Source organism: Trachemys scripta, chromosome 12, assembly GCF_013100865.1.
Source record: "Trachemys scripta elegans isolate TJP31775 chromosome 12, CAS_Tse_1.0, whole genome shotgun sequence".
Taxonomy (NCBI): domain Eukaryota; kingdom Metazoa; phylum Chordata; order Testudines; family Emydidae; genus Trachemys; species Trachemys scripta.
Window position 1 is genome coordinate 38,052,318 of NC_048309.1, and position 72,089 is coordinate 38,124,406.

The window sequence follows — 72,089 nt, forward strand, 5'->3', positions numbered from 1 at the left end:
CTCTGTAACGGTGCTAGTATCCCTAATACCTTCATTGGCCTCACTAAACACCGATGCAAAATATTCATTGAGATATTGCGCCATGCCTAGATTATCTTTAATCTCCTCTCCGGCTATAGTCTTCAGCGGTCCCACTTCTTCTTTCTTTGCTTTCTTCCTATTTATATGGCTGTAAAACCTTTTACTATTGCTTTTAATTCCCCTCGCTAGGTCCAACTCTACACGGCCTTTGGCCTTTCTCACTCTATCTCTACATTCTCTGACTTCACTAAGGTAAGTTTCCTTACTGATCCCTCCCCTCTTCCACTCTTTGTACGCTTTCTGTTTTTTCCTAATCACCCCTTTGAGTCGGTCGCTCATCCAGCTCGGTCTAAATCTTTTGCTTAGTAATCTTTTTCCCTTTTTGGGGATACAGGCCTCTGACAGCTCATGCATCTTTAACTTAAAGTAATCCCAGGCTTCTTCTGCCTTTAGATCCCTTAATACGTTTGCCCAATCCACTTCCCTTACCAGTCCCCTTAATTTGTTAAAATTGGCCTTTTTAAAATTATAAACCCTAGTCTTTGACTTAATTCTGTTACTCCTTCCATTTAGTTTAAACCGAATTAGCTCATGATCACTGGAGTCCAAGTTGTCCCCTACTATCACTTCCTCAACGAGGTCCTCACTACTTACCAGAATCAAATCTAAAATGGCCTCCCCCCTCGTCGGTTCAGCTACCACTTGATGAAGGAATTGATCAGCAAGCACATCTAGGAACATCTGAGCCCTATTATTGCTACTAGCGTTTGTTCCCCAATCTATATCCGGGAAGTTAAAGTCCCCCATAATTACACAGTTTCTATTAGTATTTACTTCCCTTAATACATTAAATAGTTCCTTATCCATATCCTGGGTCGATCCCGGCGGTCTATAGCACACCCCAAGCACTATCCCCGGAGAGGCTCTAGTAGTCCTTTTACCCAGTGTGAGTATTGCCCAGACGGACTCCGTGTTATCTATTCCATCCACTATTATTTCTTTACAGCTTATTTCACTATTGACATACAATGCCACCCCCCCACCTTTACCTTTATCCCGGTCTTTCCTAAACAGCGCACACCCCTCCATACCTGCGTTCCAGTCGTGACTGCCATTCCACCACGTTTCAGTTATTCCTACAATATCCGGTTTCAATTCTTGGACCAAGAGCTCCAATTCCTCCATTTTATTACCTAGGCTTCTCGCATTGGTGTACAAACAGCCTAATGTATGTCGTTTAGCCTGTCTCCCATTAGTAGCACTGTTTGTGCCTCTTTATGTCCGTCCCCCCGTCCTTCCTATGTCCAATCTCATCTCCCCGGCTATGTCTCCTCTTATTTCACTCAGCTTTTCAATACTGGAATCTGGTGTGGAGATTAACTGTGCATCTCCCAACCTTCTCCCCAAACTTCCTAGTTTAAAGCTCTTTTGATGAGATGAGCCAGCCTCCCTCCCAGAAGTCTATTTCCTTCCCTACTCAGGTGAAGCCCATCTCGCGAGAACAGGTGTCTGTCCCCGAAAGCCTCCCAGTGACCATACATCCCAAAGCCCTCCTTATAGCACCACTCCCTTAGCCAACTATTTATTCTCACAATCCTATCAGCTCTTTGCTGCCCTTCCCTCGGAACAGGCAGAATCCCACTAAAGATAATCTGAGCCTCTATCTCCTTGAGAGTCTTCCCCAGCCTGGCATAGTCTCCCTTGATTCTCTCTAACGAGAACCTAGCCGTGTCATTCGTTCCTACATGAAGGATTATCAAGGGGTTCTTACCTGCTCCTTTTAGGATCCTTTTCAACCGCAGATCCACATCGCGTATCTTTGCGCCCGGTAGACAGCACACCCTTCTGTTCTCCGGGTCCGCCCTGGTCACAGGCCTGTCTAATCTCCTCAGTAAAGAGTCTCCAATTACATACACCTGCCGTCGTCTGGCAACAGTGCGATCTAGTAATCTAGTCTCTGATCCCTCTAGTCCTGACCTGTGTCTGTTCCTATCTTCCCTTATGCTCCCCCTTACTCCTTCCTCTATCCTCTGCTGGCCCATAATTGGTGCTGTCTCCATCAACTCCTCCCCCCTCTCTCTCGGGCTAGCCGCTCTTCTCTTCTTCCTCGCTCTCCCACCTTCAGTCATCACCTGCTGCCCCTCTACCTCATTATCCAAACACTCAAACCTATTCCTGAGTTCTATTCCCCCCTCACTGGCCCTCCTTTTCCTTGGCCTGCTTCTCACAGTCACATGCTTCCACTTACCTTGTTCTCCCCCTTCCATTCCCCTCTCGCTGTCATCTACTACTGCCTCCTCCTGCACCCTAGAGCATTCCCCTTCCACCCCGCCTTGCCTATCCTCCATCAGCTGCTCAAACCCCCGTCTAAACTCCACCAGGGTCTCTACCTGCATCTGTAGCCCCTTAATCTTTTCCTCCAGTAACACTATAAGGCGACACTTCAGACGCACATACCTTTGTTCCAGGTCTCCTGCTAGGACTATATACATACCACAGCTCCCACATGTCGCCATCTGCATTCTGTCTGCTGCTGCTGCTTGGCTCATGGCTGCTGCAGTCTCTGCCCACAGCACCTGGGGAAACAGAACACACACCACACCACGCCCTCCTGCCAACTCCCTCTCAAACTCCCCTGTTAGCCGCCCTGTTTGCTGGCTCCGGTGCCGCTGCTCGCAGCTGTGCCGCTGCCTGGCTGGGCGGCCGCTTTTATGGGCCCCCTACTCAGCTAAGCCCCGCCCCCTAATCAGGGCTCGGCGTCCCTCCAAGCACCCTGCCCCTGCAGGCCTCTACAAACACACAAGGACAACAGAGACAGACACAAACACAGATACCTTCTCCTCCAATGAGAACTCCCTCTCAAACTCCCCTGTTTGCTGCCTCCGGTGCCGCTGCTCTCAGATGCTCGCACATGAGGATCTGCAGACAGGCATTTTAGCCAGGTGACTACAAAGGTCATAAGACGGTGTGGAGCTCAGTGAAGGGGAATTTAGCGCCTGAGGAAGCTGTGAGGGAGTCTCTCTGGGGCAGAACCTGAATCCTGATGGAGGGTGAGCTTGGTAAGTCGGTGAGGACCACGGCATAGACCCACTAAGGAGGGCTGTGGAGCCCTGTCCCAAGGGAAGCTGGGCACAAGGGCAAGCCCTATCTGAGGTGAAGCATAGTCCCAGGAGAGAAGGCTGTGGAGTCCTGTCCCAAAGGCCCCGGAAGGAGGGCAGCAGATATAGGAAGGGGCCCAGAAAAGGAGAAGTGGGTCAGCTTGTGGCTACAGGGGAAACAGTCCTTTTCCTAGGACCAGAGCCTATGGTAGAAGGTAGTGTCACAGATCTGGCCAGGAACTCCCTTCCCACCACTATGCTCTGGAACTCTGAGTCATTTCAGCATTCTGAGACTGCACAGTCCAGCCAGTGGCCCTATCCTGGGGTCCCTAGGCATGCTGCCAGGGCACAGCCCTTCTACCCTTCACCCCCAGCTGACAGCTGGAACCTGCTGCCCCCTGGGTGCAATGGCAACTCTTCAGGCTGCCCTGTACTTTAACGCCCCTCTCCCAGAACTCCACTCCCAAGCGTGAAGCTTCTGCTCACAGTTTACCTCTTTCCAGAGGCATGCAGCAGCGGTGAATCATCTAATATATATATATAGAGAGAGACACTTTGCCCAGGATCTAACAAGTTTAATATTTACCATATAAAGCACAGGAGAGCACAGATCCTGATGAGGTTCAACAAGGACAAGTGCAGAGTCCTGCACTTAGGACGGAAGAATCTCATGCACTGTTACAGACTAGGGACCGAATGGCTAGAAAGAAGTTCTGCAGAAAAGGACCTAGGGATTACAGTGGATGAGAAGCTGGATATGAGTCAACAGTGTGCACTTGTTGCCAAGAAGGCTAACGGCATTCTGGGCTGTATAAGTAGGGGCATTGCCAGCAGATCAAGGGATGTGATCGTTCCGCTCTATTTGACATTGGTGAGGTCTCATCTGGAGTACTGTGTCCAGTTTTGGGCCCCACACTACAAGAAAGATGTGGAAAAATTGGAAAGAGTCTAGCGGAGGGCAACAAAAATGATTAGGGGTCTGGAGCACATGACTTATGAGGAGAGGCTGAGGGAACTGGGATTGTTTAGTCTGCAGAAGAGAAGAATGAGGAGGGATTTGATAGCTGCTTTAAACTACCTGAAAGGGGATTCCAAAGAGGATGGATCTAGACTGTTCTCAGTGGTAGCAGATAACAGAACAAGGAGTAATGGTCTCAAGTTGCAGTGGGGTAGGTTTAGTTTGGATATTAGGAAAAACTTTTTCACTAGGAGGGTGGTGAAGCACTGGAATGGGTTACCTAGGGAGGTGGTGGAATCTCCTTCCTTAGAGGTTTTTAAGGTCAGGCTTGACAAAGCCCTGGCTGGGATGATTTAGTTGGGAATTGGTCCTGCTTTGAGCAGGGGCTTGGACTAGATGACCTCCTGAGGTCCCTTCTAACCCTGATATTCTATGATTCTATGATACTGTATAATAGGCACTATGGGGCAGCAGAGGGTGAGGGGTTGGGAAGGGGAGGCTGTACTGGATATGGGACACTAGGGTGCCCATTATACAGAGAATGAGGGATGGGGCAGTGAACTAGTTTATTCTGGTTTACGCCCGCTTGAGTTCTGTTGCTATAAATTTAAAGTACGTGAACTTACCCTGCTTGCTGTGAATCAGGAGGAATTCTATTGACACCTGTATGTTTATAACTGAAATTTTGTGAATTAATGTGAATGGAAAATTAAATCATACGAATAGATATGTGAATTAGTGTGAATGAGTGGGTGGGAAAACGAACATCTTCACATGATTGAATGAAATGACAGGTGAAATGCTAATTAAGAGTTGGTGAATTATTGTTTTAGTTGATGATGTAAGTGCAAGGCTGTTTGTTTTCTATTTTTATTTTATTAAATAATTTCCCGGGAATTTATGGATCTTGATGACAAAAATTAAAAATATGGTGAAAAGTCAATGCAAAAAATTAACTTCAGCTTCTGGGTAAATATTGATGTTAATATTTAGGGTTGGTAGGACAGATATAAGCATCAAATGGAGTAAAGGAAGGGTATTGAAAGTAAAAGCAGTTAATGCATGCACATCTTCCACTACATTATCTTACTTTAAGAGACCGCTTCCCATTTAGGGTATATGTGCACAGGGTAAAAAAAAAAAAAAAAAAAAAACAGCTGGCCCATCTCAGCCGACTCTCATGCATGCGGCTTGGGTCCCAGGAGTGAAAAATTGCTGTGTAGATGTTTGGGCTCGGGATGAAGCCCGAGGTCTGGGACCCTCCGCTCTCACATGGATCCTGAGCTCAGGCTGTAACCCGATCCTGAAGGTCACACAGCAATTTTTAGCTCCACAGAAGCCTGATTCAGGTGACCAGGGCCAGCTGCAGCTATGCCTTGCTGTGTAGACATACCTGCACCCTTAGACTCATTTATTATTAACATAAACAAATCCCTAATGTTTATGTATTGGAGTTTCTTAAAAATCATTGTTCAAAATTAAGGTGAAAATTGTTAAAATAATAGCTTTTGGGAAAATCTGGGACATTTTTGGTAAAAATTCATTAAAAACTGCAGGAGAGTTTCTGTATGTGTTAGAGTGATACTCTTTGTGCGTGTGCATGCTTTGTGTTTGTTTGTATCTCTGTGTGTCCATATCATGTATGGGGGTCTTATGTGTGTACCTCCTTATGTGGACTGTGCATGTCTAAGTGTGTGTGTGTAATTTGTGTCAGTCTTCCTGCACTTGCATGTGTCTCAGTGCGCATGTTGGGAAATGAGTGCTTGGTTAACATTGTGTTTGACTGCTTGGTGCATGTGAGTTGTGATTTGCCGTGTAACAGGCAGCTGAAACCAGATCCTCAGCTGGTGTAAATGAATGTAGTTCGACTGAAGCCAATTGGGTTATGCTCATTTTCACTGGCTGAGGATATACCCTGATGTTCCAAATGTCTCCCTGATTTCTTCCCTGTACCAGTGATGTCCCGGCACAATTTGGGGTCATCTGCATCATGGGCAGCAATTATGTATTACCACTGTGCAGACCTCTGTGAATTGTTTGGTGGTGTCAGTCTAATTCATAGCAGCAATGGGCCTGAATGAGGCTTCCTGGATTTCAGGATCTGAGAAAAAATCGTCAGCTTCTGAATACCACCAGTAAACTTGGTGAGACCCAGGACCCAGAATTGAATTTCATAGGACTGGCCATTCGCTACTTATTAGTTCGACAAGCCATCACGTGCAAACCACCCTCCTGTGGTCCACACCAATTGGCCCCCTTCCTGGCAGGCTCAGAAGCCATGTCAAGGGAAGATAAACATGCATTGTGAACAAACTTCTGGGTTCTGACCCATAGAAATAATTACTTCCGGGCACTTTTGAAGTACATTGCCTGCTGGGAGAGAGAAAGCTTGTATCCTCACTATTCTGTCTAATATCAGAGGGTAGCCATTTTAGTCTGTATCCACAAAAACAACGAGGAGTCTGGTGGCACCTTAAAGACCAACAGATTTATTTGGGCATAAGGTTTCATGGGTAAAAAACCCACTTCTTCAAAGCTTATGCTCAAATAAATCTGTTAGTCTTTAAGGTGCCACTGGACTGATCTATCTATCCATCTCTTTATCTCGCTGTCCCTCCATCTGTATAATCATCTGTCCATCCACCTAATTGTCCTTTTTATTGTCTCTGTCCATCAAGATGTCCATCAATTTTTTCCTCCTTCTGCTATTTGTCCATCCAATTATTTACCCATTGGTCTGGCTAACTGCTTGCCTGTACTTGTGTGAATCTGCCTTGCAAGCTGTTCATCTGTCCAATCATCTCTCGGTCCTGTTTACACTCCCATTACCTATCTATCATAATGGACCCATCTCTGGGGCAAGTGGACTTTAGTGGGCAGGGCTGCTAAGTAGGGACATGTCATAGTCACTAAATTAAATTTAAAGATATATCCTGATTTTTGGTAATTAAGGAATATTCCTTCTCATTCTGTGTGATGCTAATTTCACAGGCAACGCAGGTGGGAATTGGAGTGTGACTGAAAAACTCTGCTAAGGGCAGCAGTGGCAACAGGCAGGACCGCCCAGAGGATTCAGGGGGCCTGGGGCAAAGCAATTTCGGGGGCCCCTTCCATTAAAAAAAATTGCCATACTATAGAATACTGTATTCTCGTGGGGGCCCCTGGGGGGCCCGGGGCAATTTGCCCCACTTGCCCCCCCCCCCCGGGCGGCCCTGGCAACAGGATGGACTGTAACAAGAGCTCTCTCCATCCCTGGTGGCTGATCAGGGAAGTGGCAGTGAATAGTGTGTAAGGTGCTTGACCTTAAGAATGCAACTATTTCTATTGTCTGATCACAGATCTGAAATGACATATCCCCAGCAGGAAGGAGCCCTGAGCAGTTTCATTTGGAAGATGTTAATTTCACTGATGCTTTGCTTAGGAGAACATAATTCAAAAAACAAAACAAAACTCTGCTTCATTATGTGTTGATTAAAACCATCCCATTAGCAACACAGCTACTACAAAGAAATCTCCCCAATTAGCCAAGCAGCACCTGTGACACCCTAAAGATTTACAGTAGCACACAGCGATAGTTATAACTTCACATGAGACTCTGAGAAGTATCAAACCCAGCAGAGATCTAACAAACCTCTCAAGGAATTGCAAGCCAGTGGCAGAAACAAAGTTTCTTGTCATTTTAATGGGTCCCAGGAGAGCCATTAGAATGCAAATGTTGTCTTGAAATGCAGGCCTCAGTGGAAGTCCCATCAGGGCTGATTAGAAAAGAAAGGCAGAGGCATTGATTAAAATTGGACATAGGAAGGAATGAGTTTGTTCTTGTCATAAACTCCCTTTATGGGGGAAGTGAAAGGGGTCAAGCCATTCATTCCCAGCTGTGCTAAAGGTGAGCCCTTCCTTCATAAATTCCACCAGAATCACAGGTAGTGAGGCAATGCAGGGGGGAGAAGAGGTTGCAGTGAAACTGACATGTAAACAAACCTTAGATTCCCACTAGGTTACTAGCAGCAACACACTCATGGGCAGAGAGCAAAAGGCAACTCCAGGTGTCTAGGCCTCAGTGACAGAGATCAGCCAAGGTACCTGTGACAGGCTTGGCTATCCTGCCCACACACCCCCAGCTCTGTCTATGTTCTCAGTCCTAACCCACAGCCCCTTCCACTATTCCATCTCTGAATTCACAACCACTTACCTCAATCCTGACCCTCTACTCATCAGGTTCACACACAGAGAGTTCTCTGAATGCACCATGGGTGTGACCTGCTGCTCCCCAAGGTGTTCCAGTCCTGTATTTGCATACAGTCCAGGCAGTGCCCCCTGCTGGCTAGGCTCTGCATCTTCACAGCTCCGGTATTTCTGCTGAGTTCTGACCCATAACACTACCTGATAGGCCAGCCTGGGTGGAAATGAGCTGTCTCAATGCATTACAAAGTAGCTTGCACTTCCCATCCCCTACGTACATGTTCATACCGCTGTGCTAGTTCTGAACCCCGCCTAGCTGTACCAAAGTACACTGGCTTTACCCAGAACAGCCCCTATAATCACTTAACTTACATAGACACATGGATCAACAAAGCTTATCTCAGTTGGTGACCCACCCATCTGTCAAGACACTCCACATTGCACAAAACTGTGCTGTTTGTTTTCATTGTGCACACATGTGCCAGGTCTCAATCCATCCAACAGGGGGTGTAAGCACATGTGCACACACTGAGCAAGTCTTACACCTCCAGAAGGGAAGTAATGAGACACAAACACACTGACAAAATGCACCTACACCCTGAAAGGGATTTGTTTTTCCTTCGGGGTAGGGCTCTCTCTCTCTCTCTCTCACACACACACACACACACACACACACACACACACACACACACACACAGAACAGGGCTCATTACCAACAGCATGGCATGACACTGACACCCAGTCATCCCTGCACAGAAATTAAGTCTGATCTTGGGTTTAACTGTCACTAAAAACTCTTTGCCATGGGCAGCATGTTTGGCACTTAGTGAGACACAGGTTGAAGTTTACAAACCGAAGTTAGTGGGAATTGTGTGTTCAAATCCCCCAAGCAGGCTAGAAAGATTTTCAACCTTAAATGCTGTGGATTGGATCTTCAGTTGGTAGAAACCAGCTATAGCTCCATTGGAGCCAGATCCCCAGCTGTTGTAAATCTGCTGTGACTCCACTGAAGTCTCAAACTCCTAGTGTGACTTTGCATAAATTACTTAAACTTCACCATGCCTCAGTTTCCCCATCTGTAAAATACAGATAATCACACTTCCCAACTTCCCATAACTTCACTGGGATGTTATGATATTAAAGTCTGTTCATCAATGATAAATGTTCAAATACTATAGTGATGAGGCCTAGGTAAACACCTACAAATTATACAACGGTGGATTTGCAGCATCTGGGGATCTAGCCTTTAGTGCCTCAGTTTCCCTCCCTTTAACATGAGGCTAATGTCCTCTCCCTACCTCACATGAATGATGGAGGTTACATTTATCACTGGGTATGGCGTGCTCAGATTCTCCATTGTTTGGCATCATTTATCTACGTACATGGATATTGTAATCCCAACCAATGGGCCTGAAACCTGATCCCCACTGAGATAAAAGACAAAGTTCTCATTGGCCTCAGTGGTATCAGCATTGTGCCTACCTGTGTTTCGTGCTGATGAATTAACACTACAGACGCAAATCTCTCTGGGTGCCTGGAGCACTGTGATCTGACCCACGTTCTGAGTGCCCCAACATGGGATGTTTTGGTTTTGCAATTTTAGATTCAAACTTTAAGGCCAGCAGGGAACCTCATGATCATCTAATCTGACCCCCTGAACATTGCTGGCCACAGACCCTCACCCACCCACTTTATTTATTTAAAGACTTCAGGTTACACAGTACCCAATATGTACTATAGCTCAAACCAGGAAGTGACCAGTGCCCCACACTGTAAAGGAAGGGGGAAAAAAACAGGGTTTATGCCAGCCTGACCTGGGGGGAAATTCCATCTCAATCCTAAATACAGGAATCAGTATGACCCTGAGCATGTGGGCAAGATCCATAGTAGATTTTAAGGCCACAAGGGACCATTGTGATATTCTCGTCTAACTGCCTTTTTTACACACAGACCATACGACAGCCTGAATTAATTGCTGCTTCAAGTCCAATAGCTGTGGTTGAACTAGAGCAGATCTTTTACAAAACAAATTCAGAAAAGGGCAGCTCCTCTGACAATGATGAATATAAATAAAAATCCATTGATCACATTACTATTATGATTGAATTACCATTACTTTTAGCTATTGATAGTCATCAAATAGGTGATTTTCAAAGTAGTCTAAGCAAACTCTAGCCCTTATATTAGGATGATGATAATTATAGCACTCAGAGACCCTAACTTCGATCTGGGCACCTTTGCACTATGCTCTGTAGCAAAGCAGAGAGAGACAGTCCTTGCATCAAACAGTTTACAGCTTAAATAGAGAAGGCAGACAAAGGGAGGAAGGGGAAACTGAGGCACAGACAGAGGAGGTGATTTGCCCCAGGTCACACAGCAGGTCAATGGCAGAGCCAGGAATAAAACTCAGGGATCCTGGTTCATATTTTGGGGGGAAGAGAAAAGTTTATAATATAATTCATTTGAACTGGATGGTACCTTGGAATGAAAATTAACAGGCATGTTGTCATAACTATAAAGGGAAGGGTAATAGCTGTCCTGTGTACAGTACTATAAAATCCCTCCTGGCCAGAGACTCCAAAATCCTTTTCCCTGTAAAGGGTTAAGAAGCTCAGGTAACCTGGCTGGCATCTGACCTAAAGGACCAATAAGGGGACAAGATACTTTCAAATCTTGGGGGGCGGGAAAGGATTTTGTTTGTGTTCTTTGTTTGTGAGGTGTTCGTTCTCGGGACTGAGAGGGACCAGACATCAATCCAGGTTCTCCACATCTTTCTAAACAAGTATCTCCTATTTCAAACTTGTAAGTAAATAGTCAGGCAAGGCATGTTAGTTTTCCTTTGTTTTTCTCAACTTGTAAATGTACCTTTTACTAGAGTGTTTATCTTTGTTTGCTGTACTTTGAACCTGAGACTAGAGGGGAGTCCTCTAAGCTCTTTAAGTTTGATTACCCTGTAAGGTTAATTTCCATACTGATTTTACAGAGATGATTTTTACCTTTTTTTCTTTAATTAAAAGCTTTCTTTTTAGAACCTGATTGATTTTTCCTTGTTTTAAGATCCAAGGGGTTTGGATCTTGATTCACCAGGAGTTGGTGGGAGGAAGGAGGGGGGATGGTTAATTTCTCCCTGTTGTAGATCCCAAGGGGTTTGGATCTGTATTCACCAGGGAATTGGTGAAGGTTTTTCAAGGTTTCCCAGGAATGGAATCCATTGAAATGGTGGCAGCAGAACCAGAGCTAAGCTGGTAGTTAAGCTTAGAAGTTTTCATGCAGGCCCCTACATTTGTACCCTAAACTTCAAAGTGGGGATCCATCCTTGACACATGTGTATTTAATTAATTTGCATTACTACAGCAGCCAGATGCTCCAGTCAAAATCAAGGCCACGTTGCAGTTGCATGGGGTTCTGTGCAAACACATAGTGAGAAAAAACCCATGCCCCCAAGACCTTATAATTAGGCTTAGAAGGATTAATTTTATTGGTAAATATCAATTTCGCTGAATACACACAAGCCAACAAAAATATTTCAATCTATAGTTCATTGAAGTTTACAGATAAGAAAAGTGCTGCTTGAGAATTCATTGCAGTTTGATCTAATTCTACTTTCCTTGTATATTATGACATGTCATGTTGACCATTTGTGTTTTAATGATTATAAAGCTTGAATTGTTTGAAACTCAATGTCAACTGTCATTAAATCAGTAGCCATGTTAGTCTGTGAGTTTTTCCATGAAGTTGATGGATTTACTCACACCTTCTTGTCCACTGTTGGAAATGGGCCATCCTGATTATCACTACAAAAGTTTTTTTTTTCTCCTGCTGATAATATCCCACCTTAATTTTTTATTCTTGTTATAGTTGGTATGGTAACACCCATTTTATCATGTTCTATCTGTATATATATCTTCCTACTGTATTTTCCACTGCATGCATCTGGTGAAGTGGGTTTTAGCCCACAAAAGCTTATGCCTAAATAAATTTGTTAGTCTCTAAGGTGCCACAAGTACTCTTCGTTCTTTCTGTCATTAAATTGTTACTGTCTGACAGCACACCCCCCCATCATTGCCTGATCTCCTCTTGGTTTCCTGCAACTGGAAAAGTGTAAAAATCAATACAAATTAAATTAAAAATAATCATCAATATTATCTGATGAAATAAAAAGATAAAAAAATCAAACTCTGCCAAGATTACTTATAATATAAATACTAGACAGGACAGACAAAGGGAGGGAGAGAAACAGAGGCCCAGGGAAATTAACATGATGCCTGTTAGTTTAGTGAAGGGATTTAAATATACAAGGAGTGATAGGACATTTTATACTTTCATAGTTTTTTAGTGTTTAGAGCCAGAAGGGTAACCTCCTGTGGAACACAGGCCACTACATTTCACCCAGATACCTGCATGAATAGTTTATTTGCCAACAAATATAATTTAATTCACATAGAACCATTCACAAATTTGCCAAATAATTTTTGATTTTTTGAGGGGGGAGGGTATAAGGGGACTTAGGCACTGTTCAGAAAATAGCAGTGCCCTTCTTATAAATTTTTGCCCAAAGTTTAAGACACTCACTTGGGATGTGGATGACCCAGGTTTAATTTCCCACCTACATCAGGGCAGGGCCATGGGCAGCCTGTGGGCACAGTTTCCTGCCCTACATAAGAGTGTGTTGGCTAGTATGATGAGGGTGGGGGGCCAGCTGAGTTTCTCCTGTTAGAGGTGTTCCACATTGTGTAAACAGTTATTGGAACAGGGACTCACCTTGCATGCCCCAGTTACCAGTCTAGAGTCAAGCACTTTCCCTGTCTGTCTCAATGCCATTATGAATGACAATGTATTGCCACTATTGTGACCTACATGAGCTCCCTAACCACTGGGCTAAATGTTATAAGAAAGGCAATGCCTCTGCTACTGCTGCCATTTTTTGAATGGCACCTATATCTCCCCCAGAGTTTTTTGGCCAATGAATTTGTTGAGGTGATTATCTTGGAGGACCCCTTAAGTCCTTCTCTAATTCACTTCTTTCCAAGATGGAATCTCCCATCCTGTAGGTAACAGCCTGAGTTATTGGTTCCCAGATATGTCACCTTGCATTTGGCTGTGTTAAATCACATTTTGTAGGATTGTGACCATTTAACCAGGAGATTCAGATTCCCCTTTAACAGTAATCTCTCCTCCCCATTATTAACTACACTGCTCATCTTTGTGTCATCTACAAACTTCATCAACAAAGATTATGTGTTGTGAAGACCAAAATTATAACTGGGTTCAAAGAAGAATTAAATGATTTCCTGAAACGTAGGTGCATCAATGGCTATTAGCCAAGATGGGCAGGAATGGAACCCCATGCTCTGGGAGTAGTATAAGGGCCCTACCGTCAATCAAACCCTAACCCCGCCCCTTGGCCCCTTAAGCCCCGCCTCTTGACGGCTTGGTCCCTCCCACATGTCACAGGAAGTCCCACCCTATGGGGGTACTACTTCCGAGGTCAAGGTGCCACCCGACCGGAAGCAAGGTGTGTCATGTGACCCCTCTAAGAACTCCCCCCATCACCCACTACCAATCAGGAGGGGTTTTGTGCCGAAAGGACCGCCCCGAGAGGAGATTTTGACCAATTAGGGTGACTTCCGGGGTGGGGGTGAACCGCCCGCAAGTGAGTCGTGTGACCCCTCTAAGAACTCCCCCCACCACCCTCTACCAATCAGGAGGGGTTTTGTCCCAATAGGACTGCCCCGAGAGGAGATGTTGACCAATCAGGGTGACTTCTGGGTTGGGGTGACCCCTCCGGAAGTGAGTCGTGTGATCCCACTAAGAACTCCTCCCAAGGCCCTCCGCCAATCAGAGTGCAGCACCATTACCCCATAAGTCCCAGCGCCAGACAGAGGAGGCGGACATCTCTTACCAAGGACACGTGTTTTCAAAAGCGCGGAAAGGCTGCTGAGAGGAAACATGGACTCCTTCACCACCCCCATGAGAACTTCGGACTTCGTTTTAGCCCCGAGGGTCTTTGACCATCCGCGGAGAAAGCGTTACATCAGCGACAGGTCCGATGAGGAGGAGGGAGCGACCGAGGGGAGCCCTTTGGCCCAGCCATTGCTGGATACGTCGGAACCTGACCCCGAAACCCTCGTGAGACACCCCGATTGCGGCTCGGGGGAGTCACCGGCGGAAAAGGCGAACGGAAAAGACGGCACTCAGGTAAATGAGTGCTTAAGAAGCGATGGTTGAGGAGGGGTTGGTAACTCTGAGGATGATGGCTATGAGAAGTTTAGGAGGTGGCTTGGCATAGAACTAACTGAGCCAGTGCCACGTCGTGAGTGTAAAAAAGTCATGCAGACTATTGTACGCGTTGCTGTTTATGCTATCCTTAAACACTACCTTAGGGAAAAGCTTTTTGAAGATTATGATAAATGCTGTGCAATTCAGTGCAGACCCTGTTTGTTCTGTTCCCCCTCACGTGTGCTTGGGCCTTCAGGTTTCCACCTCTGAGGGGGTGGACAAAGAGAGACCGCCATGCTCATCAGGGTGTCTCACGAGGGTTTCGGGGTCGGGTTCCGGCATATCCAGCAATGGCTGGGCCAAAGGGCTCCCCTCGGTCGCTCCCTCCTCCTCCTCGGAACTGTCGCTGATGTAACGCTTTCTCCGCGGATGGTCAAAGACCCTCAGGGCTAAAACAAAGTATGAAGTTCTCACGGGGGTGGTGAGAGTCCATGTTTCCTCTCAGCAGCCTTTCCGCGCTTTCAAAAACACGTGTCTTTGGTAAGAGATGGCCGCCTCCTCTGTCTGGCGCTGGGACTTATGGGGTAATGGTGTTGCACTCTGATTGGCGGAGGGCCTTGGGAGGAGTTCTTAGTGGGATCACACGACTCACTTCCGGAGGGGTCACACCAACCCAGAAGTCACCCTGATTGGTCAACATCTCCTCTCAGGGCGGTCCTGTCAGCACGAAACCCCTCCTGATTGGTAGAGGGTGGTGGGCGGAGTTCTTAGAGGGGTCACATGACACACCTTACTTGCGGTCAGGTGGCACATTGACCCCGGAAGTAGTACCCCCATGGGGTGGGATTTCCGGTGACAGGAGGGAGGGGTCAATGGGGCGGGGCCTAAGCGGTCAAGGGGGTTGGGTTAGGGTTTGATTGACGGTAGGGCCCATATACTACTTCTGGGTATCCCTCAGACTCTGTTTGCCAGATGCTGGGATTTGACAACAGTGGATGGATCACTTGACAATTGCTCTGTTCTGTTCATTCCTTTTGTTCTGAAGCTCCTGGTATTGGTCACTGAGAGAATACACGGTACTAGGTTAGATGGACCATTGGTCTGACCTGGGTATGTCCATTTTTGTGTTTGTATGTTCTCATCTAGATGCATCAGAGACTGAGGCCATCCTCAAGCACTTATATAAGGCAGATAAAAAGAATGATGTAGCCATAGTGAGATGTGATCCATACGTGAAGAAGGATTTGCATCTACCCTCTGCTGCCTTTATTCTGAGATGATGTAGACATAACAGACTAGGATGATCAGAAATGAGCCCATTCTTATGATAACACTAGAGATGAGGATCACTAGCTCTTTGAGAAAGGTATCTGTGTGAGACAGATATGGCCAGGGAGGGATCTCACAACTGATAAGACTGAGTCTGTTTGGCCCACAGAAGTCTAAGCAATTCAAGGAGAGGACATTCACCAGTGCATTCAGAAGCCCAAAGGACTAAGCACCAATGACCATCTGAATACAGGAAGGTCTGCTCATGATCTTTATGTAATATACGAGGTGGCATATAGCCACATATCAGGTATAAGCCGTCTCAGAGAGAATGAGATAGATAGATAGATAGATAGATAGATAGATAGATAGATAGATAGATAGATAGATAGATAGATAGATAGGGTGGTTGCAGATAAATAGATAGATTCTCTCTCTCTCTCTCTCTCTCTCTCTCTGTTTCATCATCTCTCTGGAGAAGCAGTACAATGTCCTGTCAGGAATCTACACATAGAATTGGGCAAACTCTTCCCAATGTTAAATTTTAATAAAACTAAAGCCTGGTGCTTACAATCCATCTATCCATCCCTGAGTCTGTCCTCTATCACTCACACGTCCTGATCAATCCAGATCTGTCCAGATTAGAGGCAATCTGTCTGATTAGGGGTTTCAGGTGCAGTTAGCTAGCTACTTCCAGGCCCCATTTCAGGCCTTCGTTCCTGACTGCCTCGCTGTGCCTCAGTTCTCCATCAGTACAAAGGGGATAGTAACCCTTCCCTACCTCACAGGGGTATTGTGGGGATAAATACATTAAGAGCCGTGAAATGCTTTGAGATGCACTGATGAACAGTGCTGTATAAGTGCTAGATCTTCTTTCACACCAAATTTATTTTAAGACACAATTTTACTTACTGATGTGTCAAATCCTTTTAGATTGCAAAGTGGGATTTTCAAAGTTCCTTGTGGATTTGGACACTCATCTCCCATCATGGGATCTGGGCTTCTAAATCCTACTTTGATGGGATTTGGATAGGTCCATCAATGGCTATAAGCAGGGATGGTGTCTCTCGACTCTGTTTGCCAGAAGCGGGGAATGGGCGACAGGGGATGGATCACTTGATGTTTACCTGTTCTGTTCATTCCCTCTGGGGCACCTGGCATTGGCTACTGTTGGAAGACAGGATACTGGACTAGATGGACCTTTGGTCTTTGCCTGTATAGCCGTTCTAATGTTCTTATGTTATGTTCTTATCCCTTGGGCAGCTCTGAAAACCTCATTGTCTGATGTGAAACTGTCTGCTTGGCCTCCCTATATGACAGTGTTTTGAAGCTAATAGCTGGTGTGAGATGTTCAGGGTGTAGTCTGCAGTGGGGTAGCCATAACCCCATAATCCATCTTGCATACCAAAATGTCCAGTGAATGCACATGGTGCCCTTTTCAGCACAGGCTGCACAAGCCAGCCAACGCTTCTGAGTACGTACTCACGTTACTAGCCCCATAGTGAATCCTATACCACCATAGCAGCACTGGCATTTTTAGTGTGGTAGCTAGATCAGAGCTGACTTGGGGATGCCTACCAGCACTGAAAATGACACCAATAATTGCAGCAGAGAGGATGAGAGTATAGGCAGTTAAATGCTGAGCCATCTCCAGCATAAGGCTATAACAAGATCATTGCTTAAGACAAAGTAAATCTCTCTCCAGGCTTCCTTTTCTGTGCATCCATTCTGGGCACACTGCTCCCAGGGTGTGTGGAGTCCATAAATGTCATCATTAACATCTGTTCTGGCACTAAGGGCTTGTCTATATTTACAGCTAAATTGGCACTGCTGCAATCAATGCAGTGGTGTCGATTTAGCGGGTCTGGTGAAGACAAGCTAAGTCAATGACAGAGCGCTGTCCTGTCAATGTCAGTACTTCACCTCCCTGAGAGGTGGAAGGTAAGTTAGCGGGAGAGTGTAGACATTGCCGTAAGTCAACCTAAGTTACGTGAACTTCAGTAACATGTAACTGATGTAGCATAACTTAGGTTGACTTACAACTTTAGGGTAGACCAGCCATAAGGTGCTAACTCTCCTTGCATTTACACTGATTTTCCACAAGTAAAACTCCTTTGATTCAAATGGAGTTATTAGAGCTGGTTGAACAATCCTATTTTATTTCCCGTAAATATCTAGAACAATTTTGTTAAAAAAAGGTGAAAAAAATAATATTTTGGACTGCCCCAAAAAATGAATATTTTTACTTCAAATTGTAATTTTCATTGTTTGATTCTGTTTTCAAAACCAAACAAAAATGTATATTTCTGTTTTCAGATTTCACTTTTTCTTCCTAGTAAGAGTGAAAAAACTAGAAAAGTGAAAGAAAAAATGTACAAAAAATAGGAAAAAAAAACCTTACTTCACCCACACTTTCTCTCCCTTTTTTATTCTCCCAGTAGAAATGAGAGTAAAAAAGGGAGAGGGAAATTGGAAAATCAATAACAAAATATTGAAAACCAAAAAGTAAACCTACATCTTATTCTGTTTTCAAAACCCAAACAAAACATTTTCTTTTGGCAGGGTTAAAACAAAACAACTTTTTAACAATGTTGTTTCATTTTTTTCCATTAAAATGCACTATTATATAACTTCTTATGAAAAAAATCTATAAAGTTAATATTTGATAAAAAAAAAGTTTGAGTTAAAAACTTTTGACCAGCTGTAGGAGTTACTCTGGGTTTACACTGGGGCAAGAAAGAGGATAATCAATCTCACTGACTTTAGTAGAGTTAGTCCATACGTATTCCAGGAAGAGGAAGCATAGAATAAAGTGCAGAATGTTTGATTTTCTGAAAAATTATCTCTGAGTTTTGCAAATTCACCTATAGGAACTGGATTCCCAAATCCCTTTGGTAACTTTGAAAGTTTCAGCCTAAAAGATTTCTGGACACAATTTGTAAATACAAATACTTAGTCCATTACACAACCTTGGATTTTTCAGACATATATCACTAGTTCAATGTGTCTTTTTTTCTACACTTAGGAAACTTGAATTTAACAAATAACTTCCACAGAGCAGTTTTAACATCTTTGTTTTTCAGGCTGTAGATGATGGGGTTTAACATGGGGGTTAAGATGCTGTACTGAATGGAAATTATTCTATCAAAAACAGATGCTTCAGAAGTAGGCTTCATGTACCGGAAACAACCTGTGCCATAGTATAAAATAACCACAACTAGGTGGGAGCTGCAGGTGGAGAAGGCTTTATGCCTGCCCTCTGTAGTGCGTATCCTCAGGATGGCGGAGATGATGTGAATGTAGGAGACCAGCGTGAGAAGGAAGGAGCTTGATCCAAAAATTATAATAGATGCAAGAAGCACCACTTTAGGGGTCAGTGTCTCAGAACAGGACAAGACCAAGAGTGAAGGGGGCTCACAGCTGTAATGGTTGATTTCATTGGGACCACAGAAGTGTAAGCTTAATACAGACAGAGTGTTGGCCAGTGCGTACAAGAACCCAGATATGCAAGAGCCACTGAGCAAGTGACAACAGACTTGCTTACTCATGGTTCCCACGTAATGCAGTGGGTTACATATGGCAGTGTATCGATCATAAGCCATCACTGAGAGAATGAAAACTCCAGTGCCACCTGAGAAAAGAAAAAAGAAGTTTTGTGCAAAGCAGCCATTGGCAGATATTGTCTTTCTCTCTGCTAGGACATTCTGCAGCATCTTAGGGACGGTGACGGAGGAATAGCAGATGTCAACAAAGGATAAATGGAACAGAAAGAAGTACATAGGGGTGTGGAGTTGAGGATCAGTGCTTATCACCAGGATGATCATCATGTTCCCCAACAGCGTTATAACATAAATAACCAAAAACACCAGGAAGAGGAAAATCTGGAGCTGCGGGTCACTGGAAAGTCCCAGGAAAATGAATTCTGTCACCATGGTTTGGTTTTCCATGTTCATGTATTCCTCCAAATTAAGAGCTGTAATTCATAAAATGAAGGATTAACATAATACAATTAACAAAACAAGGACATAATTCTTAGCATCTCAATCCTACCACAATCTTGGGTGAGTCATTTTTCGCAAGACTGAGGCCCAGTACACACTAATGCTAGAAGTCAATCTAAATTATGCTAGTTTAGCTACGTAACTTAAGTTGATGTAATTTATGTTAATTTAACGCGATGTCTACACTGTGCTCTGTCGATGGGAGATGCTCACCTATTGACATAGCTTCCACCTCTTATTGAGGTTGATTAATTAAGTTGATGGGAGAGCGCTCTCCCGTTGACTTATCACGTCTTCACCAGACCCGCTAAATTGATGCCGCTGCATCGATCGCAGTGGTGTCATTTTAGCTGCATAGTGTAGACAAGGCCTGAGCATCAGTTTCTCCGTCTGTAACATGGGGATAATTATATGGATCTCCTTTAGAAAAGGGCTTTGAGATCTGCTGATGGAGCTTTACAGATAAAGTTTGGAGATGACATAAACATTACGGGAGAGGTAAATCATGAAGAGGACAGGTCAGTGATACAGAGCAATCTGGATCACTTGGTAAACAAAAATATGTGTTTTTCAATATGTCTACATGTAAATGTATACATCTAGGAACAAAGAATGTAGGCTATACTTAGAGGATGGGGGACTCTATCCTGGGAAGCATGGGGCTTTGAAAAAGATTTGGGGCTCAGGGTGGATAATTAACTGAACATGAGCTCCCAGTGTAATGCTGTGGTCAAGAGGGATAATGCAATCCTTGGATCTATAACCAGGAATCTAGGGTAGGAGCAGAGAGGTTATTTTACCTCTCTATTTCGCATTGGAATGACTGCTGATGGAATACTGTGTCCAGTTCTGGTTCCCACAATCTAAGAGGGATGTGAATAAATTGGAGAGCTTTCAGAGAACAGCCACAAGAATGATTGAAGCATTAGAAAACATGACACACAGTTTTCAGAGTGCTAGCTGTGTTAGTTTGTATCAGCAAAAAGAACGAGAAGTACTTGTGGCACCTTAGAGACTAACAAATTTATTTGAGCATAAGCTTTCATGGGCTAAACCCCACCTAATCGGATGCATACAGTGGAAAATACAGTAGGAAGATATATCTACACAGAGAACATGAAAAAAATGAGTATTGCCATACCAACTATGTCATAAACAGATAGTTAAGGGTTAATGCCTCTTTTACCTGTAAAGGGTTAAGAAGTTCACCTAGCCTAGCTGACACCTGACCAGATGAACCAATGGGAGGACAAGATGGTTCAAAGGGAAGGAGGGAAGTTCCCCTTGTCTGTTGAGTTTTCACTTTGGACTGGAGTGGGAAAGCTACAGAATTCAGCCTCTTATTAAGTAGTGAGAATTAGTGAAGGAAATAAATCAGTTTATGTTTATTTCTTTGTAGCCTGTCTTGTGCAATTAGAGGAATAGTCAAATTTTTTGTGTAAGTTTTTGCCCAGGGGAGCATCCTCTGAGTTTGGAATCTGTTGTCTGTGAGAGTAGCTGGTATGCTAATCTCTCCCAGAGGGTTTTCTTTTGCCTTTCTTTTCTTTAATTAAAAGCCTTTTTATATACCTGATTAATTTTTCTTTGTTTTTTGATCCAAGGGGGTTGGATCTGGATCCACCAGAAGTTGGTGGGAGAAAGGAGGGGGGGTGGTTAATTTCTCCTTGTTTTAAGATCCAAGGGGTTTGGATCTGTGTTCACCAGGGAATTGGTGAAGAGTCTCTCAAGGCTACCCAGGGAAGGGAATTAGTGCTTGGGAGTGGTGGCAGCCAGACCAGATTTAAGCTGTTAATTGAGCTTAGAGCTTTTCATGCAGGTCCCCCACATCTGTACCCTAAAGTTCAGAGTGGGGAAGGAACCTTGACAAACTATAACAAGAGTAATCAATTAAGGTGGGCTATTATTAGCAGGAGAAAAAAATAACTTTTGTAGTGATAATCAGGATGGCCCATTTCCAACAGTTGACAAGAATGTGTGAATAACAGTAGGGGGAAAATTAGCATGGGGAAATAGTTTTTACTTTGTGTAATGACCCATCCACTCCCAGTCTTTATTGAAGCCTAATTCAGTGGTGTCCAGTTTGCAAATTAATTCCAGTTCTGCAGTTTCTCATTGCAGTCTGCTCTCTGTCTGAGGGTTTGGAGCATATGCGGCTGTATCTTAGAGCTTGGCTGTAGACAATGGATCATGTGGTGTGGTCTCGTCCCCTAACTACTCTACTTGTGCTACATTGATGACATCTTCATCATCTGGACCCATGGAAAAGAAGCCCTTGAGGAATTACACCATGATTTCAACAATTTCCATCCCACCATCAACCTCAGCCTGGACCAGTCCACACAAGAGATCCACTTCCTGGACACTACAGTGCTAATAAGCGATGGTCACATAAACACCACCCTATACCGGAAACCTACTGATGGCTATACTTACCTACATGCCTCCAGCTTTCATCCAGACCACACCACATGATCCATTGTCTACAACCAAGCTCTAAGATACAACCACATTTGCTCTAACCCCTCAGACAGAGAAAAACTCCTACAAGATCTCTATCAAGCATTCTTACAACTACAATACCCACCTGCTGAAGTGAAGAAACAGATTGACAGAGCCAGAAGAGTACCCAGAAGTCACCTACTACAGGACTGGCCAAACAAAGAAAGTAACAGAACGCCACTAGCCGTCACCTCAGCCCCCAAATAAAACCTCTCCAGCACATCATCAAGGATCTACAACCTATCCTGAAGGATGATCCTTTATTCTCACAGATCTTGGGAGTCAGACCAATCCTCGCTTACAGACAGCCCCCCAACCTGAAGAAAATACTCACCAGCAACCACACACCACAGAACAAAAACACTAACCCAAGAACCTATCCTTGCAACAAAGCCCGTTGCCAACTCTGTCCACATATCTATTCAAGGGACACTATCATAGGACCTAATCACATCAGCCACACTATCAGAGGCTCATTCACCTGCACATCTACCAATATGATGTATACCATCATGTGCCAGCAATGCCCCTTTGCCATGTACATTGGCCAAACTGGACAGTCTCTACACAAAAGAATAAATGGACACAAATCAGTTGTAAAGAATTATAACATTCAAAAACCAGTTGGAGATCACTTCAACCTCCCTGGTCACTCGGTTACAGACCTCAAAGTCACAATACTCCAACAAAAAAAATTCAAAAGCAGACTCCAACGAGAAACTGTTAAATTGGAATTAATTTGCAAACTGGACACCATTGAATTAGGCTTGAATAAAGACTAGGAGTGGATGGATCATTACACAAAGTAAAAACTATTTCCCCATGCTATTTTCCCCTACTGTTACTCACACCTTGTTATAGTTAGTATGGCAATACCCATTTTTTCATGTTCTCTGTGTGTATATATCTTCCTACTGTATTTTCCACTGCATGCATCCGATGAAGTGGATTTTAGTCTCTAAGATGCCACATAGTGATAGCCTCAAAGAACTCAGTCTACTTAACTTAACAAAGAAAAGTTAATGAGGTGACTTGATGACAGTCTATATAAATCTATATGGGGAACAAATATCTAATAATGGGCTCTTTAGTCTCCCAGAGAAAGGTATAACATGATCCAATGGCTGGATGTTAAAGCTAGACATATTCAGATGGGAAATAAGGCATAAATTGAAATGGTGGGAGCAGCAATTTAAAAAGGGTCATGGTGGATTCTCCATCACTGACAATTTTTAAGTCAAGAGGGGATGTTTTTTCTAAAATATCTGTTCTAGGAACTATTTTGGGTAAGTTATCTGGCCTCTACTTTACAGGATGTCAGACGGGATGACAACAATGATCTGTTCTGACTTTGGAATCTACCAGTCCATGAAAAGTGCTCAGAGTTATGAATACCTCAGGAATGGTGGTTGTTAGTAACTCTGAAATGTTCGTAACCCTGACAAAATGTTGTGGTTGTTGGTTCAAAAGTTTACAACTGAATGTTTACTTAATACAGCTTTGAAACATTACTATGCAGAAGAAAAATGCTACTTTCCCTTTATTTTTTTAGTAGTTTACATTTAACACAGTACTGTACTTTATTTGCTTTTTTGTGTGTGTCTGCTGCTGCCTGATTGCAGACTTCCAGTTCCAAATGAGGTGTGTGGTGGACTGGTCAGTTTGTAACTCTGGTGTCTTTAACTCTGAGGTCCTACTATATATACAAGCAGGTATTATTAGTATTATAATTCATCCACTACTTGTATCCTACCAGACATCCAGATTAAAAGTTTTCTCATCCATGGGAGCTAGATTCCCAAAAGGATTTAAGCATCTAACAGTGATTTTAGGAGCAGAAGTTCCAGATTTAGGTGCAACTGGGATTCACAAAACATCTGCTCAGCAGCCCCTGAACGCTGTAGGCACCTAAACTCACTCAGCACCTACATTTTCACAATCAAATCTTCCTAGGGATATTTGTTTCCATGACTGGGCATATGCAGTGATGCTCACTTGATGCCTACCTCCAGTCTATGCCCCAGGGTGATGCATGACCAGGAAAACACAGGTGTTCCTCCACCTAACACATCTGTGAGCCCCTTAGACATGCTCAAACCACACCCCTAACTCCACCAAAAATGACCTTTAGCCCAGTGTTTAGTGAACTCACCCACATGTAGGAGACCCCTAGTGCAAGTCTCCACTCTCAGGTGAGTGCCCAAATCACTGGGCTATGGACTATTTTGATGTGGGGCTCTCTCAATATCTCCTGGTAAAGCTGTTTTCTTCTGGATAAATTTCTAAGACCCTTTGGACCAGAGAGAGAAAAGGAAAGCATGAAAATGGATGATTTTACACCCTCGTGGTTAGAATACTGATCCAGGTTCTACTACCCAGTTCCCCTGCTCCAATGGCTAATTATTTATGCACAATGGAACAGCTTCAACAGAAGAGACAGTTGGAGATTCACATCAGAATAGCCCATAGATTAGTGGCTAGGGCGCTTGTGTGAGAGGCACTAAATCCCTGTTCATGTTTTTTCAGATGAAAAGAGTACTTGTATCAGGGGTCTCCCATATTCCAGGTGAATATACTTATCACTGAGCCAAATATTATGAGGCTGCCATTCCTGTTTTCTTGCAAAAATCATGTCTTAGATGTCAAACTCTGAGAGAGGCTCATAGCTGAGATTCCCAAGCAGAAGAAGGCATGTCCATGCATCCCAGACTTAGGTGTTGAACTCTCTTGGAGGGACAAGGAGCTGCCTAGGGTGCCAGCTTTTGTGAATCTCATTTTTAGGCATCTGTCTCCCTCCCTTCATTGTGTAGGGAGCCTGGGTGCTGAGCAGAGGCTTTGTGAATCCCAGAGATTCTCTAGGTGTGCGAAAGCTAAATGCTGCAAAGCTCAGCGCCCAAATGTCTAAGTTCCTTGAGAATCTAGTCCAGACTCTCTCCTTTGTTACTAATCTGTTCAGGGCACATGACAATACAGACCACAACATTAATTGGGCTTCCTGCTAGAAACCTGCCTAATCATCATCATCATCTGAACTGCAAGTGTAACACCAACAAATCCCAGTCATTGGTGGGTGGGATCAAACCTGGGACTCTGGAGCTAAATGCACAAGCCTATACTACATGAGCTAAAAGCCACATGGTCCTTAGCTAAGGCTGTAACATACTCATTAATCTCTAAGTGGTCTCAGTGCCACTACATGGTACAGAACACCACACCTAGGAGGTGTGTGGGTTATCTAGTAAGTGCGGCAACATCCCATACCAAAATGTCTCCTCCTTCCACTCTGTTATGCTTGGAAACTTAAGAACAGAAGAATGGCCATACTGGGTCAGACCAAAAGTCCATCTAACCCAGAATCCTGTCTTCTGACTGTGGCCAATGCCAGGTGCCCCAGAGCGAATGAACACAACAAATAATCATCAAATGATCCATCCCTTATTGCCCATTCTCAGCTTCTGGCAAACAGAAATTAAGAAATAAATAAATGAAGCCGTTTGTGATCAGTGGGCATTCCAGAATAATTTATAGTCTTTATTCTTTACCTGTTAATCAAATGTTTGCCCATGCTAATCTTTTTTGTTTGTTTTTAGTAATTAACAGTTAAGTAAGTGCCTTGGTTTCAGCTGATGATAAAATTGCATTCCCCCCCCCAAAGTACACAAAGATAAAACAGGAATAATAAAATAATTGAACTCACCATGAATCAGCTGCCTAATAAGAAAAATACTTGGTAGAACTGACCGATCTAATTCTACCCAAAAAATCAATCTCAGTCGACAGAATGAGAGAGTGGAATGAGACTTTCCTTTTGCACGCTTGGGTCTGCCATAAAATAGCAAATCATGTTAATTACAAGAGGAGGGAAGGAATTGAGATCAATGCAATAAAATGTCCCAAAGAAAGAGAAATTAATGGAAAGTGTCTGGGGCAGAGAAAACAGAACAAAAAGCTAACCCTCATTCATTGACCATGTTCTTTGTGAATGGTAAGAGGCAAAACAATAAGATAATTACTGGATTTTTATAAATGATTTTATATAATATACAACTGCTACTAATAATAACAATAATCTAATAAATAAGTGGGGTGCTAGCTAGATGAAGGTGGTTGATGGTGCAGTGGTTAGTGCATTGGCTTCAGACTTGAGAGAGAGTAGTGTCTGAGTCTTTGCACACCCATAGATTGCCTGTATGATCTTTGGCATGTTAGCATAAGCCAGATTTTTCAAGGTATTCCAGCACATAAAGATGCAGTCACATGCCTAGAGGGTTTGTAAATGTGTCTACCTGTCTAACTCCCATTGACTCCAGTAAAAATTAAGTATCTGGGTACTTCTGAAAATCTCACTGGTGCTATTTCCATCTTTAGGCATCTCAATATCTTTAAAAATCTCGTGCTTAGCCTCTCTTGGCCTCAGTTCCTTTCCTGTAATAAAGAGGGCTAACAGCATTTCCCTACCTCACAGAGGTGTATGGATAAGGACATTAACAACTGTGAGATACTGTGGTCCTATAAGTACTGAAAATAGAGAGTACTTTCCATCTGTAGACCTCAAAGCACTTTACCTTGGGGATAAGTGTCATTTACAGTGGGGATAAGTGTCATTACATTGGTTCATTTACATTGGGGATAAATGTCATTAAAAAGTGTCATTAAAAAGGGGAAAAATGAAGAAAAAATACTTTCCTATGTTCCATGGCAGGACTGGGAATAAAGCCAAGGCCTCCTGAATGCCATTGGTCACTATTTCATGTTCTTTAGAAGATGAAAAGGGAATAAACCAACATTCAACTGAATGAAGCTCACCGAGAATCCAGACACTGATCACAGACAATATGACGTTTCAGTGCCATCCAAAAACTTGCTCATGTACACATCTAATTCCTCTATGGAACGTCACTCAAAAACTCAGCCTTTGTTGAAAAATTATTGCAAAGGGAGGAGATCTGTAGAGCCTTGAACAATCGCTGAAAAATTAAGACTCCCACCCCATCTGGCTGAGAGATTGACATTTTATACCCTAAGAACGTATGAAAAAAATCCTCTTTCCCCTAAGATCTAATCCCTGATGTTTATCCTGCTTAACAACTTTCCTCTTATTCTGGGCCAGTAATTAATCACACTTTACCTCCCATCACATTGACAGAACTAATTAGAAACTACAGACTATACCATTTGACTTAAGCTGGTTGTGGCTCAAGCATGCAACAGATCTTTTCGGTTTGGGTTCAGAAGTCAAAATATTGCTATTTCTCCCCACTTACAGTCTGATATAGAAATTAGTAATTCATAATTTCTTTGTTGGACAGTCTGGACTTTTGGGCCATGTGCACTGGAACAAATTTCTTGCCAAGGGATTCAGCTTAAACAAGTTCCTCCACACTATTTAAGTTGTGTGGTATCCTTCTGAGAAACTATTCTTTGTGGGTGGCTGGGTTGGAGCTCTGCTCTTCTTTCTGATGACTCCAAATGCCATGGCCACATTGTCATAGGAATATGGCAGGGTAGTGGCTGGAAAGGAAATGTGAACCATTGCCCCAGAATCAAAACATAACTGGAGCAGAGGGCTAAAAGAAGGAAATGTCTTGTAGTAAGAGCTAGGGAGTGTGATTAAAGAGGATAATTGGACACAAGTCAGATATCAGGAATGGCAATATACAAAAACCTGTAGGAGAACACTTCAACCTCCCTGGCCACACAATAGCAGATGTAAAGGTAGTCATCTTACAGCAAAAAAACTTCAGGATCAGACTCCAAAGAGAAACTGCTGAGCTCCAGTTCATTTGCAAATTAGACACCATCAGATCAGGATTAAACAAAGACTGTGAATGGCTATCCAACTACAGAAGCAGTTTCTCCTCCCTTGGTGTTCACACCTCAACTGCTAGCAGAGCACCTCACCCTTCCTGATTGAACTAACCTCATTATCTCCATACTGATTTATACCTGCCTCTGGAAATTTCCATTACTTGCGTCTGATGAAGTGGGCATTCACCCCGAAAGCTTATGCTCCAATACTTCTGTTAGTCTTAAAGGTGCCACAGAACCCTCTGTTGCTTTTTACAGATTCAGACTAACACGGCTACCCCTCTGTTACTAAAGATTTCTGGTTTCTTTTCCTGGCTCAGAAAGGAAATAGTTATTGTGAATTATATGAATGGAGACTGTCAGATCATAGAGTGAGTGTAGTCTACTGGTAAGAGCTGGAAACAGCAAAGCAAGAATCCTACATTCAACATTTAGGGCTTGGATCAAGCAATGTGTAGTTGTTAAACCTCTTGTTCCAGGCTCTCTGCATACTCAGGCAGGTATCACTGTATCAGTTACATTTGGGTCATGCTTTCAAGTTTTTCAAACCAATCATAAAACTTGCTTTTCAAAATGCAAGCTCAGATTCTGGTGATCACTTTGTTAGAGGGCTTTCCCTTCACCCCCTCCCCTTGTTCTTGTCATGCAGACAGAAAGCAGAAGACCAGAAGTCCGAAGTGCAAGCAATGCAATGTTTATTGGGGTTAGTTCCAAGCAAGCATATCCATAGCTCTACACACCGGCAGAGTCTGTTCCCCAGTGTTCCGTTCTCAGCTCTGACACTGCAGAGCACTTACCCCATGTCCACCTTCCCAGCTCTGATGCCACAGAGCCTTATCTGTGTCCCCGTTCCCCATTCCCCTATTCCCCATTCTCTATTCTCATTTCCCATTCCTCATTTCCCCTTCTCCTTCTTAGCAGGCCCAAATATACCTGCAATGCACGTCTACAGTCCCACCCCTTTTGTACCCTATCGGAGGGGTAAGGAGAGAGGTTTTGCTGCGGTCAGGGACAGGCATTTCTTTTATCTTTTAGTGTTTTATACCTTCCCCCCAACCCCCTTTGCCCTTCCAGATGGGTTGCTTGACTTTGCCTTGAGATAGGGGTTGAGACAATCTTAAAGTGTGCTCTTGAGTAACACTTTAACTGCTCTTATCTGTTTCCATTGTACTAACAAATCCATCTGTCTAGGCAGAGGCAACATACACAGTCTTTGTCCTTTGTTTACACATATTAGTATAACATATAAGAATATCAAAAAGTCAAACCCAAAATTCTATCCCAAGTTAACAAACAGACCTATACACTAACACACATGATTTCAGGAGCCTTGCACCTTAATTTAGCATAGCACACAATGAAGTCAGCAGAAGTGGCAGAGTCAGGGCTTCTGATACCTACTGTTGTTGCCAATATACAAAATCACAACTGCTCACTTTTTGGCTTCAGAAAGGTTATGACCAATGTGATGATGGTAGACCAGGTGCCAGCTCATGCCAAAGGCCCAGGCCACACTGAATGAATGCTTACAAATGCATAGCTGAAAGGTGGGCCAATTCACTAGTATAGATTAAAGTGATTTTTGAATGTATAAGACTGTCTTTGATGTTTAAACTTCATGAAAAATCATGGGATATTGCATACATTGTTATTGCATGGGATATTGCATACATTATCTGTATCCTGTTATAATGTAGTTGCAAACATTTGCATTGTGTATTCCCCTGTAACTAAATAACCCAGCAAATGAGAAAGAAGTTTTATGGAATGCAAGTAAAATGCTTTAACAGAAAAGTTCTAATTTCAAAGCATGTGGTTATTGTGTGTGATGATCACAGGTCAAAGACTCAAAATGCATTCCTCACTCTCTGTCATCAAAGGAAGAGCCCATGTGGGTAGACACATGTCAGCTTGTTTTCTGAGAAGAAGCTATAAGTATAGGTTCAGGGAAAGAGCCTTCATCTCTGGACTCTTTGGATTCTAACAGGGTGAAACAACTGAACGAGAAGATGAAGATTCCCAGAGTTATTCTGGGTAGCCCTGAGAGACTTTTGGGAAACTAGAAGGTTACATCTCTGTTACCATTTGGAATAATAGATTGTGACTCACCTGTAAATACATTTTACATGCTTTAACCACTCAATAAAGCTCATTCCTTTTCCTTAGCTAATAAACCTTTAGTTAGTTTACTATGGAATTGGCTACCAGCATTGTCTTTGGTGTAAGATCTAGGATACTACTTGATCTGGGGTAAGTGACTGGTCTCTTGGGACTGGAAGTAACCTAGAATATTTGTGATTTTTGCTGTAAGTGACAAATTATTACAAATTCCAGTTTGTTTGGGTGGCAAGATAGACTGGAGAGTCTCAGGGAACTGTCTATGACTCCATGGTTATAATGGTATAATGATCCAGGAGTTCACATGTCATACTGGTTTGGTGGAATCTAGTTATAGAACACACCACCATTTTGGGGTGTCTGCCCTGTTTTCTAACAGTCTGCCCTGAGACAGGCACTCATGGTCACGAGCCACTCCAGGCAGCATGACATCCAACATTTAAATATATTATTAATAATAATAACTGGATTTATTTTCTTCAAAACTGGGTTGAATTTCAGCTTTCAGCGAGATCTATAAAACAAGACATGTTTGAAGAAAATCAAAAGCCAATTCCCTTGAAATGTCTGATCAAGGGCTACAGGCTATGTTGTGCACGAGTGATCAAGGAATGAGAATGCACACAGCAATTCTAAGCTCCTTCCACATTTACTTCTACACCAGGATTGAGCAGAATTGTGTTTAGGAAAATAATCCCTGCTCCCTGTAAGTGTTCCTGCAGGTGCTGTCTTAGAGGGTTCAGATATAATCTACTGGCTTTACCTGTCCCTCTGATCCATACAGGATGTGAGTGTGTTACAGGCACTAGCTACAGCAGATGCTTCTTTACCTCACATAGTGGTGTCTGGTGCTTTCAGCTCTGGATGTCCCCAGTTCACTCCCAGGAGTTTACCAACATGGCAGTGGTTGCAGAAGGAAGAGCACAGTGAGGTGACAGCCCTTGTGTGCCATCCTATGGATCAGAGTTAGTCCTCCACCATATGACTCTGGAGAAGTTGTGCTTGGCTTACCCAGAGCTCCAGTAAGGCCCCATTTCCACCCTTTCCAATGCACAGGGCATAAACCTGTATATGGCAGAAAGGTCTGTGTGCCAAGGGTTTTCAATAGAAATAATATATATGCATGTCCTGTGCATTGGAAGTGGGTGGAGAAAACTCTCATTTCAGGAGAGGCCTAATAGCTGAAGTAGCTTTCAGCTGAAGTGTCTGATTTCATTGGTCCCACAGAACTGTATACAAAACCAATGGACCATGCACCATTCATCAGCTGGCTGCTGATCTGCTCCCTCATGGTCTGCATATAACATAATGAGTCACATATGCACTTTATCAGTATGATGCCATGGCTGAGAGGAGGAAAATTTTGCTAACTCCTAAAAGAATGAAAAAGAAAAGGTGGGTAATGCAGCCATGAAAGTGAATTGTCTTCTGTTCCACCAGGAAATTCTCCAGCCTGTAAGGCAGCATGCTTGAGGAATAGCAGATTTCATTGAAGGATAAATGGGACATGAAGAAGTACATGTGGGGGGAGATGAGAGTCAGCCCTTATCACCAGCATGATCACCATATTCTCAAGTATAGTTATTATGTAAATGATTAAAAACACTAGGAAGAGGAAATTCTGGAAAAATAACAAATATAATAACAATGTATTACATTCATAGGGAGTCGGAGGGTGGTCTATGTTAGAATCGTGGCTTTTGGGCCATTTCTTAAATTCTTCTTAAAGTACTTTAAAAATTCATTCACATTTGCCCTTCTTTTTTCCCTCATCCAATAAGTTTCATTCATAATTTTCCTCATCCTTGGGAAATTAGCCCTTTTGAAGTATCCAGTATATATATACATTACAGATTGAGACTGTCCTCCATTTGCTCATATTGAGTGCAACCAAGTCATGATCACTGGTCCCTAGGCATTCACCAACCTCCAGTCCAGTGACTAATTCATCTTTCTCCATCATAATGAATTCCAATGTATAGTAACCTCATGTGGGATGAAATAACCTTTATTATAATCTGTACTTGTTAGAAACACTAATGCAATTTTCTTACATCTGCATATTTCTTCCAAATTGAAGTTCTCCATAATACAAATGTAATGTTCACATATTACAGACTATTAGTGAAGGAGTTAGCTCATCATGATCTTGGAAGGATATTGGTGTCATAGATTCATAGATTCATAGATTCTAGGACTGGAAGGGACCTCGAGAGGTCATCGAGTCCAGTCCCCTGCCCTCATGGCAGGACCAAATACTGTCTAGACCATCCCTGATAGACAAATAGACATTTATCTAACCTACTCTTAAATATCTCCAGAGATGGAGATTCCACAACCTCCCTAGGCAATTTATTCCAGTGTTTAACCACCCTGACAGTTAGGAATGTTTTCCTAATATCCAACCTAAACCTCCCTTGCTGCAGTTTAAGCCCATTGCTTCTTGTTCTATCCTTAGAGGCTTAGATGAACAAGTTTTCTCCCTGCTCCTTATGACACCCTTTTAGATACCTAAAAACTGCTATCATGTCCCCTCTCAGTCTTCTTTTTTCCAAACTAAACAAACCCAATTCTTTCAGCCTTCCTTCATAGGTCATGTTCTCAAGACCTTTAATCATTCTTCTTGCTCTTCTCTGGTCAGTGATCTATAATAGACCCACCAATGTCTGTCCAAGCCTAAACATAATCTGTTGACTACAGGAGTTGGAGTTTAGCATAGGTCTTTACTGACTGCAATTTAAACCAGCCCAGACTGTCTCCTTCCTATACCAGAAGAAGCCCACAATATCATGAATCTGTTGGCTTCTGGGAGTTTTGAGTGTGGTGGTACACTGCTTGGCTAGAAAATATATTGATTTCAGTTTTGAGGTGTGAGGGCTCCTTATGCTGCTGTCTGGGTTCACTGTTAGAGTTCCAAGGCTAGAGAAGGGAAACTTTTCCTGTTCTATTTATACTTAAATTTAAATACATTTAAATGAGTAAATCAAATTAGATCAATTAAAATTAAAATTAATTAAATTGTATTAAAATAAATTTTAAAAAAGTCTGAGGGAGAAATGGCAAAAAAAAAAAAGAGCCATCTGTGTTACATTGTAGTGAAAGTTGAGAATAATCATCAGGAAATTAAGAATAAAATAAAATCACGAAATGCAGTAGTTATCTCAAAAACAAATATTACAAGACACTTCTGTCACGGAGTGTGGGGGAACTCAGGGCCCTGCACCCCTGGCTTCCTGCGATTCACCATGACTCTCAGCCAGCCATGAAAGCAGAAGGTTTATTTGGATGACAGGAATACAGTCCAAGACAGGTCTTGCAGGCACAGACAACAGGACCCCCCTCAGTTAGGTCCATCTTGGGGTCCCAGGGCATCCCAGCCCCCCTTGGGAGGTCAGAGCCATCTCTGCCTCTCAGCCATCTCACCAGCCAGCTTCCAACACTCTGCCTTCAGCGACCCCTCCCACAGCCTTTGTTCAGTTTCCCGGGCCAAGGTGTCACCTGTCCTCCAACCCCTTCCTGGGTTCTCATGTTACATGCTCAGGTATTCTCCTTCGGGCAGTCTCCCATCCCCCAATGCAGACTATCCTAGCCACACTCCCCTGTCAGCATTCACAGACCACAGTAAGAACAGTCCCAGTTCGTCACAGCTTCAATTTACAATTACATTCAAAAGAAATTCTAACATTTGAAGCAATGGAAATTCACATCTGAGACTCAATGGGCTGAAATGCTAAAGTAGCTCTCACTGTAGTAATACGGTTATTTAATGTGATTGCAACCACATTTCTTCAACAGGAGCCACATAAGTTTTCAGTGATTTTCATTACATGTAAAGCTCACAGAATCTGTTATTCCATTATTAAGATCATTTGAGCCAAAGCAAAGAGAACACAAGTGCTGCCTTTCTCAAAGGAACCATTTTGAACTACAGTAAAAGCTGTTTTATCTGTCATGTTGGGGGAATGGGGCGTGCCGGTAACTTAAAAATGCCAGTTAACTAAGAGGGAGTATGGGTGTGGGGCTGGGGTTGGGAGGCGGTGCGGGGTGCCGGATCTGGGGGGCGCTCACCTCAGGAGGGTCCCCGCAAGCGGTGACCTGTCCCGGCTGCTCCTAGGTGGAGGCGCAGCAGGCAGCTCTGTGTGCTGCCTCCGCCTGCAGGTGCCACCCTTGTCGCTCCCATTAGCTGCGGTTCCTGCCTAGAAGCAGCCGAGACAGGTCGCCACTTGAGGTGAGTCACCCGAGGGGAGCGGCTCCTGGATCCAGCACTCCCTCCCAAATCCCAACCTGCTGCCCAAGTCCCCTCCTGCACCCAAACTCCCTCCCAGAGCCTACACCCTGCACGCCCTCCCACTCCCCAACACCCTGCCGGTCCCGCGCCAATTGGCCTATAAACTGGAATTTCAATGAAGATCAGAAATTCCAGTTTATAGAGCTTTCTGGTTGGTGAAGTGCAGATAAAACAGCTTTTACCATAATTTCAACTCTAAAATTAATTAAGAAATGTCCTTGTACATAATTTAAAACATATACAGAGAAAGTGCTTTATTTTTAGAGGGGGTGCACTGCATTATTTGTGTATAATGAAGAAGTCTGGGGAAGATTTTTGAAAGGCACAAATAGGAGATGAGGGTAAGATATTTAATGTATTTAGGTTCCAAGTGTGATTTGTACAATCACCGAAGCACCTAACACCTGTTGATTTAAATGGATGTTAAGTGCCTAGATGCTTTTCAAAACCCCATTAAGGGCTAGATTCACAAAGGGACTTAGGCATTCTCATGCTGGGCATTGCAGCACCTAATTTATAGACAGCTAGAAAGTCAACGAGATTCACCTGGCCTGAGTTAGGAATGTAGGCTCCCTCCACAATGACAGGGAAGAAGCTGGCACCCCAGAATAGGATTCATAGAAATGAGCAAGCCAAATGGGAAGCCACCTAAGTTAGGCAATGGGAGATGCTAAGGCGATGGATGTGTCCTAAGCCCTTCCCCTATTAAGGAGTTTGGCATATAAATCTCAGCTGAAGAAGAAGTCAGTCTCTGCTTGGGATTCTCTGGCCTCGCTTAGAGTCAGGTGCCTAAGCAGCTGGGACCTGGGGAAGGTCAACCTGCCTGGTAAATGTTGACCTAGTGGTTAGGGTACTCACTCAGGATGTAGAAGATCCCTGGTTCAAGTCCCCTCCCCTGCTTGACAGGGAGCAGGGATTTGAACAGGATCTTCTGCATCTCAAGTAAGTGTCCTACCTAACCACTGGGCTGTGGAGCTTTCTAATCTCTCCTGTTGAAGCTGTTCCACTTTCGGTCAAGATTTAAAGAGTCGAGGACATATTTTCAAAAGAGCACAGCTCATATTTCAGCCCCCGACTAACGGGCATGTCTTCAAAATTTCTCAGCTTCCCAAAGTTCCCAGAGTGAGACTTATGGCCAGATATTTTACACAGCTCAATAGCCAAGTTGCACCCAGCATTTCACATAACCACTTATTTTATTATCCAAATGTGACAAAAGCTCTTTTGAACATATGGCCTTATTAGCCTGGGAAGTGAAAAGCAGGTTTTGTATTAAGGAGCTAGATAGGAATTAATAGAATCATAGAGTCATAGAATATTAGGGTTGGAGGAGACCTCAGGAGGTCATCTAGTCCAACCCCCTGCTCAAAACAGGACCAACCCCCAACTAAATCATCCCAGCCAGGGCTTTGTCAAGCCAGACCTTAAAAACCTCTAAGGATGGAGATTCCACCACCTCCCTAGGTAACCCATTCCAGTGCTTCACCACCCTCCTAGTGAAATAGTTTTTTCTAATATCCAACCTAGACCTCCCCCACTGCAACTTGAGACCATTGCTCCTTGTTCTGTCATCTGCCACCACTGAGAACAGCCTAGCTCCATTGTCCTTGGAACCCCCATTCAGGTAGGCTGCTATCAAATCCCCCCTCACTCTTCTTTTCTGCAGACTAAATAAGCCCAGTACCCTCAGCATCTCCTCATAAGTCATTTGCCCCAGCCCCCTAATCATTTTCTTTGGATTAAATTCCCAGATCTGTGAAAACTTGGGCAAATCTGTTATCTCTCTGTGCTAAAGTTCTTCAACTGAAAAACTGCAATGTATTAGTGTTTGTGGAACCTTAGCACTCCTGATAATTCATTCCCTAGGTATCTTACAATATCTTCTTCAAAAGTTAGACTTTTTCAACTGAGATTTCCTCAACAAGGTCAAGAGAGAAACAATCCAGCCCATGTAATGATCTCAGTACCACAATTAGAAAAGTTCATGGTATGGCTCATGACAGCTTTAACATTCCTAACAGATTTCAGAGTAGCAACCGTGTTAGTCTGTATCCGCAAAAAGAAGAACAGGAGTACTTGTGGCACCTTAGAGACTAACAAATTTATTAGAGCATAAGCTTTCGTGGACTACAGCCCACTTCTCACGAAAGCTTATGCTCTAATAAATTTGTTAGTCTCTAAGGTGCCACAAGTACTCCTGTTCTTCTTTATTCCTAACAGAGGCATTCCTTTGGGTATCAGCAGAGAAAGCCAGTAATAACCACACTCACACAATTGCTACTTGGTGGGAAGGAACTGTGATCCACTCCTAAGGGCTTGTCTCCTACCTGGGTAAGTCAATCTAAATTATGTTACTGCTGGAGTTGACGAAGCTTAGGTCGACTTACTCCGGTGTCTTCACTGTGCTGCATCGATGGGAGGCACTCTCCAGTCAACTTCACTTACTCTTCTTGGAGAGCTAGAGTACCGGGGTCGACCAGAGAACACCGTGACATTGATTTAGCAGGTCTTCACTAGACTCGCTAAATGGACCCCTGCTGCATCGATTGCAGCAGCGTTGATCTCTCCCTAGTGAAGACAAGCCCTAAGATAAATTCTCATTAAGTTATTTATAGTGAACTATTGAAATCCAGGGATTTAAAACATTGATTTCTTTTGTTTGTTTTTTTTAAACATCTACAACACAGAATTACATTTTAAAATTCTGGAACTCTAAGTTTCCTTGATGGTCAGGATTTTGGGAATGAAAGTGTTAGGTTATTTCAGTCACACATCTGATCTCTGATAAGTTTTATTGTAAGTAATTACACATACTGCCTATTATTGTTTCTTCTTTCTCTGATAGGTCAATTCCATACTATCAGATTTTAAGTAGAACTCAACTTCAAAGGAGAATTCTACTTCAAGACTGATGGCACAATATGACCCATAGTAACTTACATTAAATGAGTGTTATATGTTACAACAGATATGAGGTGCTGCGCGCTTGACATTAGCGATGAATTTTGAAGGCTTTAAAACATTCTGCTTTTATTGGACAAACTTCTGTTGTTACCCAGCGGCTCTGTGTTCTTGGGGAACCAGGGTGCAATACCCAGCCTGTCTGACTCACAAAAGACCTCCCCCCACCCAGCCTCTGCTTGAACCAAAACTAATCAGAAGAAAGACTTACAAAAAGCAATGAAAAGCAGTGGGAGACACACCTAACCCCCTGGGATAGAGATGATAGAATTAAGGAAACTCCCCTAGCCTCATTTGCATCGGAGATGAGACAAGGAGGCATCTCCATTAGCATACAAAATGGACAACAGAGATTCCAAGGCAAGAACTGCAAGGAGCTCTGGGACCAGAAAATCAGGGAAGCACTGCATCATGGGGGATCTCTGCTCTATATGTTAATGAACCCACGACTGCACACACCCAGCTCAGAAGTTATTAGACCAATTCTAGAAATAAATCCTTTATTGGTATCCAAAATAGTGAAGCTCCCTAATTGCATTGTGAGCCCCCACCCAAAGCGAGGAATGATCAGCTCCCATTGTCTAGCCTGAACAAAACAACTTTGGTACACTCCCTTGAGCCCTCAGTCTACACATAAATAAATCTAGTGTTCTCCCTTGAACCACTGTTGTTTCTCTATGAAAAACCCTACCCATGCTCAAGTAAGTGTTCTGAGGCCTGGATCCAAAATCTGCATCAGTTCCATTGGGACTTCATCTTCTCCTGACTGATCATGCTGGGTGCTCTGCCTGTCTCCAGTACTCTGGTCCCTCAGCTACCACCACCACCTAGGACCCCCGATTGATTCAAGCTTCATGGAATGGTGAGAACCCTGCTGTCTCTCTCTTTCCTGCTTTCTGACCCTGACTTGTGTGATCAGTTATAATTTTCTAAACTTGACTTTTATAATCAAGTTCAAGTTAGATTTAATATTATAAATGTTTTGTGGCTATTACCTGGCAATAAATAACGTTCATGATTAAGCTGGTTGCTTCTCTCTCTCTCTCTCTCTCTCTCTCACTCCTCCACCCCACATCTCCCTGGGTGTTTTTTGGTTTCCTCATTTGCTCTGTAGCAACACTCCTTGTACCTAAGCTAAAAGATCCCTGCAGTGCCCAAAAATCCTGTGGGGTTTGCTCATCAAGAGGGTTACTACCAGAACAATTGTAATGTGAAAGTGGGGATAGAGATGTGCTGAACTTGGGACATATGAGGGTGGCAGATTGAAAGTGCTGCTCGACCCAGTCTGCTCAGGTGTGCTCTATTCTGGTGCGGTGCCCATGGCATATGAGGGTGACAGGTTGGAAGTGCTGCTCAACCCAGTCTACTGAGTCCAGGGTCAGCTTGGGACTGCTGATTAACCTAGTACTCTCAGATGCACTCTGTTAATGTGTGTATATGTGTGTGTTCATCTGATTCTGTGGGTGGATGAACTCAGCCCTGGAGAACCTAGGTCCTGCAGGATAGCTCCATTGGGAGGGAACTTGCAACAGGGAGAAGTAGAGCTCTGTATGAGAACACAAGTGACACAAGCAGTACATTGACACAAGTACAGGAACCTCCACCCCAGAAGAATAACCCTAATAAATGAGCATACCACAAAGTAATGGGCAAATCTGGTAATGAATTGGTGGAGGAACACGGGCAGCATGTGATCATGTGGTACTTGTTGAGTAGTTGCTGTGGAGTGGGGAAACTGAGGCACAGACCTGAGCAAACTGTCTTTTCCTTTTTTAGACTAAGCTCCTTTAGTGAGGTCTCTCTCTCATAGAATATTTGGTAATGTCCTGTAACTTTTAAGTTAAGAATCGTGCTTAGAATAACTGTAGGACCATGCAATAAGGAGTTAAAGAGTTGTGTCTTAAAAGTAAAGATTTTAGAGCAATACTGTGACTACCTGAAAGGGCTTTTGGTAGGTATCATTAGTGAGATAAGGGAAGTAGAGATGGCTGAAAAAATTCCCTTGGCTGCTCGCTTGAGACAGGAGAAAACCAGCAGGTTAGAGAGATGGGTAATGAAGAAGGGGAAATGCACCTGGGAAATAGGTTGTTTTAAGGGTGAGAATCCCTTTATTGAAGTGAGTCTGAGCTTTGAACAATATTGGACAACCTTTAAGCCACAGGGTAGTGCAAAGGATGTGGCTGCTACATGGGCATTATTTTATGCATGTCCGGACATGGTTGAAGTGGTAAGGGGAAGGCAGGAACTGGAGCTGGAGAAAAAGCAATTAGAAGAGCAAGACCACAGTCAGGTGAGAGGCACAGGTAGAGAAGACTTTGGGCTTGTCTTCACTGGCACTTTATAGTGCTGCAAATTTCTTGCTCAGGGGTGTGAAAAAACACCCCTGAGCACAGCAAGTTTTAGCGCTGTAAAGCACCAGTGTAGACATTGCACTAGCAGTGGGAGCTGTGCACTCGGTGCTGGTAGCCACGCCCCTCTTGGAGGTGGTTTTTTTAGAGTGATGGGAGAGCGCTCTGCTGTGACTACACAAGCCATGTTAAAGTGCTGCTGCAGCAACACTGCCATGGCAGCACTTTAGAGTTGGCAGTGTAGACTAGCCCTTTATGTCTGCCTTCTGCTGAAGGGATCTTCACAATGGTGATGACAATGTAGATGTAGGAAACCACCACAGACAGTAAGGTCCCTAAAATCACCAGGGCAGAAAGCAGGAATATGAGCTTTTGCGTCACACGGGTGTCCACATACGCCAACTTCGGCAGCGGTGGGATATCGCAAAAGAAATGGTTGATCACAATGGAGCCGCAGAAAGATAAACCAGACAGTAGGACGGCTGGCATCAGTGGTGACAGGCAGCCCCCAATCCAGCAGCCTATCACCAGCTGTGTGCATGTCCTTTTGGTTGTGATGGTTGAGTATCTGAGAGGGTAACATATGGTCATGTATTGGTCATAGGACAACACCACCAGAAGGAAACACTCAGTTGTGCAAAGGAAGAAGAAGTAAGATTGCAATACACAGCCAGCAAAGGAGATAGTTCACACCTGTGTGAGCAGGATGGGAGCATCTTGGTGACTGTGGCTGAGTTGTAGTCCATGTCCAGAAAGGACATATTCCCCAGGAAGAAGTACATGGGGGTGTGGAGTCGGCTGTCCATCCTTAGTGACGTGATTATGCCCATTATGGTGAGGAGATACATTGCTAAGAAGAGGATGAAGAGTGAAACCTGTATCTCTCAGGTACTGCTCAAATTGAGGATAATGAATTCTGTCACTGAGCTACCATTCCGCAAATCTGTGGATGAGACTTCTACAATCTGCAAGAGAATACAGAACAGTACTATCATAACCTTGTGTATCTTGGGTGGTGCTTGTTAGGATAGTTGATTATTTATTTGACTGCATGTGTGTAGGATATCAGGGCCAAATTCTAACCATGGATATACATGCATGGCTCCCATGGAGTCAACGTGAGTTGGAATAAAGAGAAAATGGGATTGGGCGCATAAAATGTTGAAACCATCATGGCCTTTGGTCAACTAGGGTAATGGGAGAAATTAAGAAGAATAAGAGAACTGAAGCCTGGGATTTTTGAAGGGGCTAACGGAGTTTTGTGCTTAAGTGCCATTGACTTTCAGTGTTATTTGGGAGCCTTACTCATTTAAGGTTCCTCTGGAAGTTCAAATTTAAACCATTTGTCAATGTCAGTCTTCACAACAGAGGATATTCTGGAAATACCTACCCCAGACTCACTCTAATCTGGTATTAAAGATGAGGGGTAAAATTTACAGAAGTCCCCATGGGCCAGATTTTCAATAATATTTAGGCACCTAAAGATGCAAATAGCTTGGCCAGGAGGAAAGATATGTAACTTGCTTAGGTGCTTTTGAGAATCCCACCAGATGTTTAGCTGCATCTTTAGGTGTCTACGTGTTTTTTTTTTTTTAAATCGGTTTCTTTCTGACTTTATAAAAAAGGGTTTAGGCTTCAAAGTCACTGAGGCACTTTTGAAAAAAAAAATGCCTAAGATATTTTCAGAGATTGAAGATATATCTCTAGGGCCCATTAGTGAGTTTCAGGCTAGTGCACTGTAGGATTTCCATCCCAGTTTGCCATTCATTAACTCTCCATCTAAACTCTAAGGTTAAGAACAAGAGTTGCCAGAACAAATGTATCAATTGAAGAGCAACAAGTTACCAGAGCCAGATATCGCACATCACATCATTTCAAAGGAGATTCAGAACAAAGAAGCTGAGCTATTAGATGAAATCTCCCATTAAAGTCAGCCCCTATACCAGAGGACTAATGGGTAGAAAATGCTGTATCTAAAATTTAAAACAGTGCATGGGGAAGTGGGGAAATTACAAACACAGAATCTTTACCTCTACATCTAGGAAATCATGATATGATAAAGTTACATCAGCATGCCTTTTTCAAAGGAAAAGAGAACTGCTCTAATTTATTCAATTCTACAACTATTGGGTCAATATTGCATAAAGGACAACTAGGTGACATAGTTTATTTGGACCCTTCAATGTTCCTGACAAGATTTATTATTTTGAATATACATATGAACACAAATGAAAATTAAAAAATAGAGATATTGGAAACATCAATTATTTACCTGTGTTGTCTTCTTGACTGAAAACTGCACTAATGTCACAGCTAAGTGGACAAATTGGAGAGAGTCCAGACGAGAACAACAAAACTGATAAAAGGATTAGAAAACCTGATCTAAAAGGAAAGGTTAAAAAAAACACCCCTGTGCATGTTTAGTCTTGAGAAAAGAAGTCTGATGAGGGACTAGATAACAGTCTTCAAATATGTTAAGGGCTGTTATAAAGTTAATGGTGATCAGTTGTTCTCCATGTCCACTGAAGATACAAGAAGAAGTAATGGGTTTAATCTTCAGCAAGGAAGATTGAGATTAGATATCAGGAAAACTCTCTAACTCTAAGGGTAGTTAAGCTCTGGAATAGGCTTCCAAGGGAGGCTACTGAATCCCCATCATTGGAAGTCTTTAAAAACAGGTTGCACATACACCTTTAAAGTATGGTCTAGGTTTAATTGGTCCTGCCTCTGTGCAGGGGGTTGGACTAAATGACCTCTCATGGTCTTTTCCAGCCTTACATTTCTATGATTCTATTATTCTAGGATGATTTCAGGTCTGACACATCTTGAGGTTTACAGTTATCTTCTGGCTGATGATCATTAGGCCTACCTCCTGAGGCCTAATGAGTTCATCACCTAATAGGATGAGGAGGAAGGGAAGTCCTAACTAATTTGAAGGTGGAACTTGATAAATTTATGAAGGGAATTATAAGATGGGGTTGCCTGTGATAGCAGGGACTGGACTCAGTAGGGATTCAGGCACGAATTCTATGTTCTTTTATTCTATTTGTGCTGGCAAGAATAATTTGATAAGTAAATGTGATTGTTATTTTTATTAGCTATGCTTCAGTCACTACAGAAATGGGCACACTAGCAATATGACAGAAATGGGGAATGTTGCATAGAGAGAGATAAGCAAAGCATGATATGAATAAATAGCCTAAGATTTTTGAGGATGACTAAGGGTTTTGGGGACCCAAGAGTCATAAATCAGTGGGGTTTAGGATTCTATGACTGGAGTTTCCAAAGGAACCTAAAGGGAGTTAGATGACCAAATCCCATTGAGATTCAGTGTGAGTTAGGCCCCTAACTTTCTTAAGCTCCATTTAAAATCTCATCCCTAAAATGCTTTGGTGCTCTTTAAAAAGTTTACCTTGGATGCCTAAGTCATGTAGGAAATTCTCAGACTGGTCATAAAAGTGGAGCTTTCATGCAGAATGCCGCCATCCTGATTACCCCTCTTATTTCCCATACTGACCATGTATAATCTGTGTTTCAAATAACTCTCTTAGCTTCAAATGTAAGCTCCCTACAATGCCCTGAATCAACTACCTCACTGGGCTGTCTCCTTCTGCTTGCCTGCATCCCACATGCCCACACCCTTCTCCTCATAGGGGAATTTGTGTGATCTTCACAGTCCTTCTCCACCCCTTCTTCTTAGATGCCTCCACCTCTGGAAACTGCTTTTAGAGCAACTGAAAACTTCTTCAGCCTTTCCTCCTCTGTGTTCCTTAAGAACATAAGACTGGCCATACTGGGTCAAACCAAAGGTCCATCTAGCCCAGTATCCTGTCTTCCAACAGTGGCCAATGCCAGGTGCCCCAGAGGGAATGAACAGAAAACCATCAAGTGATCCATCCCCCGTCTCCCATTCCCAACTTCTGGCAAACAGAGGCTAGGGACACCATCCCTGCCCATTCTGGCTAATAGCCATTGATGGACCTATCCTCCATGAATGTATCTAGTTCTTTTTTGAACCCTGTATAGTCTTGTCTAGTCTTCTCAAAAGGTTCTTCCTTCAGGCTACATATATCTACATAGGCCGAGTTTTTGACTCCCTACTCATACTGGTGAGCTTTTCAAAGTTGCTGAGGGGATTTGGACACCCAGTTCCCATCCCTGCTAATGGGAATAGGGCTTCCAAATCCGATATGAGGCTTTCAAAATCTCAGCCTAAATTACTTAGGAATGTGTGCTTTTAGGAGTGGACAGGGAAAGCTCCATTATATGAGCTATATAAGAGCATATAATAGCAAGATTGCCCCCATGCTAGAACCCAGCATTCAGTTGCACATGAGTCATAGGAGCCTCCTGATACACAGCTGATAGGGGAGCTTTAATCTAGCACAGAATGGCAGAACAAGAACCAATGGCTGGAAACTGAAACTTGGCAAATTCTTGTTAGAAATTAGGCACAATGTTTATGAATGAGGGCGATTAACCACTGGAACAAACTCCCAAGGGAAGGGGTGGTTTTGTTACCCCAGATTTGAGGGGTGTGTGTACCCCAAATTTTGAAGTCGTATATTCTTTCTGTAACCAGGACTTAATAAAATAGAACACTTACTACTTAAGGGTTAATTTGAACAAGCAGGGCTTCTGGAAGCAAGGTCAAAACTAGCTGCAGGTTCTGCTAATCAGAATGGGAGGAGAGCAGAGAAAAAGTCAACAATTGAGACTGAAAGAAAATAAGTGGATGAGGACCTTGAATTTGGGCCCCTTTGATATAGAAGCTTATTGTGACTAAGATTGTTAGGAATGTTTGTTGATAGGTAGTTTATTGATGTTAGGAGACGTGATGACCCAGTAGGGGTCACTATGATTTATGCATTTTGTAAAAGTTAATTATCAAAGGATTAGATAACAAAGTGTACTTTGGAGCAGTCCTCTGAAGCTTTCCTAAGTGTAGCGCCCCTCTCCACCTGGTTACCTCCTTTAATGACAATCGGCTTACAGGTTTTGATGGACAGGTCTGGGTTCTTTTGCATCCCGCCACCCACTCAGCAGGGTGAATCTTTTTTTCTTCTTTTTATATGAAATTATTTGGTGGTGCCTCCACCTCCCTCACTCCTTCCTGGCAGGGTCACCAGGGCAGCTTGGGAGGAAAATTCTAACTACAGAGTAATCCTCACTTACTTGCCAGATAGTTGGAGACTTCCAAGAAATAACACAACACATAAAAATATATTCAACACAATAATTATATTAAACAGGCAACAAATACAACATAACAGGGTGAAACACTATTTTTAGGGTCACCGGTACCCACACTGAAAACAGCCATGACTTGATGTAACAAGTGTAAAATTAGTGTCCTGTTGGTATGCATACTTTGCTGGGGCCCTTGATGACCTATAAAATTCTCTGCAGTGGTTAAGCAGTGTGGCTGACTGGGTTCAGTACAGCCCAAAGGACCCACAAGTGGGAGGAGGTGGTGAATCCCTCCCCAGGTATAATAAGCAGCAGGTAATAAAATCCTCAAACCCTTACTCCCTGGCTTGAGGACACAGTTCAGGGAGTAGGGGATCCCCAAAACAAATTCCCTGACTAACTAACTAAATTTGTTAATCTCTAAGGTGCCACAAGTACTCCTGTTCTTCTTTTTGCGGATACAGACTAACACGGCTGCTACTCTGAAACCTAACTAAAAGACAGTGCACTCACGGACTCCATGAATGATCTTCAGGTTTGAAGATAATGCTGGACTCTTCAGTCACTGCAGAGGGGCTGCTGTCTGCTGTCAGGGATCCTCCTCAAGCAGGAATCAGGTTGTGTTGGTCCCAGGATTTCCCCTCACCACAAAGGGGTGCAGGGCTCAAGGTGTAGATTATACAACTACCCTAACATCCAAACTGTAGCCTCCTAGCCCAGCCTTCAGTCATACACTCAGCAGGTAGCTTCCTTGGACAAGCAGAGCTGATCATGTGGTGACTAGTCTCACCTAGGGAGCTGGAGGTGAACCCAGCCTGGCTGAGGAAATTTCTCAGCAAACGCTACCAATTGGGACTCATCCGTGGGGAAAGAAAACCCAGGTGAGGGATCGGCTGTCAGGTCCCTAGAGGCCAGTTCTCAGAGGGAACCCTGCTTGCAGGCCTGGGACTCACCAGCTCCCCACAAAACCAGTCCTGTCCTTGCCCTGGCTGGCTCCCGCCTCTCCTGAACTCCCTGGGAGGGGCATCTCACTCCCTATTGGTTGCCGGGCAGACTCTGATTTTGCCTTGGCTCCTCCTCCCAGAGCTGCCAGCAGACAGAGCTCCAGGAATTCATGTAATCTCCTTGGGGGTTACACTAGAAATGTTTTTCCTGACACCTTACGCCCCAGTGGGGAAGTGACCAGCTATTGCGGAACTTCTAAAAATTACTCAATACCTGGATTCTAGGTAATGATTTGGGATGTTCTAAACCCATTGCTTATGTCTGTGTGTGCTTAAATCTAATAAGTTGTAGTTTTAGATAAGAACACGCTTACTTGTATTAATCTTTCATAAAACAGAATTGCTGTGTGCCCTCGACATATTCCTGACACCGCCTGGAGTAAAACACTTACATTACCACTGCTTTGGGTTCTGAAAACCATGGGTAACATTTCTGGGTAAGATTCTCCATTTCTTGATGTTTTCATATCAAGACATGCTGCCTTTCTGGAAGATGTACTTTAGCCAAACACAAGTTACTCGGCTCAACACAGGAATTCCTTGGTGAAATTCTATGGCCTGTGTTATACAGAAGGGTAGATTAAATGTCCTACAGGTCCCTAGTGGCCTGAAAATCTCTGATTTTTTCTTGCTATTAAGAAATATCAACTTCTTAAAACTAACAAATATTATGACCAACAATCTTCCACTTGCAATTTGTTTTCCTTCCTATACAGTTTGCCTGAACATCAAGAGCAGAGGAAATAATTTGTAATGAATTATTGGTAGGATGCTTTTCACCACTTTGGTCCAATGGATGGGTGGATAAATGGCCTAGAGACTTGGGAAAAGGCTGGTCACTCCAGAGATCTGGGCTTCCTCAGAAATTTAGGCTCTTCCACAGATTTTTTGAGTAAGCTTCACCAAGTCCCTTAATTGAACCTGTGCCTTAACTATATAAAAGGGAGCTGATGCTTATCTAGCTCAGAAGGTGCTTGTGTAGACAATAGTTGTGAACTGTTGAGGTAATGAGAGACATATGAGCACATGAAGCCAGATTGTTAAAGGTATTTTGGTCCCAAAAGATGTAGATAGTCACCTAGTGGGATTTTCAAAAAGACCTGAGGGGTTAATACCATTGAAATGATTGAGTTTCAGACAACTAGGCAATTTTGAAAAATCCCCTCCAGTCCTATCTTCTTATGAATCTATCCCAGATTGTACACAGAGCTAGGGCAGGGTGTTGCCTTACCATTGCTAATTCTGGGTTCATCTCCATACAGTGCATGTAGTGTACTCAACAGCCTCCTCTGTGACTGCATAAAACAGGCTGAGACTTAAGATGGCCCTCTGTTGTGATACTGGGTAGCACAGTCTGAGAGCTGGGCAGCCAGAAAGAACCACAGCATCACTCTGTCTCCAGCAGCCTCAATACAGAATCCTTTTTGTATTCATTGGACTTCAGTCCTGTTGTGTGGGACATTGCAGGCATGGTTGACAGAGCACTGCAGAACCTCACAGTGATGAACACCAGAGTTACAAACTGACCCGTCATCAACACACCTTTGGAACTATCAAGGAGCGAATATAACAATTAGGGAATATATGGACATCTTAAAGAAGAGTTTTTATCACAAAGAATGCTGGGGAGAAAACTCCTTCCAGATAATAAAAATGAGATGCAGTGAAAAAGGGAGATGTCAAAAGAGGAGGTGAAGAACCAAACTGATCAACTGTATATAGCAACTTGAGAAAAATGATGAGCTTAGGTAAGTCAAATAATTTTGAAACAACCTTAAAATGAAGAAGCTGAGTTTTTAACAAAATTATTAAAGTAGGTTGAAAATGTTTTGCCAACGTGTTTTTAATATGGATTTTTTTAAAACAAAATGGATATGTTCACCAAAAAGTCCATTTTTATAGAACATTTCACATTTCTGAGTTTTCATTAAAGAAAACTGCCCTCCATCTAACTCTCCACTGCACGCCCACCCATCCCAAACTGCCGCCCAATTTGCATTGTTTGATTTTTGGGAATCAAAAGAACCCAAAGTGCTTTTCTTATTTTCTGGTGTTTTGGGTTTTCAGCAAAAACTTAAAAAACAATTGAAGAAAAATTTCAATGCAAATAAAAAAAAGTGTATTCATGTTGAAATGTTGGTGGGTAAAAGGATCCTTCCTTGACTAGCTTTAAAAATGGTGTTTTCTGTCATCAAGGCAAGCAACTATACTACAAGTCAGGACAGTTGCAAATATGGATTTTTTCTTTACAGAATAGCTAGTGATGATTCTGTGGATTACAGGCAAGTCAATCTTACTTCAGTTCCAAATGATGGATGGATGGATGGATGGATAGAATATGAATAGAATTATAAAACACCTAGAAGAGAATGAAAGGATAGGGAATAACCAACATCAATAAGGAAAATTGTCAGCAAAATGGAGCGCCCAAGAAGAAGGATAAGCAACATGATATAATAGCTAAGGCAGTGGTCTTTGACTAAAGAGGCAAGAGTTCTTTTCCCGGTTTAGCTACTCACCTGCAGTGTGACCTTGGATGAATTACTTTGCTTCTCTTTATCTGTCTTTTCTAGACAGATGGTTAGTTACTTGGGATAAGGACTATCTCTCGTGATGTGAATGTCTAGCTCAATGAAGGTCTGATCTCAGTTAATGACCTTATATGCTGCCATACAAAATGTAATAATAACTTAAATCAAAGGGCTTTTGTTTGGTGCCCATAGTGACTAAAGAGAACTGGTTGGTTTAATTTATTAGGATTTCCAAAAGCCTTTGACAAAGTCCCTCACAAGTGTCTGTTAAAAAACATGAGAGCATCAAAGTTGAAAGAGCAAGTACTATAATGGATCTGAAACAGGATCACAGTTAGGAAACGAAGAGCAAGAATAAATGGTGAGGTTTCACTATAGCAAAAGGTTTCACCAAGGACATTGGGGTTTCACAAGTTTTCCTGGTATGAGTTGTGTAATGTATGATCTGGAAAAGGAGATGAGCAGTGAGATGGCAAATTTTTGCAGATAATAGAAAATAATTTAGGGTAGTAAATACCAGAGAAGACTAAGTAAGTTCAGAGTCACCTCACTAAGCTATTTGAATAGGCAACATGTTGAAAACTGTAAGATAATGCAAACTGAAGGGAAAAATTTGAACTCTTCCTGCCCCTTACTGGGCTCCAATATAACTGTGTGAACTCATGGGAGAGACATTGCAGACAACTCCATGAAGAGCTCTACTCAATGTGCAATATCGGTATTGCTAAAAGCAGACAAAATTTTAGGATGCCAAAGGAATGGGATGGGGACTGATACAGACATAAATTCCTCACTAGGAATTCTATGTTCAGTTCTGGGGACCATCCAGAAAAGGAGATAGCATGGCTTTCAGGGATGAGCAGCAAAAACTGATTAGTGACATAAACAGATTGGGAATATTTCGTTTCATGTGGAGAAGAGGGGAAATGACAGATCAACATGATGGGTGAGGTAATATCTTTTATTGGACCAATAGCTTTTATTGGTGGAAAGGACCAGTTTTGAGTTTCACAGAGCTCTTCTTCAAGTGTGTGGAAGGTGTCCACAGTAGTACAGCTAAATCTAAGTTGGGACAGTTTGTTAAGCATAAAGAGTTGCAGGAGACCACTTAATATGAAGTGGCCACTTAACACCTCTGCAGGTAGAGACTGTTATACAAAATAGGAAATGGGGAAGAAAAAATATATTGAGGTCCCCTTACTTCCTCTTTCCTAGTCAAGGAAACTGAAAGGTATCTAATTGAAAATGTCCTCACATATGTATAAACAGTGCCTAGTCGGATTACAAAGAAAGAATTGGGCATTGATTCAATTCAAAAGGTTACTCACCATTTCCTTAGACAGCAAAATAAATTATTAGTAGAGCTTACAATATTTGTACAACATCTGACTTCTGAGAGGTTGTATGACTGGTTTATCTGAAGAGCCTTGCATTCACAGATTATAAGTAGTACCTTAAAAGGTGATTAACTGTCTGGTCATAGCAAAAAGGACAAAAATCCCTGCCTTTTCCATTTTTTAATTTATGGCATAAAATGAATGTAAACACCCTAAAATATTGATTCACATCTAGGATTTTTGGCTCTATTGTTCTTGACCCAAAGGCTGCATCATCTTCCTATGAACCTTGAAGCTTACCGGAGTATTTAACTTGCAGTTCCTCTCATCTGAGGCCCGATTACTTCATCATCTCCTGGGATGGAATTTGGAGCATAAGGTGATTGATTGTGCACCTCTACTCCGATATAACGCTGTCCTCGGGAGGCAAAAAATCTTACTGCATTATAGATGAAACCACGTTATATCGAACTTGTTTTGATCAGCCCGAGTGTGCAGCCCTGCCCCCCCAGAGCGCTGCTTTACCGTGTTATATCAGAATTCATGTTATATCGGGTCGTGTTATATCAGGGTAGAGGTGTATTTGCATTGAGGTGAAAGATCTGATCAGATAATAGGATCATTCTGTAATTGAATAGTGAGTCCAGCTATTGCAGAAATTCATTAGAAATACACACTCATCTGGGTCCATTTGGATCTGGAGTTTTGATTCAAATTTTAGCTCCAAGTCTGAATATGTCAGACTACAGTGTTGATCCATAAACTAGAGCATCCTGTATTTGGCTTTGGTTAATATATGGGAAAGGTAAAACAAAAAAACATTACCCACTGGAACAACGTACCCAGGACTGTGTTGGAGTCTCCATCACTGGCAATTTTTAAATGTTTAAAATGTTTTAAATCTGCACTCTGGGAGAAGGGAGGACAATAGTCCAGAGGACAATCTTTCAGCAAACATTCAGGACTATAGACTTTGATATTGCCATTCAGAGCTCCTACTGAGCCTCCAACATCAGTTTAATCAGGCTCAGAAATGGGAACAGGAAAATAGGACTGGGTGCTGGATTTAAAAGCATAGGCTCAGAGAGAGGGGGAGCTCAAGTGAGCCCAACCTCCGGGGACTGGGGCATCTAGGATAATATAGGTCTACCTTGGACTCCAGGTAAGATAGACATGTGTAGATGCTTTGTTATTTTAAAAATCCTTTTCTCTTATGCTTTGTGAGCAATGGCCAATGTGCAAGGTGCTGCAGCCCCATCTAGGAGTGGGAGAATCACAGAATTCCACTCCTGGGAGGTAAAGGCATGAAGCCTGGGATTTGAAGGGGTGCACTCAGCGAGACCAGAGAATGAGTCAGAGCTTCAGTGAGCCCTGAAACCATGAGAAAGCCAAGGCCCTGATGGCATGTAGGCAGGGATTTTAAAAGATGCCTAAAGAAGTTAGATGACTAAGTTTCAATGACCTCTAATGGGAGTTGGGCATCGAATTTGCTGAAGTCCTTGAGGAGAAAATAAACTTCCTTTGGTCTTCTGCTCAAGCAATCGGGTGTTTCCCCCAGTGTAATGGCCAAATGCAAACACTGGCAATTACATGATGCTGACTCAGAATTCTTCCTCATTTTTAAGAGCCTGAGAAGTTACAGTCAGAGAACCAAATTCCAGGTTGTGATAAGGCCCTTTACACACTTCTACAATTCTCCTCATGCAGAAGCAGTGCAGGGCCATTGTGCACAGAGCAGTCCATTCTCCCACAAAGCAACACATGCGCATCCTTAGACATAAGGACTTGGCACAGATGTGGCCAGTGGTGGAAATTAGTGTATTGGGAGGGGTAGCGGCCACTCTGAGCTACTCTAACTCACTCTTGTGAATGTGCAAATCCCTCGGAGAAGCCTAGAATTTGAGATTCACAGAGATATCTTAAAGCCATCTTTACCCTCCACTGGGCCCTCTGCACTACACCTCCTCAGAGGCACAGCATAGAATCTAATGTACAGTGTATAGAATGTAGTGTAGTCAAGTATGGCAAGCTGGGGCTAAACTCTGTAGCAAGGTCTCTGGATTATTTTGAGATCTGGTGCAGCAGACTGGGAATTCTGCAGGAACTTGATTTCAAGTTTTAAACAGCTGGCTCTTAATTAATTTATCATGAAAATGAATAAAACAATCAGCGCACTAAAGTCAATTTGTTCTCCTATGTCTTCCCATTTTAGTTTCCAGCATGAAATCGATGTGCTTATGGACTATACCACCTGGCATTATGATGTTGTTGGGCAGGGGAGGGGAGTTTGACTTACAACAACTCTTTAGGAGACAGTTAATAATTTGGGCACATGGGATAGTGTGGGAAGCAGTTTAAAATAAGCAGACTAACCATGTGAGTCTGCCAAATAAATCAGCAGTAAATAACTAACTATGTGGCAGTGAGATTGTCCTCATTAAGTTTCAGAGTTAACATATGTGACAAAGTGGGGGATTTTCTTAGTGTTATGTGATGAAATGAGGGATTTTCTGTGTGTGTTTTCCATATGCTCTGCATGTTTGACGAGGTGGTGGAAGAGGGTGTTTGTTGTTACAGAGGACCAGGTGTGACCTCACCTAGCAGCCTGGACCCCAGACAATGGCCTGTACACTGTGGAACTTAGCAACTGGTGACCTGGAGGCCCACCTCATCTTTGAAGCCAGATGGTTCTGGCCAATGGGAGGACAAAGGGCTGAGGAGAGAGGTCCCTAGTGATCTGGAAGGCAGCCAGTTCTGGCCAGTGGGAACAAAGGGTGGAAGAGAGAGGATTCAGGTGACTTGTGTGCCCAGGAATGAAGATAAAGGATGGAGAAGGGGCTTTTGGGAAAGTGATATAGGGTGGTCAGCTGGAAGGAGGACGCTTCTCGACTAAGGACAAATCAGGGCCTTGAGCTCACATGGACTGTGCTGAGAATTTCTAGGCTTGAGGGACTTCTTGTGCTGTGTTCCAGACATACAAGAAACCCTTCTGTTTTACACTGGCTGAGAGTCACTGCAGTCTAGAGATCGGGGTGGCATTGCTACCTGTGGGTTTGGGGGCCGGGGAGTCCAGAGTGAGTGGACTCCTTGAGAGGTCTCATGGAGACAGATAGGTGTGCTGAGGGCTCAGAGGTGCAGTCCCAGGAGGCAGCGGGGCCAAAGAGCCTAACCCCAGAGACAGAGTGCAAGCCTCACGGAGGGCTATCACACTGAAGGGGGTTACTCACAGGGACTGTACGGAGCCAAGAGAGCACTGATCCTGTGAGTCTGAGACAATATCCCATTTAAGTGAATAACGGAAATTCACATTTCTCTCTGAACTAGTCTGCAGACACAGGAGGAAATTCAATTCATAGTGGAAATGTTTGCTTATATTTTCAGGGCTACCTAGGTAGATGCACAGTTCCCTAAAACTACAGGGCAGATTTGAAAATCTCTGCTATAATTAGGCTTGTCAGAATCTAATTTTTTTTAAAAACTTTGACAGATAACATAGCTATTTATGTTTAAGCACTTTTTCTATGTGTATCAATTTAAAATTTCACAGTTGCACAAAATTATCGGGTTTAAGTATTTTTTTCTGACTTTTATTAATATAAATGTTCACAGTTGCAGGACATTGTGGGTGGCTCAGGCTAGAGGGCAGATCAATCAACAATTATTTATTGTCAGTGGACATTGATTTCAAAAACTTGAAGATTTATAATGGTTAAAACACGAATTGCCAACAGCACATCTCAAAACAAACTAAGTAAATATCCTTAAACCAAACTCTAAGAAGTTATAAAGCAACATTTGTTTTCCTTTCTCTATCTGTAAATTTCAACTATGGACTAAAATATTTGTGTGTGTACAGTGCAATTGACATTTACTGACATTTACCAATAAAAATTGAATCCTCCCAAACTTAGCTATAATGTCTTTGTGTCTTCTGTGCAATGCACCCTACATTTCTTGGAACTTACCATGTCTCTGTACAGAAAGGAGCTAGTAAGCAATGAATAAATAAATATATATACAGATATATAAATGATAATTGATTCACTGCTGTTTGTGGTACATACTAAAGGTTATTTTCAAATATTTGGATGAGGATGATGGTGAAGAAAAAGAAGAAAAGCCGTACTAACAGAAGATGAAAGTAATGATGAAAAAGAGCAAAAGAAGACAATGACATTTTTCATGGAGGATAGGTCCATCAATGGCTATTAGACAAGATGGTCAGGCATGAAACCCCATGCTGTGGGTGTCCCTAGCCTCTGACTGCCAGTTGCTGGGATAGGATTACAGAGGATGGATCACTAGATAATTATTCTGTTCTGTTCATTCCTTCTGAAGCATCTGGCACTGGCCATTGTTGAAAAACTGGTATTTGACTAGATGTACCATTGGTCTGACCCAATCCTGGCCATTCTTATGTTCTTATGCACAAATAGTTAAGAAGATGATAATGATAATGACAAGAAACAGCATCAGTAAAAGAAAATCTGAGAAAGAAGACAAAAACATGATGATGAAGATTATAATGAAAAGGAAGAAAAAGAAGAAAGTGAAACACCAGCAAAAGAAGAAGTAGAGGCTAAGGAAGAGGAGTATAACATTTATTCACATCCTAAAGATCACATTTTTCCAAGCTTTTTTCCCATCCTTGTTCCACAAGGTATAAATGATGGGGTTTAACATTGGTGTAAAAATGCTATATAATAGTGAGATCAGTCTGGTGCTACCCTGTGAGTAACTTGAACTGGGTCTCAGGTAAGTGAATATAGGACTGCCTTTTGTACAGAAGGACCACAGTCAGGTGGGATGAACAGGTGGAGTATGCCTTCCTCTTACCCTGGGAAGAAGGCATATTCAGTATGGTCGAGATGATGTAAGTGTATGATAGATGGATGCAGGCAAAGGGTGTCCAGGCTATAAGCAGACCAATGAAGATGAGCAGGCATTTGTTGAGGGAAATGTCCCAACATGACAGCTCAGCTTTAAGCAAAAGTCATGGTACTGTCTCTCAGGAGAAAGAAGGACTACAAACCTCATTTCTTGATTTTCAAGGGGGATATTTCCCAGCCCGGAATACCTGTTCTCTACTACTCGAGTGAAAGCAGGTCTCTTTTAGCTATTAGTAGGTCCCTTGTTCTCTTCTGGGTCCAGCTTGTAGAGGAAGACATAACATGAACATAGAGCCATTATTTTACAATTTTGACCACTCCTATAGACTTTGGACCTGAAGCAAGCATAATACATCTTGGACACTAGAGGAAATACACAGTGAAGTGGCATTTATAAGGAATAGCCAGCATGATCAATAACAGATCATGCCAAACCAACCTATTCTCCTTCCTTGACAGGATTACTGGGTTAGTGGATGTGATGACACAGTAGACGAGATACATCTTGATTTTAGTAAGAAGGGTTTTTACACAGTCCCACATGACATTCTCATAAACAAAGTAGGGAAATGAGGTCTAGATGAATTATTATAAGTTGGGTGCATAACTGGTTGAAAGACCAAATTCCAACAGTATGGTTCGCTGTCAAATTGTGAAGGCGTATCTAGTAGGATTGCACAGGAGTCAGTCCAGGGTCCGGTGCCATACAATATTTTCATTAAGAATTTGGATAATGGATTGGACCATGTGCTTATAAAATCTGCAGATGATTCCAGGTTGGGAGGGGATGCAAGCACTTTGGAGGACAAGATTAGAATTCAAAAAGACCTCGACACCTGGGACAATTGGTCTAAACTCAACATGATGTAATTCAACAAAGATAAGCACTAAGTACTTCACTTAGCAAGGAAAAATCAAATGCACAACTACAAAATGGTGGATAATTGGCTAAGTGATAGTATTGCTGAAAAGGATCTGGGGTTAGAATCACAGAATCATAGAATATCAGGTTAGAAAGGTACAAGCTCCAGATGGTAAACAGGTATAAGGGTTAGATCAAGGTCAGGGAGTCAGGATATCTAGTTTCTATTCCTGGCTCTGGGCAGGAAAAGGGATCTAATGGATAGAGAGCGTTAGTAGGAAGAAACTGTAAACTCCAGGTTCTGTCACTGACCAAACTGAAATGTTTAGTCTTGAATCATAGAGTATTAAGGTTGGAAGAGACCTCAGGAGGTCATCTAGTCCAACCCCCTGCTCAAAGCAGGACCAATTCCCAACTAAATCATCCCAGCCAGGGCTTTGTCAAGCCAGGCCTTAAAAACCTCTAAGGATGGAGATTCCACCACCTCCCTATGGAACCTATTCCTGTGCTTCACCACCCTCCTAGTGATATAGTGTTTCCTAATATCCAACTTAGACCTCCCCCACTGCAACTTGAGACCATTGCTCCTTGTTCTGTCATCTGCCACCACTGAGAACAGCCAGGCTCCATCCTCTTTGGAACCCCACTTCAGATAGTTGAAGGCTGCTATCAAATCCCCCCTCAATCTTCTTTTCTGCAGACTAAACAAGCCCAGGTCCCTCAGCCTCTCCTTGTAAATCATGTGCCCCAGCCCCCTGATCATTTTCATTGCCCTCTGCTGTACTCTTTCCAATTTGTCCACATCCTTTCTGTAGTGGGGGACCCAAAACTGGATGTGGCTTCACCAGTGCTGAATAGAGGGAACTAATCACTTCCCTTGATCTGCTGGCAGTGCTCCTACTAATGCAGCCCAATATGCTGTTAGCCTTCTTGGCAACTAGGGCACACTGCTGACTCAGATCCAGCTTCTCATCTACTGTAATCCCCAGGTCCTTTTCTGCAGAACTGCTTTGTCCTTGTTTATAGACCATTCCCCTTTCTGTGGCAGCAAAGTGAAGACATGATCATGGAGAATCAAACCATGCCAACTGAATTCATTCTCCTAGGATTTTAGTATGTGATGCTGACAGACCAGGTGCCAGCTCAAGCTGAAGCCCAATGTAAATTCATTTGTGAATTAGTGTAGATCAAAGTGATTGTTAAATGTTTTTGGTATTTAAACTTTATGAAAAGTAGTAGGATGTTACATGCATTGTTTTTACTTATCCTGTTATAATGTAATAGCAAATATTTATATTGTAAATGCCCCTGTAACTGAATAACCCATCAAAGGAGGTAGAAGTTGCATGGAATGCAAATGAAGAACTTTAAAAGAAAAGTGCTAATTTCAAAACACGTGGTTATTGTCTGTGGTGATCAGAAGTCAAAAACTCTAAATGCTTTCCTCACTCCCTGTCAGCAAAGGAAAAGCCCATGTGGGTAGTGATCCTACTGGTTCTTTTCTGTGAGAAAAAGATGTAAGCATGGATTCAGGGAAAAATCCTTCATCTCTGGACTGTTTGGATTCTAACAGCATAGAACAACTGAACGAGAAGACGAAGATCCCCAGAGTTATTCTGGATAGCCCTGAGAGACTTTTGAGAAACTGGCAGATTACTACATCTCTGCTTCCATTTGGAATAATAGACTGTGACTCACCTGTACATATATTTTACAGGGGTTACATTTCCTATGTCTTGGGTCATCTCCATTATCTCCATCTTCACTCTCTTGGGGAACATTCTTATAATCTTTTCTTCTTTGTGGAACCACATCTCCAAACCCAAATATGCATCTTCCTGGGGAACCTCTCCCTTCTAGAGGTCTGCCAGACCACCACCATACTACAGATGCTGTTGCACCATTCCTTGGGTAGAAGCAGAATCTCCTATGTAATATTTGTGGTACAACTGTATTTCTTCCTTTCCTTTGTGGGTGCTGAGTGCATCCTACTGGCCACCATGGCATATGACTGCTACATGGCCATATGTAACCCACTGCGCTAAACCGTGCTCATGAATAGGCGGATTTGAAATTTGCTGCTGTACATCTCTTGGCTGAGTGCTGCACTCAACACAGCTGTGCACATCTTTCTCACCATCCACCTGCCCTTTAGGGAGGCCAACAGGGTCAGCTATTTGTACTGTGACATCCCGCCTTTGCTGGCCCTTTCTTGTGCAGACATCTCTTTCAATGTCACCATGATACTGGTGTCCAGGATCTTCACCAGGTAGAGCCCCTCCCCGTGCATCGGACATTTGGGTGAATACATTGTTTTTAGGATACCAAAGATACATTCTCCTCAGGACCTAGTTCACTGTAGTCCTGTTCTACTATGGAAGTGATATCTTCATGTATGTAAAACCTCTTTCTAGCTACTCATTGGACAATGACGGATTAATCTCCCTGATCTACAGCATTGTCAGCCTTATGTTAAACCCAATTATCTACATTCTGAGGAACAAGGATGTGAAGGGAGCCATGAAAAAGTTCCTTGTGAGGAAAATGTTCTTCTAAGAGAATCAATAATACTTGCATTGGCACCTACTTCTACCTGTGGGAAGTGAGTGGGATGTAGTATGTTAGAACAATTGGCATCTGGGAGTCAGGACTCCTGGTTTCTACTCTGTCCTCTGAAAAGGGAGGAGGTTTTAGTAGTTGGAGGGGGCTGCTGGGAGTCAGGAGACTGACTTACATTTGATGATGTTTGGAGGGGAATGGGCCTACAGGCTGGAGCAGGGTAGTTGAAGCCTCAGACTGTTGTAAAAAACTTTCATGTCTATGGAAGAAAGCTTTTATAGGGGTGTTAAATGTTACTACTATGTGTCTTCAATACCACAGTAAATTGGCGCTGCTACCATCGCTGCAGCGGTGTCAATTTAGCGGGTCTGGTGAAGTCAATGGGAAAGCACTCTCCCGTCATTGTCTGTAATCCACTTCAAGAAGAGGCAGAAGCTACGTTGCCAGGAGAGAGTCTATCCACAATGACTCCAAGCTCTCTTTTTTGAGTGGTAACAGCTAATTTAGACCCCATCATTTTATATGTATAGTTGGGATTATGTTTTCCAATGTGTATTACTTTTCATTTATCAACATTGAATTTCATCTGCCATTTTGTTACTCAGTCTTGAGGGATCCTTTTGTAGCTCTTCACAGTCTGCCCGGGACTCTCTTGAGTCATTTTGTATCATATGCAAATTTTGCCACCTCACTGTTTACCCCTTTTTCCAGATCATTTATGAATATTTTGAATAGGACTGGACCCAGTACAGACCCCTGGCGACACCACTATTTACCTCTCTCCATTCTGAAAACTGACCATTTATTCCTATCCTTTGTTTCCTATCCTTTAATCAGCTATCAATCCATGAGAGGACCTTCTCTCTTATCCCATGATAGTTTACTTTGCTTAAGAGCCTTTGGTGAGGGACCTTGCCAAAGGCTTTCTGGAAATCCACTGGATCTCCCTTGTCCACATGCTTGTTGACCCCCCTCAAAGAATTCAGGTAGATGGGTGAGACATGATTTCCCTTTACAAAAACCATGTTGTCTCTTCCCCAACAAATTATGTTCATCTATGTGTCTGACAATTCTGTTCATTACTATAGTTTCAACCAGTTTTCCCAATACTGAAGTCAGGTTTATTGGTCTGTAATTGCCAGGATCCCCTCTGGCACCTTTTTAAAAATTGGCATCACAATCGCTATCCTCCAGTCATTTGGTACAGAGGCTGATTTAAATAATAGGTTATATACTACAGTTAGTAGTTCTGCAATTTCACATTTGAGTTCGTTAAGAACTCTTGGGTGAATATGATTTGGTCCTGGTGACTTATTACTGTTTAGTTTATCAATTTGTTCCCAAACCTCCTCTAATGACACCTCAATCTGGGAGAGTTCCTTAGATTTGTCACCTAAAAAGAATGGTTCAGGTTTGAGAATCTCCCTCACATCCTCATCTGTGAAGACAGATGCAAATAATTTATTTAGTTTCTCCACAAAGGCCTTATCATTCTTCAGTGCTCCTTTAGCCTCTTGATCATCCAGTGGCTCCACTGGTTGTTTAGCAGGCTTCCTGCTTCTGATGTATTCAAAACAAATTTTGCTATTACTTTTTGAGTCTATGGCTAATTGTTCTTCACATTCTTTTTTGACCTTCCTAATTATATTTTTACACTTCATTTGCTAGACTTTATGCTCCTTTCTATTTTCCACATTAGGATTTAACTTCCACCTTTTAAAGGATGACTTTTTGCCTTTCACTCCTTCTTTTACTTTGTTGTTTAGCCATGGTGGCACTTCTTTGATTTTCTTACTATGTTTTTTTTAATTTGGGGTATACATTTAAGTTGAGCCTCTATTATGGAGTCTTTAAAAAGTTTCCATGCAGCTTGCAGCAATTTCACATTTTTGCACTGAAATCTTTTAATTTCTGTTTAACTATTAATTCATTTTTAATTCTATTTAATTATCTAATTAATGTTTCCCATACCTAGGAAAGATGTGGACAAAATGAAGAGCATCCAGAAGAGGGCAACAAAAATGATCAAAGGTTTAGAGAACCTGACCTATCGGGAAAGGTGAATGAAATGAGCCATGTTTAGTCTTAAGGAAAGAAGATAAAAGGATACTTGATAACAGTCTTCACATATGGTAAGGACTGTTATAAAGAGAATGGGAATCAATCATGTTTATGTCCACTGAAGGTAGACAAGGAGTAATGGACTTCATCTGCAACAAGGTAGATTTAAGCTAGACTTTTGGAAAAAAATAACTCTAATGATAGTTAAGCTCTGGACCAGGTTTGTTGAATCCTCATCATTGGAGGTTTTCAGGAACAAGTGGACAAACACCTGTCATGGCTGGTCTTGCTTGACTTGGTCGTGACTCACTGCAGGAGACTAGACGAGATGACCTCTCAAGATCCCTTCCAGACTGACATTTCTATCATTCGCTGATATGTATATAAGACTAAAACATTAAAATTTGGGGCCAGTCCTTCAAATACTTAAGGATGTGGTCCCAGATTTTCAAAAGAGCTTCAAGGAGTTAGGCACCCAACTTCCATTGACTTTTAGTGATCTCGTTTCTGCCTCTTTGAAGATCACAGCCATATGTAATTGTCTGATTAATCAACTTACATCCTCTCTTCTCCTGCCAATGCACATGAACACTTTTACTCATGTGAGGAAGAGTCTCCAGGCCTGTAAATTCCTCAGAGGTGTTTCAATTTTACTGAACTTTGATGCTCTGTCCCTGATAGGGGTGCGTGTCAATAGTGGGTGAGCTGAACATTCCCTGTTGCCTAACTCCCTCAAAAGCTGAGCCTTGGATTTTAATCAGAGTCTAAAGGCTTTAGGTGCCCATCTCCTATTGAAATTCAGTGGGGGATAGCCTAATTAAAAAAAAAAGTTCCCAACCTTTTTGTTTGTAAAGTAATTTAATATATTAAGATGAAAAATGCTATGGAAGGCGTGGGCTGCAAAATTTACCAAAGAGCTATATTGGCCAGGAGCGTGAAAACAGTCACACCACCTAAATGACATAGCTATGCCAGCAAAACCCTTGGTGTAGAAGCAACAATGCTGATGGAAGAGTGTGTCTGACAGTGTAGCTATGCCAGCAGAATTCTTTTTGCTCACAGATTCTGTGTCTCCACTAGGGGGCTCTGCTGGAACACCTATATCAGCCAAGGGTCTATAGTGTAGAGAAGCCCAAATTAAAAAAAAACTTTACGTATATTATTTCTTATTAGTGGATCTTTATTTCTTATAAACTTACACTAATTAGTCCATTTCCATCTGCTTTTATATAATATTCAATCCTGTTATATGTATTTTTCTGCTCTGCAAAATATGTGGGGTATAGTTGTTTAAAAGAGTGTTACACAAAATAAAGCTGATTTTATATTATTCTTATTATTATTCTCTCTCTCTTATCTAGAAAGAAAGTGTAAATTTTTAACAGTGAGAGTAATTAATCACTGGAACTATTTACCAATGGTTGTGTTGGATTCTGCATCACCTTTCAAATTGAGATTAGACATTTTTTTCTCTAAATGATCTGCTGTAGGAATTATTGGCTGTGTTCTACAGGAGGTCAGTCTAGATCATAACAGTAGTCCCTTCTGGCTTGATAATCTATGAATGTATAGCTAATTGTAGGACTCCCATCACTATGATAACTGAGCATCTCACTAGTATTAATAGTTTAGCTGCAAAACCAACATTGTGATGTAGGGAAATACTTGTATCTCCCTTTGATGCAGAGGACACTATGACCAAGGCTCAGAAAAGGCAGTGAGGTTTTTTAATGGACATGTGCCTACTTTTATTTGACAGACTTCTGGATTTTTCGGGCCCTGATTTCAGCACAGAATATCCAGGAGGCCGAGGGTTTCTTACGTGTACAAAGTGGGGCTATGCCATCCCTGCCGTGGGAGAAGACATCTCATGGAAAGAGAGGCCTACAGCAGAGCAGGTGCCATTTCCCTAGAGCTGTATACAGAGGGTGCACCAGACAGAGAGAGAACAAGTATAAGAATGACTCTGTAGCCTGGTGGTTAACGCACTTACTTGGGAGACTCAGTGTCCAGTCCTCCTGCTCCAATGACTATTTAATTATTTACCTACAGTGGAACGGTTTCAGCAGGATAGATTGAGGGAGGCCCCCACTCAGAATATCCTACAGCCCACTGGTTAGGGCAGTTGTTTGAGAAGTGGCAGAGCCCTGTTCAATTCCTTTCTGACCTTAAGGTGCATGTAGTTCTTCCATATCCAGATGAGTAGCCTAACCACTAGGCTAAAAATTATAATGGAGCACCGTCTTCTCCCTTCTTGCCAAACAACAAAACAAATTAGGGCTTAGCACACACCCCTCTCCTTGCCATACCCTACTGGCCACATTAGTGGGCTCTAAGACCAGTGTGTTGGGTTTGATGAATCCCATTCAGAGGTGCCCACCTCTCCCCATTTATTGCATATGGAGCCTGGGCACTGAACTCAGCCTATATAAATCTCAGACTCCCAATGATTTCCTAGGAACCTAAAAGTAAGGCCTGGTAACACTCAACATCTCCATGCCTAAGTCCCTTTGTGAATATAGTCCATAGTTCTTATGGTGAGTACTAAGCAGACAGTCCTGGATGCTGCTTCACTGCAGGTGATGCCATGAAAAAGCATGGCACCTATTTTGGCCCATCTTGTGTTCGCACACAAGTATCTGTGGACTCCAGCATCATTAAAACTCCATTAGATGTAGGGGGTGGTTGGACCATACCTATGTTCCCTTTCCCCACAGCAGCACTAGGACTGGTAAGCATTACTGGTCCCTTGTTGAAGAGGGTAACAGAATATAGAAATGTAGAGGTGGAAGGGATGTGAAGAAGTCCTGATGTCTGTCCTGAGGCAGGACCAGGTAAACCTGGACCCATCCTTGACAGATGTTTGTCTACCCTGTTCTTAAAATCCTTCAGTTATGGGGCTTCCACAACCTCCCATGGAAGCCTATTCCAGAGCTTAATTATTATTTCAGATAGAAACCTAAATCTCCCTTGCTGCATATTAAGCCCATTACTTATTTTTATACCTTCAGTGGACATGAAAAACAATTGATCACTGTTCCCTTTATAACAACCCTTATTAGTCCCTCCTCAGTCTTCTTTTCTCAAGAATAAAAATACCCAGGTTTTTTTTAAGCTTCTTCATAGGTCAGGTTTTCTAACTCTTTCACCATTTGTGTTGCTCTCCTCCGGACTCTCTCCAATTTGTCCACGTCTTTCCTAAAGTGTGGTGCCCAGAACTGAGACCTCACTAGGGCCACGTAGAGTGGGGCAATTGCCTTTCATGTCATACATGTGACACTCCTGTTAATACACCCCAGAATGATGTTAGCCTTTTTTGCAACTGCATCACATTCTTGTCTCACATTCAGTTTGTGATCCACTATAAGGGGAGGTTTAGGTTGAGGATGGATATTAGGAACAACTTCTTCACTAGGAGGGTGGTGAAGAACTGGAATGGGTTACCTAGGGAGGTGGTGGAATCTCCTTCCTTAGGGGTTTTTAAGATCAGGCTTGACAAAGACCTGGCTGGGATGATTTAGTTGGGAATTGGCCCTGCTTTGAACAGGGGGTTGAATTAGATGATCTCCTGAGGTCTCTTCCAACCCTAATATTCTATGATTCAAGACTGCACATTTCAGTTTGGTCAGTAACCAGGAGTTTACAGTTTCTTCCTACTAACCCTCTCTGTCCATTAGATTCCTTTTCCTTCCCAGAGCCAGGAATAGAAACTAGATATCCTGACTCCCTGACCTTGATCTAACCCCTATGACCTGTTTACCTTCTGGAGTTTGTACCAGACCTCAGGAACCTCACTGCTAGAGCACACACAATTCCCATTGCTGAAGAATGCTCCTGACTCCTAGAGCTCCCTGCTCTAACCACTTCACCATACTCTTTCCCAGAAACTGCAACAGAATAATAGAATATCAGGGTCAGAAGGGACCTCAGGAGGTCATTAAGTCCAACCCCCTACTTAAAGCAGGACCCCAGACAGATTTTTGCCCTACATCCCTAAATGGTCACCTCAAGACTGAACTCACAGCCCTGGATTTAGTAGGCCAATACGCAAACCACTGAGCTATACCTCACCCCCACAACTTGTCTCCAATCCCCCTGTGATAATCCAATATACAGTACCCAAAACTTAGAATAGAAACCAGTGCTAACTTCCAACCTCTGCTTCTCTAACCAATAGACACTATTCAGCTCAAGAAGTCGAGAATAGAACCCAGGCGTTCTAATTCTGAGTCCTACGAGTCACTAAACAGTTATTTCTTTAACTGCCTTATATTTCCACCATGCAAAGTACCACAGTCCACTTGATATTGGGATCCATTTGTTTGGTGAAACTGGAATGCTTACCTCTTCCACCAGTAGAAATCAGACCAATAAAATATATTATTGTACTCATCTGGTGTCTATCAGATAGATAGATAGATAGATAGATAGATAGATAGATAGATGAGGGAGATTCAAAACATACATTTAAGAATGAAAATTTAGAATTATTATAATAGCAACAGCCATATGTGAAATGTTTCTCACCTGCCAGTTCAAATAAATGGTGTTGGCCCTGCTTTTCTAACAATGAGGACCTTGAAGGAGAACTTAAATATATTTTACTTTAAAAGGACTCTTGAAAACATATGCTCAGAGCATCTGCTGTTTTTTCTGGGATGACACTGCTTTGGGTGAAGTTAGGGGGGAGGGGATGGGAGGGAAATTTCCTCTCTTTATTCTCTGGGGAAATACATGCAGGGGTTAAAGTAACTTAAAGGACTTACCAGTACGCTGGAGTCCTGAGCAGGGGGGGTGGGGCCTCAACTGGAAGGGGTGTGGCCTCAATTGGAAGAGGTGGGACTCCGGCTGTGGTAGTGGCAGCTGGGAGACCCAGGCCCTTTAAGTCACCATCAGAGCTACCAGCTGTGGAGGCAGCTGGGACCCCCGGGGCTCGGGGGCCATTTAAAGGGCCCTGGGCTCTGGCCACTGCTGCTGTGGTGGAGTCCCAGCCCTTTAAATCACCGTCCAAGCTCTGCTGCCGGAGCCCCAGGGTAGCAGCAGTGGCCAGGGGCTCTGACAGAGATTTAAAGGGGCCAGGGCTCCCGGCAGTGGAGCCCCGGGCCCTTTAAATCACCAACAGAGCCCCAGGGGCTCCTGACTGCCACCACTATCCCGTGGCTCTGGGCTCTGTCAGATATTTAAGGGGCCTGGGGCTCTGCTGTGGTAGTGGTGACCGGAGCCCTGGGCATTTTAAATCACTGCCTGAGGCCCACCGCTGCTTCCCCAAGGCTCCGGCAGCGGGGCTCAGGCAGCGATTTAAAGGGCCCAGGGCTCCGGCCACTGCTACTGCCCCAGGCCATTTAAATCTCTGCCAGAGCACCAAGCCCCACTGCCGGAGTCTCGAGGTAGCAGTGGTTGTCGGGGTCTCAAGTGGTGATTTAAAGGGCCCCGGGGCCAGGCTCCCAGCCACCTCTGCTATCCGGGGGGTCCAGTAGCGGGGCTCTGGTGGCAATTTAAAGGGCCTGGGGCTCCAGCCGCTGCCAGGAGCCCCAAGCCCTTTAAATCACTGCCTGGGAAAGTCGGTCCGGTACAACATACTGACTCTTGCCAGTACACCAGACCGGACCAGACTGGCTTACTTTCACCTCTGAATACATGTAACTGTATTGTGTAATCTTGATGTAAATTATATTTGGAAATAATGGAGTTCATGTTGATGTACATTTCTATATCAACTGATATCCGAAGCCAGACTGCAGCTATCTGGAGTGGGGTGTAGATCATGGTCACTGTTCTGATGGCTCTGACAATTTCTACAGAAATAAGCATTTAAATTCTAGCGGTGGGAATTAAATTCTCCATATATCACCCTGGTAAAGCACTCTGTAGAGCTGTGAGTGGAAAGAGGATTTGAGCATCTAAAATTCTTAGGCATCACTTGGAATCCCCAGAGAGAAATGTCTGTTCTAATATCATTTAAATCAATGGATTTATACCAGGAATTAATGTTGGCTCCATTACTTATCAGTTAGTGTGATGATTCTGAAGCCTACTGATGACCCAATTGGGAGGATTTTCAAAATTGTTTTACCCAATGATAGGGACTGAGATGGGGATTTTCAAAGAGGCCTGATGGAGTTAAACATCCAGCTAACTTTGCACAATGTCCAATAGAAGTTATGTAGTTATGTGCCTTAATCCATAGGGTCCTTTGAAAACCCCATGTACAAATCTCTATTCGAGCAACTTAATTTTCAAATTCTATTTTGACCATTTGACTCATCCATGCCCATAAGTTACTGTGTCACTGTAGGTCATTTCAGCAGAAACCTAACACACGTATTGGATTTGGGATAGACCGTGGGATTTGGGGAGGAGACTGGTGTATGGATGTGGTGTGATCAGAGACATCAGACTCTTGTTTACTTTAGCAGAGAATTAGAGAATGACCTACCATAAGAATCACACATTATTAATATTAACTTCCTCCTACAATCTAGTCTAGATTTCTCTGGAAATCAGAGGACCAAGAACTCTATGAGGTCAACTTACCTCCACAGCTAATTGAGCTTCAATAACGTATCACCACTTTCCCACATTCCACTTTGACTTGTTCCTCTCTTCCAGGAAGAAGCACAGATGCTTTATGGAGTCAATAGGACTTGCCTGTACCCCATGCTGTGTGAATAAATTATGACAGGTAGATATAATAATGTGAGGTGCTTTACAAAAAATTTAATTAAGTGAGAATTGGAGACCAGAGAATTTAGTTGTGCCTTGAAGCTGCAGGAAGGGAGTCATCTCTGACCATGATAGCAGGGTTGACAGAATTCATTTGGCAAAGTTATAAACAACTGAAAACAGGGTTTTATAATGGAAATTATTGGGTAAACCCTACTATAGGCATCACTACCAGCACCACCTCTAATGATTTATCTGTATACCTGGGCTTTACAAAGGAACATAGGGGAATTAGATGCTCAAAATACAATGACTGTGTGTGGCTGACATCCTTAGGTTCCTTTGAAAATCCCAGTGTACCACAGTTTGTTCCAGCAGAGGAAGAGAGTCAGAGGAACCCACCAGCAGTAGATTGGCTGCCATGTTTAGAAAAGCCCCTCGTTACCTCGTTCAGGGATGGGAGAGTGCACCCAAATGGGCTAGCTCCTGCCAGGTGATGCCAGATTTCTACCAGAAGCTCAGCATCCTTTGTTCACATTAAAAGTGATAGGGATGGAGGATGCTCTGCATCTCAGATAACTCATTTCATGGCAGCTCATTATTAGAGCAGGGATGGCTCAATCCCTCTACATCCAGCTCTGAAGAGAACCCAACTGGGCTTCTGCATTCATCTCTGGGCCCCTCAATCCTAGCAACCACTTATCAGAAATCAGGGAAGTGATAGGCCCCTTGAGTATGATTCTGAGGACTTGACTGTGATACATCAGTCAATTGTGGGCCTCTCTAAACTAAAGTCACCACAAGGAATATTCCATACACCTGCAATGGCAAAACAGCTGTGCCAGAGTGGGTATGCCTGTGTCAAGTCGTGAGCACCATTTCCTATTATGTGATGAGCATGTGTCTAAACTTGCTTGAGGGCAGCCTAATGTGCTGCCCTACTCGTGAAACCTCGGTGAAGGACTAACACACAGAAACCACCAAGAACACCCTGTGATGCCAGCAGACCAGATGCCAGCTCATGCCAGGACCCCTAGGCCTCACTGAACACTGACAAATGCATAGTTGGAAACCAGTTTGGCTCACCTGTGTGTTAGCACTGCTATACTAGATGTTAATATTATAAGAATGTGTTCAGTGTTTAGAATTTATGAAATGCTTGTAAATTGCTGCATGCACTAAACTGATAGCATTTGTATCCCATGCTATAAGGTAATATCTAAGTGTTTTCTCTGGAAGTGTAAAAAGGTTTGCTCTGAAGTTGTAGACCCAGTCATGAAAGAGAAATTACTAAGTGTGAAATACTAGTGTGCCCCAGGTGGCACACTAGTATTCCTGCCCATCAGGAAGGCCTATGGAAACCAAATGGGCCATTGTGAATAATCATAGAACAAGGATGTTGTTGATTGTTTCCTGTATGTCCTGGAAGAGGGAGACATGTAGAAGTGCTCATCTCATCAGCTTGAATTCGGGGGAAAGGAAATAAAACTGTCTGACATTAAGAAATTGGGATCTTTATGTGGCTTGGACTCTGAAAGGGCAAGAACTAGCAAGCATAGGCAAAAAGATTCCCAGGATTAACCTGTATTAGTCCTAACAGACATATAGAGTTTGCATATTTCAGCAGATCTATCACAATGCAAAACCTAAAACTGTAACTCATTTGTGTGTGCATATTTATCTGCTTTAACTTTGTCAATAACTCCCCTATTTATTTTTCCTAGTTAATAAATCTATAGTCAGTTTATTACAGGATTGGCTACAGGCATTATATTTGGTTTGAGATCTGCAGTATAATTGACCTGGGGTAAGTGATTCATCCTTTGGGACTGGAAGTAACTGGCATATTTTTCTGATCTTTGGTGTAAGGTGACCATCTATCACACAGACAAGCTTGCCCGGGGTGGGAGGGGAGCACAATGTCAGTATTCATAAAAGCAGACAAAATTTTAGGATGCCTAAAGACTGGGATGCAGACTGATATAAACATAAATCGATGGGAATTCTATATTCATTTCTGGGGACCCTCCAGAAAAGGAGATAGCATGGCTTTCAGGGATGAGCATCAAAAACTGATTAGTGAAATAAACAGATTGGAAATATTTAGTTTAGGGAGGAGAAGAGGGGATATGACAGATCAACATGGTGGGTGAGGTAGTATCTTTTATTGGACCAACTTCTATTGGTGGAAAGAACCACTTTTGAGTTTCACAGAGCTCTTCTTCAGGTGTGGGGAAGGTGTTCATAATAGTACAGCTAAATTCAAGTTGGGACAGTTTGTTAAGCATAAAGAGTTGTAGGAGACCACATAATATGAAGTGGCTGCTTAATGCTTCTGCAGGTAGAGCCTGGTATACAAAATAAGGAATGGGATAGAAAAGATTTATTGAGTCCCCTTACTTCCTCTTTCTCTTAAAAGAAATAAAATAGACTAGTAAATAAAACTGAAAGGCATCTAACTGAAAATGTCCTAATATCTTGCTATCTATTGATGGATCGATCAATAGATGGATATAGATATAGATATTAGGACATTTTCAATTAGGTGCCTTTCAATTTCCTTGACCACAATATCTATCTATCTATCTATCTATCTATCTATCTATCTATCTATCTATCTAAACAGTAGCNTATCTATCTATCTATCTATCTATCTATCTATCTATCTATCTATCTATCTAAACAGTAGCTACCTGGATTAAAAAGAAAGTTTGGGGCATTGATTCAATTAAAAGGATTATTCACCATTACATTAGATAATGTAAATTATAATTACAGTTAGCAGAAAATTTTCCTCTGATTTTTTTTGTCAAAATCACCTCTAATATTGCCACAAAGAGAACTGGACTTACAACAACTCTTTAAGAGACAATAATTTGGACATGTGGGATAGTATGGGAAGCATTTTGAAATAAGCTGAATGACAGCTGTGTCTGCCAAATATATCAACAATAAATAACTAACTATGCTGGCAGTGGGACTGTCCTCATTAAGTTTCAGAGTTAATATCCCATTTAAATTAATAAAGGCAATTAACATTTCATTCTGAGTTATTTTTTCAGGCTGTCTGCAGACACAGGAAGAAATTCAATTCATTATGGAAATCATAGAATTATAGAAGATTAGGATTGGAGGAGATCTCGGGAGATCATCTCGTCCATCCCTCCGCTTAAAGCAGGACCAACACCAAGTAAATCATTAGAGCCAGAGCTTTGTCAAGTTGGGCCTTAAAAACCTCTAAGGATGGAGATTCCACCACCTCCCTAGGGAACCCATTCTAGTGATTCACCACCCTCCTAGTGAAATAGTGTTTCCTAATACCAATCTAGATCTCCCCCACTGCAACTTGAGACCATTGCTCCTTGTTCTGTCATCTTCCACCACTGAGAACAGCTGAGCTCCATCCTCTTTGGAAACCCCCTTCAGGTAGTTGAAGGCTGCTATCAAATCTCCCCTCAATCTTCTTTTCTGCAGACTAAACAAGCCCAGATTCCTCAGCCTCTTCTTGTAAATCATGTGCCCCAGCCCCCTGATCATCTTTTTTGCCCTCTGCTGGACTCTGTCCAATTTGTCTACATCCTTTCTGTAGTTGGAGGACCAAAACTGGACACAATACTTCAGATGTGGCCTCACCAGTGCCGAATAGAGGGGCATAATCACTTCCCTCAATCTGCTGGCAGTGCTCCTACTAATGCAGCCCAATATGCCGTTTGCCTTCTTGGCAACAAGGGCACACTGCTGACTCATATCCAGCTTCTCATCCACTGTAATCCCCAGGTCCTTTTCTGCAGAGCTGCTGCTTAGCCAGTCAATCCCCAGCCTGTAGGGGTACATGGGATTCTTCCATTCTAAGTGCAGGACTCTGCACTTGTCCTTGTTGAACCTCATCAGATTTCTTTTGGCCCAATCCTCCAATTTGTCTAGGTCACTCTGGACCCTATCCCTACCCTTAACCATATCTACCTCTCCCCGCAAGTTAGTGTCATCTGCGAACTTGCTGAGTGTGCAATCCATCCCAACATCCAGATCATTAATAAAGATGTTGGACAAAACCTGCCCCAGGACCAACCCCTGGGGCACTTCTCTTGATATTGGCTGCCAACTAGACATCAAGCCGTTGATCACTACCCATTGAGCCTGACAATCTAGCCTGCTTTCTATCCACCTTATTGTCCATTCATCCAATCCATACTTTTTTAACTTACTGGCAAGAATACTGTGGGAGACCATATCAAAAGCTTTGCTAAAGTCAAGATATATGTTTGCTGATATTTTCAAAGCTGCCTAGGTGATTTATATTCACATTTCCCTAAAACTCCTGAACAGTTTTGCAAATATCTTACAATTAGGCTTGGCAGAATTCAATTTTATTTTTCTACAATTGGGACAGATAATATAGCTATAGATTATAAGCAGTTTTTATATTTTTATTAAATTAAACTTTCACAGTAGCAGGAAATTATGGGTGAATCAGACCACAGGGCCGGACGGATGACAATTATTTATTGATAATGGACATTGATTTCAAAAACTTAAAGCTTTAAAACAGTTAAAACACAAATTTTCAGTTCACATACCAAAACATACAAAGTAAATATCCTTAAACCAAGCTCTAATAAGTTATCAAGCAGCATTTTTCTTGCTTTGTCTTTCTGTAAATTTCAATTAGTGATTAAAATATTTGTTGTTCGTTTGTGTATGTACTGTGCAATTGACATTTACAAAAAAATCTAACCCTCCCAAGCTTAGCTATAATTACTTTGTGTCTTCTGTGCACTCTCCGTTCCTTGGAATTTGCCATATTTCTGTACAGAAAAGAGGAACTAAGTAATGAAAAAGAAATAATACAAAAACAGATATATTATCACATTCCAAAATGAATGAGAATTGATTCACTGCTGTTTGTGGGTTAACACCATAAGTAGTTTTCAAATATTTGGAAGATGAAGAAGAAGAAAAAGGAGAAGAAGGAAAATAATGATGAAAAAGATGATCATGAAAAATTTTCTTGGAGGATAGGTCCATTAATGGCTTTTAGCCAAGATGGTCTGGATGCCACCCCATGCTCTGGGTGTCTCTAGCCTATGCTGCCAGATGCTGGGATTGGACAACAAACGATGGATTACTGGATAATTGCTCTGTGCTGTTCATTCCCTTTGAAGCATCAGGCATTGGCCACTGTTGGATGACGGGGTACCGAACTAGATGTATCATTGGTCTGAC

General features: G+C 42.7%; 1 protein-coding gene and 1 pseudogene across 1 annotated transcript; one reads left to right on the forward strand and one right to left on the reverse strand.

Annotated features, from left to right (window-relative positions):
• Positions 1-18,740: 18,740 nt before the first annotated feature.
• Positions 18,741-19,700, reverse strand: LOC117885421 (olfactory receptor 1052-like). The gene has a single exon (XM_034786728.1). The coding sequence runs from the start codon at positions 19,698-19,700 to the stop codon at positions 18,741-18,743; it is 960 nt and encodes a 319-aa protein (XP_034642619.1).
• A 19,937-nt stretch (positions 19,701-39,637) lies between these two features.
• LOC117885422 lies at positions 39,638-58,139 on the forward strand (annotated as a pseudogene).
• Positions 58,140-72,089: the final 13,950 nt, after the last annotated feature.

What these genes read in the sequence shown, in the direction of transcription:
- LOC117885421 (XM_034786728.1), bottom strand. Translation starts at nt 19,700, where the DNA reads ATGAACATGGAAAACCAAACCATGGTGACAGAATTCATTTTCCTGGGA.